Source organism: Heloderma suspectum, chromosome 3, assembly GCF_057233095.1.
Source record: "Heloderma suspectum isolate Gila_16-S chromosome 3, 16-S_ref, whole genome shotgun sequence".
Classification (NCBI taxonomy): Eukaryota; Metazoa; Chordata; class Lepidosauria; order Squamata; family Helodermatidae; genus Heloderma; species Heloderma suspectum.
In genome coordinates, this window is record NC_139460.1 from 283,812,548 (window position 1) to 283,870,220 (window position 57,673).

General features: G+C 42.3%; 1 protein-coding gene across 7 annotated transcripts; it reads left to right on the top strand.

Moving 5' to 3' along the window:
* The first annotated feature begins 13,492 nt into the window (after window positions 1-13,492).
* RHBDD1 (rhomboid domain containing 1) lies at window positions 13,493-55,211 on the top strand. 7 transcript variants are annotated; one of them, XR_014789584.1, is made up of 9 exons: window positions 13,493-13,550; window positions 16,339-16,489; window positions 18,626-19,118; window positions 22,811-22,943; window positions 29,072-29,160; window positions 37,401-37,465; window positions 39,136-39,189; window positions 41,424-41,543; window positions 52,821-55,211. XR_014789584.1 is itself a non-coding variant. In XM_084847138.1 (8 exons), the coding sequence occupies exons 3-8, from the start codon at window positions 18,686-18,688 to the stop codon at window positions 52,883-52,885; spliced, it is 894 nt and encodes a 297-aa protein (XP_084703264.1). In that variant the 5' UTR covers window positions 13,493-13,982; window positions 16,339-16,489; window positions 18,626-18,685; the 3' UTR covers window positions 52,886-55,211. The 7 variants fall into 7 exon arrangements, 5 of the variants coding, with proteins under 5 accessions (XP_084703264.1, XP_084703263.1, XP_084703261.1 ...); XR_014789583.1 differs by lacking the exon at window positions 16,339-16,489; XM_084847138.1 differs by lacking the exon at window positions 37,401-37,465 and having other exon boundaries at window positions 13,493-13,982.
* The last annotated feature ends 2,462 nt before the right edge of the window (window positions 55,212-57,673 follow it).

Here is a 57,673-nt window from a genome sequence, read left to right on the forward strand (position 1 = left end):
GGCTGCCGCCGCCGCCATTACAAGAAAAGTAAAAAAAAACAAACACGCCCCTGTGATAGGCTACGTAACGATTAACGTAGCCTATCACGGCTAGATTTGCAAAGTCAGCCATGATAGGCTACGTTAATCGTCACATAGCCTATCACGGGTGACTTAAAAAAAAAAAAAGCACGTACGCAAATGGCGGCCCCCATAGGGAGCTGCCATTCGCGTTCCTTATTTGGTCCCTGTAGTCTACGTAAAGATGGGGGATTTACGTAAATGGGGGATTTACGTAAAGATTTACGTAGACTACAGCGAAAATAAGGGCAATGCAAATAGCCTTTACGTAAATCTTTACGTAGACTACAGGGACCAAATAAGGAACGCGAATGGCGGCTCCCTATGGGGGCCGCCATTTGCGTACGCGCTTTTTTTTTTTTTTTCAAAGTCACCCGTGATAGGTTACGTGACGATTAACATAGCCTATCACGGCTGACTTTGTAGATCTACCCGTGATAGGCTACGTTAATCGTTACGTAGCCTATCACAGGGGCGTTTTTTTTTTTCTTTTGAAGTTCGCGGCCGGGGAGATGGGGCACTTCTCCCCGGCTTGAATTTCAGCCGGGCGAGGCGGGAAGCCTCCCCCCCCGGCCTGAACTTCGGGGGGAGCAGTGAAGCGCCTCCCCCCCACCACGAAGCAAGCTGCGAGACCAGGTAAGTGACTTTCGTACACTCCTAATATACACACATAAAAATATAAGAAGAGAACCTGCTGGATTAGACCAAAGTCCTTTCTAGTCCAGTATCTTGTTTCCCACAGTGGGAAACCTCTGGGAAATCCACAAGTAGATTAAATGAGCTGAAAGTCCTCTCTTGCTGTTGTTCCCCAGCAACTCATACTCAGAGGCACACTGCATCTAATCCTGGACCCATCATGAATAGTGGTCATTGATGTGAGCACTATATCATCCTCTGTGAATTTGCCTAATACTTTTTAAAAACCATCCAAGTTTCTTCTTGGGAGCTGGATGGATTCTTCTGGGATCCCCACTCCAGGCAGCTCAGGATTCAGTACTGTAAGGACATCAAAAGCAGGAAAAATCTCTTATGGTGTCACAGGTGCTGCTTTACTGGAGGGAACCCCACTGGCCTCTTTCTCGAACTTCTCTGCAGTCTCTTCTCTCTGCAGGGCAGGGCTGAGGAACTGGAGCTTCCTTTCCAGCCTCCATGGTGCAATCTTCCATCTCTGGTTGTGGTTCCTCATGGAGGAGGGACAGTTTGGCGGGCATCTCACCTGGTGGGAGAGGTTATGGCTCTTTCACAGCTCTGGGATACTGAGGCGGTGCTTCAGAGCCCAGAGTCCTCTCTTCTTTCTCTGCCTCTGCATATTATTGCATAGAAAACATCCCTGCATCTCTCAGGACATCCGCCTCTTCATACTGCCCTGCTTAGTATAGGAAAAATTGCCTGCATAGCCACTGCAATTCATTTTGAAACAGCCACTCTTTTTCTTCAACAAGCACCCTCAGCATATGGTTGTTGTTCCTCTCTCTCTCTCTTCATATCTTTTCTCTCCTAATATTAGCATCTTTGGCTCTGGCTTGCCTAAACCTGGCTAACAAAAAAAGAAGGCAGCCACCTCCCAAAATAAAATCACTGGCAACTTCCATTTCTCACTCTCCTGCTACCTTAAGTATTTTGGAGGTGTTGATTGTTTGCACAAATCCCGCCATCTGTCATCCATATGTGATAAACTGTTATGTCTGCACTTCCAATACTGTGAGGTAAGACTGGCTGCAAGACACCTCTGTCTGTATTTCTCAGAGGTAATGCTGCCACATTCACATGTATTTTTAATATCCCTTAGTCTGCCCACATCATAATACAAGCTTATAGCTTTTATATGTGGAGAAGAACAGGCCTTTTGTCCAGAGCTTCCTTACACTCCCAAAATCCCAGGTTAGCATGTTTACCAAGCAGTCCAGTGTACGAGTAAGGACAACTCCAGGCTAGGCAAAGAATTAAGTCAACCCCACATGAAGTATAATTATTAAAGACTAAGCAGAGAGTTCAGAAATGGTCAGCTGCTTTAAAAATAGAATGAAATAGAAATTAGCTAACTAAAACTTATCTGGATCCTTCAGATGGAAAAAGGGATGATGCCCACCTGGGACTCCAGAGCATGGAAGAGTTTTGCCCCGACTCTTTGTCAACCGCCTGAAGACAAAGAAAACATTTCACAATCATATTTATTTCTAAGTGGGCTGAGCAACTCCCAGAGAGGAAAATTCAAACTGACAAGTCAATAGCCATAAGACTATGATGCATCAATCAGATCAATTCTACAGTGCCTATTTATCATAATTAGGGATGTCAGAGAATTCCGCCACGGATCTTGGTGAGGCCGAATGCCAGTGCATTCGGCCCCCCAAACTCCATGGCGGAACAGCTTGCCACCCCCTGGCTCCCCCGCGGATCCCCCTCGGGACGAGACTCACTTGGGGCGTATCTTCTGGGCGGCGGCAGCTCCAGCGGTGGCTCCAGCGGCAGCTTCGGCGGCGCCGGTCTTCCGACTAGCTGCCGCCACCGCCATTTCCAGGCTTGTGTAAAAAAAAAAAAAAAAGACGTGACAGGCTACGTAAATCCTTACATAGCCTATCATGGTTGGGTGGGTTTAAAAAAAACAACAACTGTGTACGCAAATGGCGGCGGTTACGGCCGCCGCCATTTGCATTCCTTCTTTTTACCGTCTTAATCTACGTAAATATTTACATAGACTATGACGGCGAAAATCAAGGGGAACGCAAATAGCGTAGCGGGCGCTATTTGCGTCCCCTTTTGATTCGCCGTTTTAGCCTACGTAAAGATTTACGTAGGCTAAAACGGTGAATGAAAAAGGGACGCAAATAGCGCCCGCTACGCTATTTGCATTCCCCTTTATTTTCGCTGTCATAGTCTACGTAAATATTTACGTAGATTTAGATGGCCAAAAAGAAGGAATGCAAATGGCGGCGGCTGTGGCCGCCGCCATTTGCGTACGCGGTTGGTTGTGGGTTTTTTTGTTTGTTTTTTACCCAGAGCCCTCCGCAGCTGGAAATCCGGCTGCGGACAGCTCTGGCCTGGCCAGGCCGGGCCTGGCCGGCTGCTCCGCAGAGCTGCCGCGGAGCACAGCTGGCCATTCGAGGATTCCAGGGGGCCTCTGGAGCGCCTCCCCCCCAGCCAGGATTCTGGGCGGAGGGACGGAACGCCTCCCCCCCCACCATCAACATAATCCACGAAAGTTAAGTCACTTTCATACATCCCTAATCATAATGCTGAGCCAGCCTGGAATGAGTAGAGATGTACATTTTGGAGTCTACAAATTCCTGGCCATACTGGGCATGTTCTTTGTTCAGAGATTTCTCCAGAGGTAAAAGGGTTGGTGTTGGGGGAATGGTTGGATTCATTACAGCGACCATCAATGCATCTTGTGGTAGGGAATTCCATAGTTTACCTATATGCTTTGTGAAAAAGTACTTTGTTTTATCTGTCCTGAATCTCTCACCGTTAAGAGCTTTTCTACACGAGGCTGTTAATCGCTGTGTCTACTTTTGGTTTCTTCGCAGAATTGAGATCCAAGCTCTACACAAAGAGCTTTTCCTTTCCTTTTTCTGATACATAACCTCTAGGTGGACCGATTGCGGAATAGTGTAAATATAGCAGTAGAAACAGCATTTTGAGAAATAATACTCTTTCCCCTGTTCTGAAAGAACCTGGGATAGTGCTCTGAAAAAACAGAAGCGAAACTGGAGGATCACACTGTCATCTAAATAACCTGTAAACAACATGAGTAAGGAATCATGAGCGCACAATAAATGCCTCATGTAGAAAAGCTCTAAGCTTCATTGAATAACCCCAAGTTTTAGTACTATGAAAGAGTGAGAAAAGCTCATCTCCATCCACTTTCTACATGCCATTCATAATTATATAAACTGTAATCATCCCCCCGCCTGCTTTTTTTTCTTTTTTTCTAAACTAAAATGTCCCAAATCTATTGAACCTTTCTTTGTAGGGGAGTTGCCCCAGCCCCTTGATCATTTTGGTTGTCCTTTTCTGCAGCTTTTCCAGCACTACAATATCCTTTTTCAGATGTGGCAGCCAGGACTGTATGCAGTATTCCAAGGGTGCACAATTTATATAACAGCATTATGATATCAGGAATTTTATTTTCAATCCCTTTCTTAATGATCCCTAACATGGAATTGCCTAAAAATCCAGTCTGTATATACTAATAGTATATATTGATAGTATATACTGGATATAGAATGTAATGGGCTCTTACGGATCACAAAGTTCAGTTCTCTACAATGGAAAGATCACCCAAACATGAGCCATTTCTGTCAAAGGTATTCCATTCTCCTCTTTAAAAACCTTCAAGGAAGAGACAATTTTCTTTGGGAAGCAAGCAATGAATCGTTTTGATATTCAGAAAGGTCTGCCCAATATCTCATTGCTTGATTATTGTATCTGTTCTCCTCTTCATTATTCCAGCCGTTTAAATACTGAAAACAGCTATCACATGCATCTGTAAATCTTATTTTATCTAGGCCAGTGCTTTTCCATTTTCTATATTTTGTTTTCCAACAAAAAATATCACTGCTACTCCCAGGACCAGACCTACAATTAGGCAGTGTGAGGCAGACTGAAGAGGAGCAAACTGTAAAAACTTTTATTATATTTTTACCACCAATGAGCTCAGAATGGTTATCCTATGTTGTCCTCACAACAACCCTGTGAGGTAGCAGTTAAGCAGAGAGAATAGTGACAAGCTCACAAGTTTCATGGTGATGTCATGATTGAACCTGGATTGTCCAGGACAATCTTATCTACCACACTAATTTTCTGATGTGTTCTTTTGTTTTTCTTATATACTTAAGGAGTACATTTTTTTTCCTTCAGGGATCATTTCCAGAGATGGCTAACCTTACACATGGCACCAAATAGTGTTCATAGAGCAATTAGAACAACAATGCGCAACAACCCCTTTCCATATTTAGATTTACAATAGCTGGTTTAATGAAAGACTGGCTGCTAGGTATTAGGTTTTTCCATTCAAGATGTATGTATGTATGTATGTACTTACTGCATTTCTATACAGCTCAATAACCAAAGCTATTTGTTTGGTGATTCACCAAATCTTTTTGTTTGGTGGTTCACGCCCCCCCCCCCAAATAAAGCCATAAAAACATAAGTATAATAAAATAATGTAAAATCGAAAACAAATTAAAACAGCCACAGAGTAAAACTAACAGCAGAAGACAGCAGCAGCGAAGAACCTAAAAGCACCGACACAATTTTGAAACTCCAAGACTAATTTGTTGCTTATTAGATTAGGTTCCACTAGCATAGTACACAAACTTTAGCATTGCACGAAATCATAGTTCAACACTGTCGTTTTTGTATCATCAGTAAAACTAATAAACATTAACTACTTAAATTTAATCTTCTTTTAAAAACAACAACACTTCATCGAGTGCTACAATACTAAGAATTTGCCTAGCAAATCCTCTTGAACTAAGTGAGTCCCTGTTGCACTCATTCCCTGCTTCTGGATTTCTGGGAAGAATCTTGCTGGCACCAACTCCTGGGAAACAGGATACTAGGGATCTTTCACACTGAGCTTTTATCCTGCGACTGAGATTGCTCTTTCATGGAAGTTTGCGGGCACTTTACATGATGCCGTGATCATTCAAGGCGTCTTCTGCACTAAATGCCCTTTGATCCATTTTTAAATAGATCGCAGATAATGAGCTATCAAATTACTCCATTCAGTTTCCTCCGTGAAAAGAGTAAAAGCGGCAAGAAGAGGAGTGAGATCAATGAAAGACAACGGAAGACTCAGATACGGGGAGGAGGGGAAAGGGGTGGGGGGAAAGGAAGCACATGAAAAAGGGAGTCGTTGTGATCCTGCATTTAAAATAGAAGCAGAAAGCCCCATTTTAAATGCAGGATTTTAGGCTGGTGTAGAAACATCCTAAGGGCATCTCTATAGCCATCCTATGGTCCCTAGGACACTCGTCCAGGGACCATAGGATTGCTGATTCCAATTCAGGACTCACTGATGAAAATATTGAATAATGAGGAACCTAGGACAGATTACTGAACATGGAGAATATGTCTATCAGTGGCTAGTACCATGATGGCTATATATCACCTACAGTACCCAAGACAGTGTGCTTCTTAATACCAGTTGCTGGAGAACATGAGCATTCAATTTAAAGAGTGTTAAATTTTGCTCATGTCCTGCTTGTGGCTTTCCCATAGGCTTCTGGTTGGCTAATGTATGAACAGAATGCTGGACTAGATATGCCTTTGGTCTGATCCAGCATAGTTCTTCTAACTGTCTTATCGTCTTCAGTTCTTAGCAACAGCTTTGGTTCAATGGACAAAGGAGTGTGCCTCATATCTATTGTTCAAATGAAATGAACAATACATAAGTAGATAGACAGGCTTCCCTCAACAGATTGCTAGCAATAACAATAACATGTGGACAGTTGTATACGTTGCATACTATAGAATTATAGCTAGACATTACTGCAAAAAAGATTGCCGTTCTAGATTTATGCAAGCCAGAAGAAGATGCATGGGTAAAAGCTTCCATGCCAATGATTGTTATTCCTTAGGGCAAAGGGGGGCATGCTACGACATATATGTGTACTCGCTGTGAGGCAAGCACCACACCCTTTCCTCATTTTCTGGTGCTCTCAGACGGTGCATGCTGTTCTTGTTTAAAGGATACATTAATTAATACAGATTGACTAAAGCAGTTATCCTGACGTCAGGGTGTATCTTCTCAACACTTTCATAAACTAACTCGGACAGCTGCTACCCTGATCAAAGCATACAGAACACACTGACTGTACTCAGGTCTGAGTCATGTCTGTTTAAGCAGCAAGGAGATTAGAGCTAGTCCATTAACGGTATACTAGATTCCTATAGTAGCAGTGGATAGGCATACAAATGGCGAAACCTCCTTTGTATTCCTTGCTATTTTGAATTCCTTTCCGCTCTCATGTCATCATCATCAATCTATATACTTCTTTAAAGCTCTTCTAAAGTTCTGGGTCCTCGCTGATAAAAATGTTATGTACTGAAGCTGTTGATTGGATTTGGAAGCTTTTTGAGGATAGTGATGCAATTTAAGGGTTGGGAAGGTCCGTGGCTCAGTGGTAGAGCACATGCTTTGCATGCAGGAAGTCCCAAATTCAATCTCCAGCACCTCCAGGTAGGGCTGGAAAATTCCTGTCTAAAAATTCTGGAGAGCCAATCAGTGTCAACAATACTGAGCTACGTAGATGGACCAAGTGTCTGACTCAGCATAAGGCAGCTTCCTATGTTCCTACATGTAACCTACAATGAGCCTTTGGGATAAGTCTGTGAAAATAATGAAGCTAAGTTATTAAGTTCTATAAATTGTGATATTGTTGACTGATAAGATGGTAGACCTGGGCCCTGTTTCCACAACAACGGAAGGAGAAGGAGCTCACCCTCACTTTTGTAGGAGCCACTGTTAGTCCCAGCAGAGTTCTGCAAGGGTGTACATCGCACCATTCTAAGTGGCTTCACATAACTTACTTCCGGTTGGGGGGGGGGGGTTTGGAGTGAACGTCATCTGAGTGGCAGGGCCTGCTCAACCAATAAGACAGGCTTCCCCCCTCCCCCAGGCTCTGTAAGGAAGGTGCGAAGTAGTTATTTCCCTTTGTGCACATTTATAAGACAAGCCTCCCAACGAGCCCCAAGCCTCATTGAACACAATAGGTGTTACTTCTGAGTAGGCACACATATTCTTGTGCTAGGAAGGACGGGGGAGAACACAGGGATGGGAAACCAGCCCCCTTTCTAACCAAACCGATACTGCACAGGATCTCTATAACAAAGGTGTGAATTAGTTACTTCCTAAGGCAATAAAGCAAACAATGGAGAATCGGAGCTTCGAGATCGCGCTTACCCGCACTTGGAGAATTGGGCTTTAAACTGTGCCATTTCAATTGAGGGGGATCTCTATAAGTACTGATGTGGGCATTCAGAGGGCAAGCCTCATTGACCACAAAGGGAGTTACCTCTGAGGAGACACTAATTGGTTTGTGCAGGGACGGGAAACACACAGGAAACACCACTTGACTGGGGTCACAGTGAAAGGCGCACCCCCAGGCAGGGCTAGCACACCCAAGGTCAATGGGGGAGTTGGAGCACACAGCAACTATACTGGGGAGAACCCGACTTAAGGAAAAGAATCGGACTTTAAGCAGTCTCAGGAAATCTGGTTTTTCCCTGATAAGCTCCGGAGTGGCTGCTGGATGGCCACAACGTCATGTATCCCTAACGACCTCAACACACAGCCGGCTCGGAGTAAATCACTGGTTGAAACAGCCCCCTGGATTGTACCTAAAGACGAACTAGTCCAACTACCTTAATATGAAAAGGATTCATAGTAGCATAAGCCTAGCATTAGCCTACAGAATCGTAAGGCTTTGATCCTAAATGAACTCTAAAACAACCTCTAAAGAGTTTACTTTTAAGAGAAACTGTTTTGAAGCCAGCAACTTGATGGCTGCATTCCAAATGCTCTTAAATAGGATAGGACTGGTTCAAAATATTACAATTGTTCACTTAAATATAAAGATCTTACAATACTTCTGAAAGATGCTTTGGCTGGAAATATAGTGTGTCAAGAGGAAAAGAGGCGGGGCACTAATTGAGAAGGAGTGGGTTGTGTTAGCTCTTTGCCTCCTGGCACAATGAAAAATACACACTGAGAAGGGATAGGAAGGAATGTATGTCTCTCCCTGGCAACTAGTTATGTTTCCCTTAGGGGACCTCACAGTTTGAAAAGCACTGGAACAACAAGAAGAGAGTTGGTTGTGTTCAGCAAAAATAGAAAAGAAAAAAGATAGTAATATGTAGGATTCTCTGTAATTCTACATACTACTGTCACAGTAAACTGAAGAGAGCATTAATTTTTTGTCCTCCCAAGCCCTTTATGCTATGGAAGTATTATTCACATCTTGAACAAAAGTAAATTGAGACACAGAGATTAAATCATTTGGCCAAAAAGTTTTTGATGGATCCAAAACAAGAACCCAGATTTCTGAGTCACTGCCTTAACCACAAGAGTTTTAATTTTCCCTTGAATGCAATGTGAACATCAAAGAGGAAGGTTATGATGTGGGCATGTCAGACCTCAGTTAGAAATGTATAGTCAGGGGTAATTGGGCTGTGGTGGAGAAATCTTCCCATTTGCTGTTGAATGGCAAGAAGACGAATGATGTAATTACATGAAAGAGTTGCAAAAGTTATGATCATGAGGGAAATGCTCCCAGTCTAGCCATGCTACTTTCCTCATACTTTTATTTCTGGAACTAATATGATATCCATTAATTGATGTAATGGATAGGAAAAGTTTGAATGAACTAAACATTAATTGAATAGAACTTACGTTAAAAGATAATGTGCTTACCTGAGAGCATATGTTAGCTATTCTGTTTTTCTGGCAAACACTTATTTTTCAAAAACAAGAATATACCTAAGCTGCTTGCTTTGGCAAATTCACAGTTTTTCATTCTATCTCCACCCCATTTCTAGGAACAAAGTCTCTTGTATTTCGAGTGGTATGATGTTTTTGGAAAGGTAACATACTTCTTTTTCTTTCATACAAATTCCATTACATACTTGGGTAAATTGCTAACTTTTTTTCTGCAAATGGCCAAACTGTGTCACACGAAATAGGCTTCCTTACATACAATTCTGGCTGTGCACTGTATGATTCATTATTATACCATGGTCTTGAAGGACATGTCATCATTCCCTTGAACTAATTTTTTGCAGAGAGTAATACTATTCTTTTTTGTTGTTGTTTAAGAAAAGAAAGGTCTGTTACTGCTCTTATCGTTGTTTATCATGTACATAACACAATTGTCATGCGAAATCTCACTGTAGTTCCCATCTTACAAGTTTAGATTTGGCACTGAGAAGTGGAACCTGCAACAAAATGTTGCAGTGTAGAGTGCCACGTTCAAGGACCCAGCTTCCCTTCTATTTCCCCTGTGCCCTGGTTTTCCATTCCCTCCCCTCAAGACAATCAGCATTCTGTGGCCACTGGAACATAATCAGTTCTCACAGGGCTGTTTTTTCCTGCTTAAGTTTCTTTTCCTAAATATTTTTGTACCTTTGTGATCCCTTCCTTTAAATATGTCGTTATACATACTGAAATGGTTTTTTTGAAATATGTCATCTCTGCACCAGCCAATGTTTCTATGTCATTAGCATATGTTACAGTACTCTGCTATGTTCAGCTTGTGCAGAAATCAGTTCCTCACTAAATAAGTATAAAGTTTATGCAATGTTCTCCTTGTACCAATTGTTTGGACAAACATATTCCAACTCCTTTCATCTATTAATTATCCTGTCCCTCCTCTTTCTTGTTACAGGGCTTTTAATTGTTCTCTTTTAAATATCTAATTGGTTGCACATCCACCTATTTTACCACTTTTCACAAAAAGAGACCCATTTTCAGCATTATCTAACTTTGCCACACCTACTTAGTTTGCAATTCTACGCAGCAGTATTTCCAAGGTTTCCTTATTAGCCCCTTTGAAGGATTTACAAACTCAGCAAATATAACTGTGCCTAAGGCACAGTTAAAAATCCTTCTTAAGTCTGGCCCAAAATGCAATGAACAATCCAGTAAGAGAAGGAAGCATGAGTGTACTGTGAGCTACATACAATGCAAAGCATGCTGCACAGAGGCAGGTAGGAAAAATGCACTGAGAAACAAAACATTAAAGATTGCAAAAGAGGCACATCAATAGGGATACAGCCTTAGGATGAAAAGTTTATTGCTTAGCTGACCAGAAAAGCGGAGGTGTCCCACTGCTTCTCTTTAAAAGCAGCGAGAAAACATTGCAAAACTACCAGCCTGAATTTAGCTACATTTCCTATGAACTACCATAGCCAAGATTTTAATTAAAAGCAGGAAGGCAAGAACAATCTCTTGCCAGGTGGTCTGGCAGTACCCCACTAGCTGTTTTAATGGAGAAAAATGTAAAAACACAGTTCTTAGATAAACTGTATCTCACATTTTCTTAACAACAAGAAATTACTCTTATACTGAAAAAAAATCCAATATAGAATTATATATTATGACAAAGGAAATGCAGCTTATCATAGAAATATATCCTTTTTTAAAAGAATACAATAGACAAGTAGAATTTGCAGCAGCCAATCACTTCTTGTGCAGCTGCCAATGCAAAGATTTTTGCAAATAGCAATTAAAATGCCTGGCAGGAGGTCTATCTCTTACATGAATGTGCTGTTGCAGTCTGCAATGATTTCTATCGTATGTAGGTAGGAAGTCACAAACACAGCTGCATATATTCAAAATTAGTTTTTTTTTTTCCTTTTGAAAGCATTATTTCTATTTTTGCATTTATTTTGCTTCTGTGTCTTTTGGTTATACCACGATCATGCTGTTAAGGTACTTGCTTCAATTGCAAGGATTAGGAACCCCTATTTAAAATCACAGCATCAAAATAGGTAGGACCTAATAAATCATCTAGGCCAGAGGTAGGCAACTTGTGGCCCACCAGATGTTTTCAACTACAACTCCCATAATCACTTACCATTGGCCATGGTGACTGGGGCTGATGGGAGTTGTAGTCTAAAGCATTTGGAGGACCCCAGATCTGGGCAATCTCCATTCCCAAGCCAAAACAAGTTCAACGTTCTTCTGAATATCTTTGAAGATGGAATTTCTGTAACCTGTTAGGCCACTTTTAGGTAACTGCTGAACTGCTATTACATTTAGGATGTTTTTCCTAATATATTTAACCTAAATCTGCCTCTTAGCTGGTCTTATTCTCATCTCAGTTGATGGCTTGAACAATTGTTTTCCTTATGTTGAAAACATACGTTGAAACATTTTTGAAAACTGTCAAGGCATTTCCCACTTTTAGAGGGAGGAGGGAAAGAGGAGGAGAGCTCCCCTCTGACAATTAGCTCTCCCCGCCCCCCATTTTTTCTTTCAGAAATCTAACATGTGGGACAACAGTCACTTCCTCGGAAAGGTACTGTACCCTTTCTGTCCCATTCCCCCAATATTTTGGGGGCTGCTACCACTGCTCTTCAGTCAGTCCTAAAGGAAATCAACCCTGAGTGCTCATTGGAAGGACAGATACTGAAGCTGAAGCTCAAATATTTTGGCCACCTAATGCGAAGAGAAAACTCACTGGAAAAGACCCTGATGCTGGGGAAGACTGAAGGCAAAAAGAGAAGGGGACGGCAGAGGATGAGATGGCTCGATAGCATCACCGATGCAATGAATATGAACTTGAGCACGCTCCGGGAGAGAGCGGAGGACAGGAAGGCCTGGCGTGCTGTGGTCCATGGGGTCACGAAGAGTCGGACACGACTTAACGACTGAACAACCACCACTGCTCTTAGGCTGTTTCCATTGGGAGATATCCGAAGTATACTAACAATGTTTTCAGCACCCTGAGTTAAATTCATCTCCAAGCACCTGGCTGCCCTCAAATTATGCTCTGTGTTCTCCAATTGTACAACTGCACAGTCTACAATCTTATTCGCATTTATTTGGGTCTCAGTCCTATGCGAGGCCGCGGTGGCTTAGTGGTTAAGACGCTGAACTGCAGACTGGAAGGTCGGCAGGTCAGCAGTTCGAGACCCGAGTGCTGCGTGATGGAGTGAGCTCCCGTCTTCAGTCCCAGCTTCTGCCAACCTAGCAGTTCGAAAGCAAGAAATTGCAAGTAGATAAATAGGTACCGCCTCGGCGGGAAAGGTAACAGCGTTCCGTGCACCTGGGTGTTCAGTCATGCCGGCCACATGACCACGGAAGCGTCTTCAGACAGCGCTGGCTCTTTGGCTTAGAAACAGGGATGAGCACCACACCCTAGAGTCGGACACGACTGGTTGGGGACACCTTTACCTTTACCGTTAAGTCCTATTCAGTTAGTTCAGTAGGATTTAGGGCCAAACGACATGGTAAGTCAGACAGGCCACTTTGGTTCTGAAGGAAAAGCACGCAATCAGCAGCTGTTGCTGGTGAGTAGAGGGGTGACCAAATAGGAACGGTAAAGAGCCACATCCTTCCCCCTGCCCTGCACCAGACAGGAAGCCCTCTGGACCCCGGACCCTGCCCGCACGACACTTGGAGAGGGGAGCGTGCAAGCAAGAGAAGGCAAGAGAAGGCTGAGGGAACACGCGCAGGGGAATCACGCTGCAGCAACTCTCCCCCTCTGAGGCGTTTTCAGTTATTTGACACGGGAGAATGCGAAAAGGCGGCGGCGGCGGGGGGGGAGGGCGGAGGAGGAGAAGGGATGTACGTGGGCATGCGCGTGACGCACGGAGCGCATGCTCGTTTGCGAAGCTGAAGCCTTGGGCGTAGCTACGAAGGGCAAGCGACGAATTATTCCTCACGGTTCTTTCCTTTCCCCGCTTGCCCCTGATTGGGCCGTGTGCGGATCACGTGGCGGCGTTGTGTGACCCGTCGTGCCGTAGCGCACGCACCGCCGAGCGTAAGTGTCGGGGGAACGTTCTTTGTGGCGGTTCTGTTTAGGAGCGTCCCCTGTAGCGTGTTGTCGGTTGAGGGGGTCGTTGTCCTTTCGTCTCTCCGCCTCCCGTAGCAGGGAAAACGGACGAGTCGAATGAGGAGTCAGGAGACGCTCCTTCTCTCCACCCCCCCCCCCAGCCTCTCATGTGACGTCTCTGCGGAGCTGGGCGGGAAGACGACCCGGGGGGGACAGAGCTAGGCCGAGCCCCCCCTGGAGGTTTCTAAACGGCGAGGCTGGGAAGGAGCGACCATATTAGGCTTTTCCATATACTTCCGATCACCTGCTTTGCTTTCTTCGTTCCCTCCAGGGTGGCGCATCCTTCAAATCCATTTTTTTTAGGCTGCAATCGTGTGCCCACTTCTCTGGGAGTAAGCCCCACTGAACCTCTGAGTAGACGTGCGTAGCATTGCATTGTTAATTACCCTAGTAGTCGTTGCAAGGGGAGGCAACTTGCCCCCCCCCCAGTATTTTGGCCTAAAACTCCCATTAGCTTTTGCCACTGTAGCCTATGGCGAGGGATCATGGAAGATGTAGGCCAAACAACTGGAGAGCCACAAGTTGTCCACCTCTGACTTAAGGTGTTAGGGGGAGTAAAAGCAAGTATATTTCTTCAAAATCCGCTCTGAGCTAAATGCATTCAAAGCAAAAACTAAATTCTGTGCTCTATGGCTTTTAATTCCTTTTCTCAAAAGCAAGCCCAAATAGAAAAGGCTGGTAGTGCTTCTGAAATATGTACAAGTTTTGGCCTTTGGTGATTTTGAAAGGCAAGGGAATTCAATAGCACTTCTGCTTGCTTGCCCCATACCATCATAGCGTGGGTGCCTGGACTTGCCCTAGGTTAGCTTTGCTTCTAAATAGAGGGGGCCTTGTGTTAACAATGGGAAGACATTGTGCAGCTATTCTGTTTTTTTCATCTTACCAGATTTTCTGTGCTAAGAAAAAAGACAGAAATAGTGGTGGGAGAACACAGGGGAGTTGTGAGTGTCATCTGTACCTTCCCATAAAATTCCTAGACTGAGGCAGGACAGTGGTGTGATAAGAGCCTTGTCTGGAGCCACCCTTTGCTTCTGTTAAAATCATTATTACACTCAATAGTGTAATCCTATTGTTCCATAGGTACCTGTATGTTTATTCTGTTGGGCAAAATGATGACTTGAGGGGTGACTTTAAACCAAGAAAGTAGTGTGAGGAAAAGAGTTAACCACACTCTGACCCTTATCTCAGTTTCTCTTTTCTCATCTCCCTCCCACCATGGCTACTTTTTCATTAAAAGGGGTGGAGGGTGGGTGGAATCCTGTCCAAATATCTCAGGCCTACTTTGGTCCTTCCATATAACTTTTCTGAAAGTTCTGTGATCCATTCCCATCCCCATCCCTCCAAAGAGTATGTGAAGTCATTAATGGGCCCAATCTGCAATCATATTTATGCAAAGACTTTTACTCAAATCACTTCCGTAGCTTGTGTTAGAGGACTACATTGGTACAAATATTAATGTTCTCTGATCTTCCATCCACACCGCATTCCAGTTACAAGGAAATCATTGCTCCTGGGAATTTGAATTTGTCTTTTTTTTCTTAAGCAAGCTGCTGCCAAAAGTTTTCATTTGTATGGTTTTATTGCCCTAGTGCAGTGGTGATATGTGCAAACTGTCTGTTAATAGAGAAGAATCTTCCTCTCTTTCTAATATAATAAACTGTATTCTGCTTTCATTCTCCAAATCTTCAAGACAATTTCATAATATGCCAGATTTGGTTGAGAATAGAAGACATTTCTACTGTATTAATTTGCCTGTATAATGTTGCAATCCTATGTATGTTTAGACAGAAAAAAGTCCTATAAACTCCTGGCATTCCCCAGCTAACCATGCTAGTTGGGGAATGCTGGGAGCTGTGGGATTGTGCCCTAAGTTAGAAAAACATGGCAACCCTTTACCATAACTTTTAAATTTCATACTGGTGATGTTGCAGTTGTGTCCAGCTTAATGAGTCCAGTTGTAGGGAGTAGCATAAATGCTGGAACTGTGAGATAATGGCTTTCTTCACACAGAGTTTTTATCCTGCGACTGATATTGTTCCCTCACAGAAGTTTGCAGGCCCTTTACATGACGCCATGATCATCCAGGCGTCTCCTGCACTAAATGCCCTTTGTTCCGTTTTTAAATAGATTGCAGATAATGAGCTATCAAATTACCCCGTTGTGTTCTGCTTGAGTTCCCACTGTGAAAAGAAGAAAAGCAGCAAGAAGAGGAGCGAGATCAATGAAAGATAATGGAAGACTCAGATATGGGGAGAAGGAGGGGGAAAGGGGAGGGGGGAAAGAAGCGGGTGAAAAAGGGAGTCGTTGTGATCCTGCATTTAAAATGGAAGCAGAAAGCCTCGTTTTAAATGCAGGATTTTAGGCTGGTGTAGAGATGCCCAATATGTCATAAATGAAGCTTTGGGGTACCTTTCACATGTCATGTCTAATGCCTATCATAATTTCTGCTTAAATACCTTGCATTTAATCCCCCTATTGCTTTATAAGAAGTGGTAGATAAAATTATGCAAGGTGTTTACTGCCAGTTTTCACCAGTATATGATGTAATAGACATTTGATTTTTATGAGCCTAGCCACAGAGATGATTATAGTAAGTTTCTTAATAACTTGGTCCCCAAACCGGCATATTGGTCTTCCAAATGTGAGCCCTCAAATGCTGAGTAAATTTCAGGAACCTGCTTTAGAAAATGACCCTTGTTTCATATTTAATATTCAGTATTCTGCTGAAGTGAATTTCACCCTGCATGATTCAACTCCTCGAAGCAAAAATATGCTTACAAATTATTTACATAATTTACCTTGGAAGATTTCTTTTGAACTACCTCATTTCCACTGCAAGTTATGACATGCACAGTTCTGAAAAGCAAGTGAGTCTTAATAAGCTATCAAATAGCACTATTAATGAAAAATCTAAGCTAAAAGAAAATGAAGTTGGGGGAAAGTGTCAAAACTACAGCACAGATCTGTGTAATACTCATGATTCCATAGCCTCAGTTCTGTTTCTAAGATTCTCTTTCCAAGAATTTGTGTGGGGAGGCATTTTTCTCTCTCCGTTTTTTAAGTTCCTGGAATTTGAATCAAGATTAGTTTACCTTAAAAACAATGGTTGTGCATTCAGATATCACGGTAAATAATAGTTTATTGTGATGAGAACAAGCCCTCACCACTCCTCTGGAGTTGCAGACATTTATCTTGTGTAGGGGACAAAAAATGTAGGCACATGGCAGTTTGAAGTAAAAGACAAACATCCACTTCAAGATCATTCTGTAAGTATGTACATTTTGAAAGCTGTTGCATGTTTTGGAAATCATTGGAGGAAACAGAATAAATCCTGCATTGTCTAAAACTTCATTAGTCTTTTAATAAACACGGCAGAGGTTGGAGGAGGAATGTTTTAAGCAGCTGAAAAAGTTGTGTTGACAATACGTTGCATTCCAAAACTACCAAAGAGGTATTCCAGAATAACTACTTTGCTTTCTTTGTAGTTTACATTTCATTACAGAGACCAAGGGCTAATTACACCTTATGAGCAAAAGTGTGGAAAAGCAGCCTGGTAGATACCTCTTTTCCTCCAGCTTCTCCACTAGAAATGACAAATAGGATTTGTGCCAAAAGTGGCTTCAGGGTGGGGCGATTTGGAAAGAAGTAGTAGTAACACCCTCCCCCAATGCTCTGCTCCAAATCCACCCTCTTGCTGTTTTGCTTTTAAAAAGCAAAACATTGGCATTAGGGCTCTTAATGTGTGCTTTTGTTTGCTGTGTGTAGCATCATATATATTTGGCCTTCAGTTGCTATGCAGCCAAAATAGGGTTACTGAGAAACAAAGACAGGTATTCGCACACTCGGGAGGAACTCCAAGGTTTGTAGAAATAGAAAAAAATCTTACTTACTTCCCTACCAAAAAACACTGATGAGGACTGAACATGCTTAGTGGCCATAGAATGCTGGGTGTCATGGTGGGGTGGGTATGGGTAGGAGAGCAGAATTGAGAGTCCTGGAGGAGGGCATGGTACGCTAGCTGTAACACAGAACAAGCACCTCCAGACTGCAACATTTTGTGGCAGGACCCACGTGTAGCTCATATATGTGAAGTTTATGTGACATTAAAGATATTAGTTTCCCTAATGCAAGAAAAGTACTTGACTTTTCTCACTGAATTGGGTGGGACTTTTACAGTTCAGCCCTATGCATATTTACTTAGAAGTTAATCCTATTTTGCTAAATGGTGCTTACTTCTGAGTAAGTATGTTTTGAATTTCACCCTTAATTAAGATTGTAAATTAACATGCCATCCAATCCTACATATGTTTACTCAAGCCCGACTATGTTCAAATAAGTACTGTGCATAGGAATTTGACCTTAGGAAGAGAGTCCGGTGGTTTAACATTGTGATTCAAATTGGTTAAAAACGGTATTCAAACTATGAAAACATTAGAGCTGCAATGTTTAATCAGTTACATTTATTAAAATTTTTTTAATGAACTAAGAAGGTTTTCTAATTAATGGGGCAGCAGCTTTTTAAAAAATGCAGGTGGCAAGCACCAGCTTAAAACACGCATTTCCAATTTTCTCTCATATGGGAGGGAATGCCTTCTCTAAGATGCTTACTGCCCCATGTGTACATTATCTAAAAGCAAAGTATTAGTCTTGCTTCAGACATACATTTATCCATTTGGAAATTTCTGCAACTTTAATCAATAGATTATATGACTAAAATTTCCTTAAAATATATATAAAAGCAACTGACAAGAGGAATTGTTCATTGTTTGTCCTGAGGTAAAAGACACTGGAACTGCAATTACTGTTGCTGTGGTCTTTATTCTTCTGACTCCGCTTAGAAGACAGTTGGATGATGTGTAGGAAGCAGAACTTTTTTCCTGGATAAAATTGGCCACTGCCAATTTGTAGTAGTTGACAAAATCCTGTCTGTTTAGCTATGAGTTGTTTAAAAGAAAACCTGTAAGTCTTATTTATATGGTGCTTTCAAACATACTATTTTTCAGAGTCCAAAGCTGGGTTCAACAGTGTTGAAGGTGCAATTTCTTTGAACAAAAGAAGCAAATATGCAGCGAAGACATAAAGGTTTAAATACTGGACTCCTCCTTCTGCTTCATCAGATCTATCAAGTTGGACTTAACAACATTCCACCTGTCACACTTGCAACTTTGGCAGTGAACATTTTTCTGTTTTTACAACCCCTGAAACCACTGCACAAAACATGCATCAGTGTTACCAAGTGTCTTTACAGGAGTGATTGGCATCGTTTGTATCTTTCAGTGGTTCACCATGCAGATGACTGGCATCTATATTTTAATATGGTATCTCTGCTTTGGAAGGGAATTAAGTTGGAGAGGAGGCTTGGAAGTGTGTGGTATGGATATATAATTACATTGTTTTCACTGCTAGTTGGAGTTGTATACATGTTTCTGGAACTTATACTTGCAGAACTTATGGATGATCCTTCATATAAGCAGACCTGTGCAGTTGGTTTTTCAGGTAAGGTATCCCTTGTTTTTTATATTATTTTTTTAATTGAAAATGCTAGCTTTTGTAAATAGATGATCACCTAGGGCAGGGATGGGCAACGTGCCCTCTCCCATCCCTTTTTGTGGTAGTCAGCAAATTCCTGCTGAATTTCATCAGCATGCAACAGCACCAAGAAAAAAGCCACATTTTCCCTTTAAAACAAAGTGCGTGAGGAACATAGCTTCAAGGCGAACAATTTTGCATTAAAACAAGGCACCCCCTACATGCATTTAAAAGGAAAGTTCTGCTTTTTTTGCCACGAAATTGCTCTCGAAATTCAGCAGCAATTGCAGTGATAGGTGTGTGTAGCTTCCAGGGGCGGGGAGGTTCACAGGATGAAAATTGGCCTCTGGACCCTCTGAAATTGCCCATCCCTTTAGGAGGCGATAGAATTAAAATCATGCTATTGAAGGGCATAATGAGCACCAGACAGTTATGAACAGCTTAACTTCCAATTACATAACTAATGTAACTATTTTGTTAGATCAGTTCTGCTCTGTGACTAGGCTTATGATGGAAGTTTGTCACTGTTGAACATTTTCAGAAGTCTCCCATAATGGAGGCTTCACCAGAAAGGTAAAAATGTATAATAGTACTGATACTGGTATAACATTCAAATATCTGATGAAGTGTTGTATTCCTCACAATTGGACATCCACAGTGGGTACCTCATGTGTGAGAGATGCTGAAATTTCAGCATCCTGTTACCAAGGAACTCAGTTGTACTGTTATTTTTGAGGTATGCTTCCCACACCTTGATTTTAGAGTCTCCATTTTGTCTTAGATGGCTACCTTAACAAGGGATCAGCCAGGGCAATGTATTGATGATACAAATGATAAGTGTATTTCTATTTGCTGACCTCCAACCTGATTAAATCACCAGAAGCAACCCCCTGATATACAAGAAAGGGGACTGTGGAACTTGCAAAAGTCTCTCTTTGCTAAGTCATTATCCAAATTAAGCTACCCAAGGCAGATTCTGAATTGATGAATTCAAAGTTCTGGTGGGAAAAATGTTCCGTTTGTGAAGCGCCACCGCTACCCATAAACCAGGGATGCGGAACCTCCAGCCCGCTGATCTAATATGGCCTCTGGAGGTTCCAAATCTAGTCCACAGAGCCCCCTGGAGGAATCTCTGCTGTTATCTCCAATCTCAGATCAGAGGTAACAGCAGGGATTTACTTGTGTGCTGCTACTCCTTCCATTTGTGTGTTGCACAGTGTCACTTGACTGGCACTAGGAAGAACAGCTGTTCTTCATAGCTGGCAGAGTCCCCTGCCACCACATCCCCACTGTTATCTCCAATTTAAGTTGGGATTCCCTTGTGCGCTGCTCCCCCATCTCAGTTGGGGGCAGGAGGAGGGAGGGGACTCGGAGAGAAACTCCATACTACTCTCAGCATGGAGAAAGGCAAAATGGATAGGGGGGCAGGATCATGATGTCAGAGGCCATAGCCATGTCCACTGATATCCCGGCCACAGAGGTCCTGCTCGGAGCGCGCGCGCACACACACACACACACCATCTGCCCCATTCACATACACTCATAACCCATTAATACTCTTGTGTGCGCGCGCGCATGCACACACATTGTTTATATATACATACATCCTTCTGCCCATCACTTCCTTAGCTGATTTGAACCCTTCCTATCCCCGTTCATTAGTTGTTCATCCTCCATGCAGATCAGCTTGGACAAGGGGGGGGGGTTCAGCTACGTTTCTTGGCACTGATTGGCACTGAAACTCTCCCCTTCCTGGTGAATGGGGGCAGCGTCTGGGAAAGAATGGGGCGTGCCATTTAGGGAACACAGGCAAACCATAACTGGCCTGTGGGCTGGAGATTCACCATGCCTGGGCTAGAGTTTATCTATAGTTTTATAGCTACAGCCTAGCTATAGAAGTTTCCTAAATGAGTGCAGAACCCATATGTATGACTGCACGTATAACCACTAGAAGAACTATGGTTACAGCTAAGCATCCTGTCTTTTTGACAACCTTCCAGTCTTTCAAATAGTGCAGTCAAGAAATGTCCTATCACAGAATACCCTGCAAGACTTTTTTTTAAAAAGGAGAGAAACCTGAACCTGCAAATTCTGTCACAAGAATGATAAGCGTTTAGCTTAAAAAGTTCAGTCTCACTGTTTTGGTTCAGACATAACCCCAAGGCAAGATTTGCAAAGCCAAACTGGTTTATTATGACATCCCAAACCATGGTTTCTGAATAGCTGGTGAACCAGAATCTGAGATAGTGGTTTGGAGGTGGTTTTTAAAATACAGTTTTATTCATCAGTGTGGAAACTAATTTGTTGTTAAGTACCTTCTGAATACATAAAAATCCCCAGTTAATTTCTAAAATAGTGATTATTAAGAGACTATCTGGCAACTACTATCCATAGGAATGTCCTATTTCTTATCTGTTAGTTCTTAAGAAGGAAATAGAAGAAGGTTCACTGTTCACACTAGTAGACTAGAAATTGATCCAAAGATATTCATTTATCACTTAATCCTGTGAGGCCAATACTGTAGCAAAATTTCAAGCAAATCAATTACATCAACTGGTTCCCACTGTTTTGTTGACTTCATTGAAGTACAATGAAAAATTATGATAATACAACCTCATTCCCTATGTTGGAAGGAGATGTAGGATGCATGAAGTTTTCCATTGGGTTTCAAGAACCTCAAAAATGTTCATTAATACCTCTGGGTTGTATCCAATGGTGACTTTGCACTAGCAGACAATGACTTACGAGTAAGTCAGGGCACAACATTTTTCTAATTCTCCCCTATGTACTGCAGCCCTCCACACTATATCCCATACTATTCCTCAGGCTCCTCCTGCCTTTGGGTGCAGCTGTTTGGAGGGTGCAATGGAAATGCAGTGGGTTGAGGTGATTGACAAAAATAGGGTGCCCTGCCTCGCATCAGCAGAACTGCTTTATGCTAGTTTAAACCACCATTTAATACAAACCTCTGTCTTTCTGCAGACCACAGTGGGTGCAATGGCACCTGAAGTTGTGTAGGAGGATATCACCAATAGGCCAAGTACAACAAAAGAGAGAGGAAAATCTGAAATGGTGCATGTCTGTATTTATTAGAATATCCAGTAAAATATTGTAAAAGTGATTAATTGCATCTAGAGTGTTTTTAGTAGTTTTAAATGATCTTGAATAGGATGGCCTAATTTTTGTTATATACTTTCTCATTGTTGTTTTTTTTAAAAAAAATTCAGAACGCCAAATGGTACAGAAATATTTTTTTAAAAAAAGCATGCACACACACATCTGGATTTTCATAATCCTCTATCACTACAGCCTATACCAAAATAAATAGTCTTGCAGGGTCTTCTTTGGAAGAAGAAAGGGAAAGGGAATCCTCCAAAAGAATCTCTTAAGAGTTTTTCCCTTGATAAAGACCAAGTGTCGCAACGCGTTGAGAATTCAATTGGTGCAGCTGTTTCTTTTTTGACTTTGGCCTTACAACTGTTTTTTCTGGCCCCTGTTGGCATGCTGCTTGTTTATCTTTCCCCGCTATTTGGAGTGTGAATAGAGATAGGCCATAAGGCACAGAAGCACCAAGAACAAAAAAAATGTGTCTGTCCTTTGTTTTTCATATTACTTGATAATTTCTCTTGATGTGATTTTTCTCCTTTATTTTGATTTAGGGGTGTTATTTGCTTTGAAAGTTCTTAACAACTATTATCACCCAGGTGGGTCCAGCAACATCATGGGAGTGAATGTGTCCAATAAATATGCTTGTTGGTTCGAACTTATAGCAATTCATTTATTGAGCCCAGGGTAAGTATGCTGGGAAGCATTTACAACATATGTTACGTTATTCTGTATATATGTATCTGGATGCAATTATTATGAATAGGGTGTGTCAGCCACAGGCCTGCGTCCTCCTGGCTTATACATTTTGACATGAACATTGGCTTATATGTTAAAATAGCAAAGAGAGAGCGGCTAGTTGGGGAGAAAAACTTAACAAAACTAGAACATAAGAAGAGGTCTGCTAGATCAGACCAAAAGCCTCTCTAGTGTAGCATCTTGTTTCCCAAAGTGGCTACTAAGACCACTATTTTATTTATTTATTTTTATGATTTATAAACTGCCCTTTATCAATAAGGGACCCAAGGACAGTATACGTAATATTATAAAAGGACAAATACCTTATAATAACAACAATAAAATTAAAAAATAAGAGTCATAAAAAGGGTAGAAGGTGCCCAGCATGCACCGTGGGAAATTGTGGGTTTATTAACCCAAGATTTCCCACTGTTACATGTGAACAGCCCCACTGGGCCAACACGTTCACTGAGCTATATACCACAACCACAAGACCCTTTTCCTGGTCAGTCACTGCTGGCTCAGACCCCATATATGAAGTTAGGATTTTTTGCCCCACTGTGTTCACTTTAAACTTACATTGAACTGCATTTGCCATCTTAATGCCCATTCACCTAGTTTCCTTTTAGAGATCCTTTTAGAGCCCTTTGTAAGGCTTTTCTGGTTTTACCACATTAAATAATTTGCATCATCTGCAGACTTGGCTGCCTCACTGCTCACCCTAACTCCAGTTCATGAACAAGTTAATAGCTGCAGGTCTCAGTACAGATTGTTGGAGTCCCCACTTCTTATATCCCTCCATTTCTTCCTACTCTTTAACCATTTTTGCTATTATTTAACCAGTTACTGATCCATAAGAGGACCCATCTGCTTATTACATGACTGCTAAGATTGCCCAGGAGCCTTTGATAAGGGCTTTGTCAGAAGCCTTTTGAAAGCCCAAGTAAACAGTGTCTAGCAGGTCATTCCCTTTCCATGTTTGTTCACACTCAAATAACTTTAAAAGCGTTGTCAGACAAGACTTGACTTCGCAGAAACCATGTTGATTCTTCTTCTGCATGACTTATTCTTCGATATCAGCAGTGGACATCATGTGGCCCACGGGTCGCATGCAACCCCCACAGCCACTGAGTGGAGTCCCTACCACCCCCTGAAATTCAGGTGACCTGAAAAAGAAATTTTAAAAGTTCAAATAAAATGGGATTCGGAGCTGCTATGGAGTCCCCAGATGGTCAAAATTAGCTAGTTTGCACTTTTTAGAGCAGCGAAAATGCAGTATTATTTGTGAAAGTGAAACAGAATGCCTTTCCCCACATGTGTAATTGCGTTATTCTGGTATATCACAGCGCCATGTGTATACACAACCAGTGACATGCACAAGGCCAACAATCAGACTATAAGTAGGGATTTGAAAGTGGGTCCCCCATGTCTAAATCCAACATACTAGAAGTAGCATACTGGCCCTCATTCCCCTTTCTTTTTCATCTTTTCAAAATAGAAAGTAGATCATATTGCAGAATAGAACAGCCTGAAATTATTCATCTGTCATGCTTTAATTTCTAAGCACAGTTTCTTGTTTTGCCCACCGAATATAGGAACTGCATTTTCTCTTCCTGCCACAGCAGTTTATCTACCACTTCACTGATATCGAGACTTACTTATGTCTGTAGCTGTGTCAGTTCACAGTGCTTACTTGCTGGTTTGAACAGGGGAGTTCTGCCTTGTTGGTTCTACTGGACCTCCCGGTGGCATTTGATACCATTGACCACGGTATCCTCCTGGGACGTCTGGCGGATACAAGACTTGGGGGCACTATTTTATGGTGGTTCTGTTTGGCTGAGTGTTCCCAGAATGTGGTACTGGGGGACTATTAGTTCGCACCTTGGACTTAGTTCTGTGGGGTTCCTCAGGACACTTATTTTGTCTCCTGTGCACTTTAGCATCTACATGAAGCCACTAGGGGAGGTCATTCAAAGTTTAGAGGTTGGGTGTCATCAATGGGCTGATACCGTTTCAACTGAAAGATCACTCTTTCAGGGATTCAACACTGCTCCTGGAAGATCAGGTGAAGTGGTGGTAACCAGAAGTGCCTTTGCCACATTCGCCAGCTACACTCTTTGTCAGGGAAGGAAGATCTGGCCACAGTAATTCATGCCATAATTGCCTCTTGTTTAGATTATTGTATCATGCTCCATGAAGAGGTGCCCTTCAAATGTGTTCAGAAACTATAGCTAGTGCCAGATGTGGCAGCTGCACTTTTGGAGACCACGTTACATCAGGGTTGGAATACTGGGCACAATTCAAGGTGCTGGTTTTGACCCCCAAAGCCCTAAACTGTTTGAGAACAAGATATCTGAAGGATTGTTTCCTTCCATCTGGGCCTGCCCATTATTTACAATAATCCTCAGAGGGCCTGTTATATCTGCCCCCCCCCCCCAATCTGCGGCCACGGTGGCTTAGTGGTTAAGATGCTGAGCTGCAGACTGGAAGGTCGGCAGGTCAGCAGTTCGAGACCCGAGTGCTGCATGACGGAGCGAGCTCCCGTCTTCAGGCCCAGCTTCTGCCAACCTAGCAGTTCGAAAGCAAGAAATTGCAAGTAGATAAATAGGTACCGCCTTGGCGGGAAAGGTAACAGCGTTCCGTGCACCTCGGTGTTCAGTCATGCCGGCCACATGACCACGGAAGCGTCTTCGGACAGTGCTGGCTCTTCGGCTTAGAAACGGGGATGAGCACCGCACCCTAGAGTCGGACACGACTGGTTGGGGACACCTTCACCTTCACCCCCCCAATCTAGAGAGACTAGATTGGTGGGTACTTGTGAGAGGGCCTTTTCAGTAGCATTACCTGATTATGGAACTCCCTTCTAAAAGAAGTGAGATTGGCTCCTTCCTTATTTTGTTTTAGACAAGCAGTAAAGACTGTTCCGTCTGATCAGGCTTTTAACATTGTATAATGTTTTGTCGCTCTTCAGTTTTAAGGTCACTCTCAAATTTTACTGTGTTTTTGTTGTTGTTGCTGTGTATTTTGGTTTTATGTGAAGTTTTAACGTTTTTATTGTACATCGCCGCGAGTGCCTAGTTGGCAGAGGGTGCATTTTATAAACCTAATAAATAGGAGCTAGAATCTTAGTTTATGGGTGATAAGCTACTCTGCTACTGCTCTTACTAACCTGGCTTTTGATATTCCCCTGCACATCTTTATAGTTACTTCCTCACTTGTTTTTTAAACTTTTAGTTCCAATCTGAACAATATCAAAATAATAATTTTACAAAATATACTTAAAACTATTACAGTATTATTTATTTAATTTATAAATTGTCTCACAACAAAAATTCTTTGGGTGTCATACAAGGTAAAACAATAAAAATGTTTTTTAAAACCCAGTAAAAATAAAAATTCATATATTGTTAAAATATAGTTTAAATGCAACAAAAACACAAAGAGCATAGATTCTATGGAATCAAGCCAAAATCACCCAACACCACCTTCTGGAAGTGGCTGTTCAGGCCTGAGTGGAAGAGCAGTGCTGCCAACACCCAGTCCAGAAGGATGCTATGGTTGATGGTATCAAAAACCACTAAGAGGGCCAGGATAATCAACAGGGTAATATTCCCCCCTCTCTCTCCTGACAGAGCTCATCCCACAGATATTTAGAAATACTATGGGGGGGGGGTGTTGCTGGGAGGGATATCAGTGTTCAGAGTATGCTCTTGCAGGTGAGGTTTAATATATAAAACTCTAAACAGCTTGGACCTTGCATAGCTGAGAGGCCATCATACTCTGCTGCAATCTCTAAGACTGATCACAAAAGCCCTTCTGTCAGGAGTATCTCAGTCCATACGACAACAACAGAAAGGTATTCTTGGTGGCTACCTTCAAGCTTCTTCTACCACCACCACCTCTTGAAGATTTGGCTTAATTTTCTACCTATTTCCTAGGCCCGGCTGTCACAGCCAGGGTTAAGCCACACTTAAAGTGTTTCTGGGTTTTTAATTTGATCTGGAAGTTTTACTGATTAGAGTCACCTTAATTTGTTTGAGAATTGTGACCTGCCCCAGGATAGAAATTGTACAAAGAACAATGTCTGTCATTGTTGGGTAATAGGATAAGATGCAATAATCCACAATGGCTGATTCCATGACAACTGCTGATAAAAGTCTCATGTATTCAGAATATCAAGTGGTAACAGCAGTTACCACTTGAATAAAGTAAGGAATGCAGTTAGTATCATTTTTCTATAGTATGATATTGTCCTTTTAGCAAGGGTTGTTCTGGAAATAGTTTCTTCACTTGAATATTCAAGTACTGGAATGGCTTAATTATTTTTTAGAGATGCATGATCTTTTGCATGAAATGGGTGTTTTCTTGGTGCCTTGTAGGGCTCCTCCTTTCCAAACTCTTTGTTGTGAGTGAAGGAAAGTTCATCCACATGATGCTAAACAGAGAACCAGTTTCTTCAGCTTTACTTTTAGTCAAACTTGGCTGATAAATTCTTATTCAGTGCTTCAGATTTATTACAAAATAACTAGAAAGAGGAACACTTGCTAATAGAAAGAAACAATGAAGGTTTTTGTACAGTAGAGCTTTAAATCAACAGGGTTTTTTTGTTTAATTTGCGCTCATTTGCATTCAAATGCCGTCTGATCTCTATTACTGCACCATCTACTTTCTAAGGTTTTAGTTTAGCAGTACAGAACATAAAAAGTGCAATTAGCTGAATCTACCATGAGTTTATTTCCAAATAAACCTTAACATGCAAGTTAACTTTGGTTTTTTCTTGTCTCGAAGATTGGTAGATTTTCTCTCTAACTGCATGCCTGCCCCTTCCACTTTTAATCAACAACCTACAGTTGGCCCATTCATAGGTTGTTGAGCATGTCGTGTGAACCTGGAGTCCTGGGTTGTTTAGGAGCTAAACAATCCAGCAGTTAACCCTACAGAAAACCATGGGTTAACCGCTGGGTTGTTTAGCCCCTAAACAAGTCAGCACTCCAGGTTTGCACATCATGCTCAACAACCTATGAATGGGCTGATTGTAGGTTGTTGATTAAAAGTAGAAGGGCCAGAAGGCAGCACACTCACTGTTTCCTGCTTGAACACCACAGCCCATGGTTGTTTAACCCAGGGGCTGTTGTTATGTGTGAACCATCATTATTTTATTGCCTTTCTACTGAACAGGCCAATTATAGGTTGTTGAGTAAAGGTGGAAGTGGTGGGTGTGCAGGAAGGAGCACACTTTCCCATTTGTCCCTGACCAAACCATACACTCTTGCACTTTTGTGAGGCCCCAGTTCCTTCCTGACTGGTGTGTGGAAAGCTGAAACAGTAGTGGACCAGGGACCCTAAGATCCATAATTTTCCAATTTTCAGGATACCTGTGTACTTAGTTTGGACTTCAGATGCCATGGAAACTACATGATACTAGTCCCTGGGATGCTCTTACCTCAGTATGTGCATCTTTTTCTAGAAATCTATTTGAACTTAAATTAAGGAATAATCAGCTTGAAATCCCAAAGGATTTTTTCCAATAACGTTCTTCCTTACTATTGTTTTTTAACTTTTAATTGATTAGAGTTAATCTTATGTCTAGTTAGCATTTGTTTGTATAAAATGTCTTTGTCTGCATGTGTATCAAATTTCAGTTTTCTCTGTGAGGTGGAAATTTTGAGACAGTAGTCAATAAGTGCATAAGTGGGTCTGGAGGTCCTTATAAATAGATAAAAGGTTGCATTCACCTTTTCCCTGTCTTTTTTCTTATGGTTTCTCTATATCAGTATTTGGAGAGTGAATCCAGTCTCTGGATTTGACTGTGTAAGTTAATAAGTCAGGAGCCCTATTGGATCATAAATAATCCCTAAATACTACAGTGTTCTTTTAGATCATTATTTCTCAATTTTTTTGGACATTGAAATACATGTTGTTCTTTGGTTATATTAAACTCTTTACAATTTAAAATGCATCAAGTGGAACAAAGGCTGCAAACTATTACTAATTGGTGTACTTTGGGATAATGACAGTACAGAATGTATCTAATCAGGAGCAATACAACATCTCACAAAGGATTGCTTTCTTTTCAGGACTTCTTTTGCCGGGCATCTGGCAGGTATTCTTATTGGACTAATGTACACCATGGGACCCCTGAAGATGGTCATGAAAGCATGTGCAGGTACAGAATGATGAGCCTGATACTTATCAAGAACTTGCAGTTCAGTGCAATTTTGAATTGAAAGGGAAGCTTCTTTCTGTGAATTCCTGCTCTCGGCATCTTCTGGAGAGCATTTTGCATGTTCGGGTTAACCCCTCCCTTTGCACAGCATGTAGCATTTGATCCTAAGGGGAGGGGCCACCCTGCCTTCCCAGACTGGAACTGGCAAATCTAGAGCAACCCCTTGACCCCTACACTCCACAAATCTTGAAAAATAACATAACTTCTCCAACACATAACTATCAGAGAAAATCAAACCTAGAAACCAGTAATCTGAAAACAAACAACTGGATAGGGTGGAACTAACCCAAGAAGACCTGCCTACCTCCCCAGATGTACAGCGAAGGCAGAATCCCTAAGAGAGGGTCACATGCGTATACAAGAGGGTGGGTGGAATGCCCTCCAGTAGATACCAAGAACAGGAATTCACAGTAAAAAAAGTTCCCTTTCTCCTGTATCTTCTGGAGGGCATTCTGCATGTTCGGGTTACACAAAAGCAGTCCCACTGTAGGGTGGGTCTTACAGTGCGAAAACTCCTTAACCAATGTGATCTTTCTGTGGCACCTTTCTGCAATATCTGCAGAGGAGAAAACATCAATTTTATAGGGCATAGCAAAAGTATGCAAAGAACCCCATGTGACTGCCTGTCAAGGGCTCCTTGGAGGCCTCTCTCAGTCTAATCCAGTAGCCAAGTCCAGACACAGACAAATGGATTCTTTTCAAAGCTTTATTCTTCTTTTACAACTTAACAACTCTACTGTTAGCAACTAGATATGAGCAGCAGAGTACCTATGCCCTATGTTGGAACAGTTGGTCCCCGTTTGAAAGGGAATTACTGGCAGACCCCTGAACTTAAGGACTAGGGAGAGTCCCTCCCCTTTTCCCTTGGATCCTCTGGGCGCAGCCGTTGTTTGCTCACCAACCGGGCACTACGCCTCCTTTCTGCGCCCTCCATTTGGCGCTGCTCTCTACGTCGACGTCACGCGTCCATCAAGTCTGCTTCCCGCGCTCTGTCACTCCCAGGACTGCTATCTAAGCTAGGAATGCTGGTGGGAGGAATCTCCATCAGCTGTTGGCCCTAGGAAAGAGGAGCGCGCTCCTCTCCCAGGAGCGACTCCTCTTCCTCAGAATCAGAACTACTCTGGGATTCTATGGGCTCAGTGTCCACCCTGACACTGCCCTATAAATCTTCTCCAAAGTGGGTTGACCTCAGAAAGTGGCTGTAGTTGCTACTCCCCTAAGATGGTGATTCCTCACAGAGGCACCTTCTCCAGAGACTGCTAAGCTAGGACAATACACTCTCTCAACCATCTGGAGATAGTTGAAATCAAAACCTTCTTTCCCTAAGAACGATCTCTAAAATAAAAATAAAAAGCTTCTGTTTTCCTAATTGAAGCTGTTCTATCAAGTTAGAAACAGAACGCCCTTCTGACACCTAACTTATTCCAGGCTTTCTCTTGAGGGTAAATAATCTTTCGACAAAAAGAAGGTAAGGTAACCTGGGCCCAAAGAAACACTGAATTAACCTTGGGTAAGAAAGAAAGATCAGTCCTCAACATCAACTTACCTTTGTGAAAAGTACACAACTGAGGATCTACATAAAGATACCTGCCTGGCTGAAGTAAGAGCCACCCGAAAAACATTCTTAAGCATGGCAGTCTGAAGAGGACACATACAGAAAGAGATGAGAAAACACATATAGGTGGCCAGAGGCTATGAGCAAAGGAAAGTGTCTGTATGGACCGCTGCCTGACAAGGATGCTTTATGGGTACCTGAGCAGCAAAGAGATCTACTGATGGAAGACTGAAGAGTTGAACTATTTGGAAAAAACATCTGAAGGTATAATTTCTGTTCAGAGTCTTAAAGTGTTCTGCAATGGTGTTGTTTGTTGCTGCCAAATGCACTGCAGAGACAGACAGAAGGTGCAGTTTGGTCCACAACAAGATCTCAGTGGCTTTCCTGTTGAGTTTCCCCAAACTTTGTGCCTTGCTGACACATTGTCAGCTTGAACCAACACATGGTGGTGGGCTCTCTGATCCCTGAACACTGGTAGCTGGTGCCCACTGAGGCTGGTGGGGTGGAAGTCAGCAGAGATGGAGCCAAGTGGGCAAAGCAGTCTTTTGAATCCCAACAGCTAGCAACCCATACCACAGAAAGAGAAAACTGAGGCACATAAACTTTAAGATAGTACATGCAAAGGAGGGGGTGGGAAAATCACACAGCCATACAAAAGCACTCCTTTGGATCCACATTCTCCTGTTCCAGCAACAATTCCCATTCCACAGAGAATCGTGTGACTTTATTCAGCGGGGCTGAGGGAGAGAGAATTCACACAGCCATTCACAATGCTGCCTTTCCTAATTATGATATAGAATCATAGAAAAATAGGGTTGGGAGGGGCCTATAAGACCATTGAGTCCAACCCCCTGCTCAATGCAGGAATCCAAGTCAAAGTATCCCCGACAGATGGCTGACCAGCTTCATCTTGAATGCCTCCAGTGTGGGAGAGCCCACCACCTCCCTAAGTAATTGGTTCTATTGTCGTATTGCCCTAACAGCCAGGAAGTTTGTCCTGATGTTCAGCCGGAATCTGGCTTCCTGTAACTTGAGCCCATTATCCTGTGTCCTACACTCCGGGATGATTGAGAAGAGACCCTGGCTTTCCTCTCTGTGACAACCTTTCAAGTACTTGAAGAGTGCAATCATATTTCCCCTCAGTCTTCTCTTCTCAAAGCTAAATATGCCCAGTTCTTTCAGTCTCTCCTCATAGGGCTTTGTTTCCAGTCCCCTGATCATCTTTGTTGTCCTCCTCTGAACGTTTTCCAGTTTGTCTGCATCCTTCTTAAAGTGTGGTGCCCAGAACTGCACACAGTACTCCAGATGAGGCCTAACCAGTGCTGAGTAGAGGGGAACTAGTACTTCACGGGATTTGGAAGCTATATTTATATTAACGCAGCCCAAAATAGTATTTGCCTTTTTTGCAACCACATCACATTGTTGGCACATATTCAGCTTATGATCTACAACAATTCCAAGATCCTTCTTGCTTGTAAGTATTGTTGAGCCAAGTCTCCCCCATCTTGTAACTGTGCATTTGGTTTCTTTTTCCCAGGTGCAGAACTTGGTATTTATTCCTATTAAATGTCATTGTGTTGTTTTCTGCCCAGCGCTCCAGTCTATCCAGATCACTTTGAATTTTGTTTCTGTCTTCCAAAGTATTAGCTATCCCGCCCAATTTTGTGTCATCTGCAGATTTGATCAGCATTCCCTGCACCTCCTCCTCCAAGTCATGAATAAAAATGTTGAAGTTCACTGAGCCCTGCGATACCCCGCTCATTACCTCTCCCCGGTTGGAGAAGATCCCACTGATAAGCACTCTTTGAGTTTGATTCTGTAGCCAACCTTGGATCTACCTGATAGTTGTTTCATCTAGCCCACTTTGAACTAGTTTGCTCCTCAGGATATCATGGGGCACTTTGTCGAAAGCTTTGCTGAAGTTGAGGTATATTATGTGCACAGCATTCCCATAGTCCACAAGGGAGGTTACCTGATCAAATAATGAGATCAGATTAGTCTGGCAGGATTTGTTCTTGACAAATCCATGTTGGCTTCAAGTAAGCACTGCATTGTTTTCAAGGTGCTTACAGATTGATTGCTTTATCATCTGCTCCAGAATTTTCCTAGGGATAGATGTCAGCCTGACTGGTTCCTCGTTTTTACCCTTTTTGAAGATAGGGACAACATTAGCCGTCCTCCAGTCATCTAGCACTTCACCCATCCTCCAGGATTTCTCAGAGAATAGACAGTGGCTCTGAGAGTTCTTCTGCCAGTTCCTTTATTACTCTAGGATGCAGTTCATCTGGCCCTGGAGATTTGAACTCATTGAAAGGAGTACGACAAGGCTGCATGTTGTCGCCCTGCTTATTTAACCTATATGCAGAGTACATCATGAGAAACGCCGGGCTGGATGAATCACAGGTCGCATTAAGATTGCCGGGAGAATTATCAACAACCTCAGATATGCAGACGATACCACCCTAATGGCAGAAAGCAAAGAGGATCTCAAGAGCCTCTTGTTGAGAGTGAAAGTGGAGAGTGCAAAAGCTGGTTTGAAACTCAACATTAAAAAAACGAAGATCATGGCATCTGGCCCCATCACTTCCTGGCATATAGGAGGGGAAGAAATGGAAGCTGTGACAGATTTTATTTTCTTGGGCTCCAGGATCACCGCAGATGGTGACTATAGCCATGAAATTAAAAGACGCTTGCTCCTTGGGAGGAAAGCTATGGCACACCAAGACAGCATAGTAAGAAGCAGAAACGTCGCCTTGCCAACAAAGGTCCGTATAATCAAAGCTATGGTTTTCCCAGTAGCAACGTATGGCTGTGACAGCTGGACTATAAGGAAAGCTGAGGGCCGAAGAATTGATGCTTTCGATCTGTGGTGCTGGAGAAGACTCTTACGAGTCCCCTGGACTGCAAGGAGGTCAAATCAGTCAATCCTAAAGGAAATCAACCCTGACTGCTCATTCATTGGAAGGACAGATACTGAAGCTGAAGCTCACATATTTTGGCCACCTAATGCGAAGAGAAAACTCACTGGAAAAAAGACCCTGATGCTGGGAAAGATTGAAGGCAAAGGGAGAAGGGGATGGCAGAGGATGAGATGGCTAGATAGCATCACCGATGCAATGAATATGAACTTGAGCACGCTCCGGGCGAGAGTGGAGGACAGGAAGGCCTGGCATGCGATGGTCCATGGGGTCACGAAGAGTCGAACACGACTTAACGACTGAACAACTACAACAAAGTAATTAGGTGTTCCTTGACCATATGCCTATCGATCTTAAGCTGCAATCCTGCCCCTTCAGCATGTACTTCATCATAGACCCTCTTTCAGGAGAAGACTGAGCCCAAGTAGGAATTGAACACTTCTGTCTTTTCTTTGTCATCTCTTATAATTTTGCCATCCTTATTTAATAGCTGAACCACCATTTATTTCCTCTGTCTTTTACTGTGCACGTATCTGAAGAAAGCCTTCTTGTTGCTTTTAGCATTCCTTGCTAACCTCAGCTCATTCTCAGCTTTAGCCTTCCTGACACCATCCCTACCATTCTGTGCTACCTTCCTGTACTCTTCCGTTGTATCTTGGCCTTCCTTCTATATGTGTCCTTTTTTGTTTTCAGGTCATCTCTACGCTTTTTGTGAAGCCACATTGGCTTCTTCTGTTGTCTTCTGCCTTTTTTCTTGTTGGAATTGTTTGTAATTGTTCCTTTAGAATGTCCTTTTTAAAATGATGATATCCCCAGAGCCACAAGCCAGGGCCAGATCAAGGCCGTGATGGGTCCTGTGGTAGCCATCTCTAGTGAGGCCCCCTGCTATGCCCCCAGTACTGAACTCACACATAACATTTGTTCACACACAGTCAACACTGTACAATAATGCAAAAACACTACTACATATTTTAGTGGAAATCATTTTCAGTGCTTTCCTGGAAGCAAAAAGGCTAATATCTCTTCCATGGTAGAGAACCCAAATACAAACACAAGCTTTCCCTTTTACAGCACACAGACACAGAAAATATAAACACACATTGAAGCACTCACTGTCTCTCTCTCTCTCTCTCTCTCTCTCACACACACACACACACACACACGAAAGAGACATAGACTGAGTCACTGCCTCATTCTGACATAACACTCAAGCAGGGCACACACATATGGAGCCAGTACTGGCCCAGGACATTCTGCTGCATGAAGAGGACCAGCGACTGCTTCCCATTTCTTACTGGATGATCTGGGCCATTCACTACATGTTAGTATAGCCTGCATGGCAGGATTGATGTGTGGGTAAAAATGGGGAGATCTTTAGAACCAGGAGTTCCTTCCAGGCCCTGCAGAACAGCAGGCACTGAGCTAGAAAAAAATAGTGTGCAGCATGTCAGAGAGGTTTTATTTAAAAAAAAAAGATTTGGGAGGGGTAGTAGACACCCTGCCCTCTGCCACTGTCTCTGAAGTAGTACAAGGACAACTTGATGGCTCTCAAGTCTTGGAGGTTGATGCTCTCCTGTGCTGTCTGGTCCCCCAAGTGAGCACCCCAACCCACCAAACTGCCATCTGTGATGATGATGGTACGAGGAGCAACTGACAGCTGATCCCCTGGCTCAGTCATCTGGCTGTAAGCCACTACTTCTATTTCACTCACAGCCTTCGAGAAAGACTAATCCAACTCTACAACCTGATGGCGTTCTTGTCCCGCAGCTTCATCAGACCTCTGGTTTGAAGTCGGGACCAAGCCACCAAGTCCTGGCAGGAAACCAGGAGACTGAAGAGGTGAGCCAAGGAGAGCAGGTCTACCCCCTCCACATTGTTCACTGCCTGGATGGCACTGATGATTTCCTCCTGTCTACATGATCCAGAACATCTGGAACCACTTCATCTCTGAAATCACACCCGAGTGTTCCATGTTCACCGTGAATCTGTGAGCAGACACACACTTTAGCGTGGTCTGAACATCCCTCTCCCTTTGCTTCCTGGATGAAGACCAGGTCAGGATATCATCCAGATATGGCTACAGCCAGATTCCCTACATACTCAAGTGAGCCACAAGTGCCACCAGAACTTCGGTGAACATTCTCAGAGCTGACATTAATCCAAACTGCAAGGGTCTGTATTGGAAATGTTGACCATCATACATGAACCTCTGGGGCGTGGGTCTGATGGAACATGCAGATGTGCCTTGGAAATGGCCACCAAAAACAGGAAGTCCTGCTCTAGAATGGTTGCCACAATGGAGTCTCCATCCGGAAGTACTTCTGAAGGAGAAATTTGTTGTGCTACTTCAAATCCAAAATGGCTCTTATATCTCCATTCTTCTTTGGCACTGAGAAAAAGCATGGTGTAGATCTGAGAGCCTCTCTGAGCCAGTAGCACCACTTCTATGGCCCCAATGTCTACCAGGTGCTGGATGGCTCATAGCATGGCCATGTTCAAGCCATGCTTAGGTTTAGGTGTTTGATGGGATTGCTGGATCTGGTCAAAGGAATGAACTTCCCCTGTGGCCTTAGGCAGAATTCGAGGGCATATCCAAGGGAAACACTCTCAACTAAAGCATCGGAAGAAGTATGTGACCAGATCTGAGTGATTTGGGGAAGATGGCCCCCCATTGTCAAAGATCTGAAACAGGTGTCAAGAGCAAGAGAGTTTCTTAGGTCCCTTAATAAAAGTGGAAGGAGTCAAGAAACTTGTCCCAGCTACACCAGACCTTTTTCCAAAGCCCTTGGTATGAACCCACTTGGGCCTATAGCTCCCCAAAGATTGGGGTTTCTGTGTAAATGACAAAGATCTGAAGGCCTGTTCATTCTTTCTTCTTAGAAGTAGGCAGTGACTCCTACTTATCTCTTGTCTCTACTAGAACCCAATCAAGGGACTTATCAAAACATTTTGATCCAGTACAAGAAGAGCACACGAGATGCGCCTGGGAACCTCCCAGGAGCTTAACCACACATTCTTCCTGGCCACAACGTTGGCAGTCATTGAACAGGACTCAAGCTGAACTTTGTCCAATGATGAATCAGCCATAAGGGCAGCAGCCAGAGCTATCTTTCAGAGGCCGTCCTTAACGGGCTTGGAGGCAGCCTCTGTAGTAGTTAACTCCTCCAGCCACATGTATATGGCCCTAGCAAAGGTGGAATTATTCAGTGAGGCCCTGAATGTTGTAGCAGATTACTGAAACCTTCCTTGCAGAGTCATCTTGACTCTTTTGTCACAGGGATCCTTTGGACCCTTCTTTCCCTCAGAAGGAATAACCACAGAGGAAGACAAAGCAGTCACAGGAGCAGCTACAATTGGGACTTTAAGGCTCTCCATGACAAATTCCTCAAGATTATAAACCTTACCAACTACATGCTGAGAACCCTTGCTCTTAATGGTATTGGTCTTTTACACCCTGTCCATAAAATCAGGAAAGGGCACAGAAGGGGCTTGGGAAGCCCCCGAAGAACAACCATTTTAGCTCCCTTAGGAACTGAGTCAGCCTCACCAGAGAAAGGCAGAGCACAACAATTATGCTGCAAAGTGTGGGTAGCTTTGGTCTTTATGGCAGGAAAGAGGTCTAAGGGAAAAAAGTGTTCCTGAGTAGTTGAAGTTGTCTCTCAGTCGTCTGCATTAATTCCCCTCTTCTCCACTCTCTCATCCCTCAGACACCTCATCCATATCATGTGAGAGGAAGGAGGAGCTTTGGCAGACATGGCACCTTCAGGACCAGGTGACCTACCCCCCTCTTTCACCCCCTTGGTTCTGTACCAAGGACACTACCCAACTGGGCTCTGGAGGAAACAGGGGAAATCGACCCACAAGAAGAGCTTGTGGAAGAGGGGCTTCAGGAAGGAGACCGTTGCCCTCTCTTGCTTTTTTGTGGCTGGATCTGTCCCTAGAGCAGTATATTGCTTCCTTAGACACCTGCGAAGTTGGCTTGGAGGAGGGCTGTGCTATCTCTGCTGCCTTCTGCATTGACAACAGGCCGCACCTGAACCCTGGGTAGAGGAAGGCTGAAGTGGAAGCAGCAGAGAAAAATGGCTCAAAAAGTGTCCGCTTGCATCCCTGGGTTCTCTGGTAAAGGGGTGGGGTGCACGATAATGGAGGTGTGAGGCATGTTAGCAAACCGGGATGGCCGCAACCAAAAATCTCTCTTTCCAAGTTGCGTGAAATGTTGGGTGCTGCTGAGGCCCACTGCGGTGCTGCACCTACCTGGTTAAAGTAGCTGGAGTCCACAAGTGCTGCTGACTGCCCAAGACTCTCCTGAGCGGGAGGAAGGGGGGCAGCTTCACTGTGAAGTCGTCATGTCTTTCATGTCTCCCTCTCCCTTCCCTGGCTAAGATGTGTTGGGTGGGTAATAGGAGGAAAGCCAAATATTTTTTTTTTAATCTGTTCGTTTGTTTTTAATTACTAAACAAGCCTGATGGAGCCCGACTAAGATCCTGTTGCACTGACACCTGGCAGGGTGTCCCTTCCCCCTGGAATGGATCAAATGCCATTGGACTCTGCCTCCATCCAGAGGGAAGGGCTAACCTGAACATGCAGAATGCCCTCCAGAAGATACAGGAGAACATGAATTATACTTCAAGAATTATACTTACTGAATCTCATAACGTTCAAGCCGTGCTTAGGTGGCATTTCCATCCAATAAGTGTGGTTTTACCTTTTCTCATAGTCATAGTCACATGAACAGTTTGACAAACCCTTAACATCTCTAGAGTTAGGAGAGCTGGAACATGGCCTCCTCTTTAAAGTTGAATATTTGGACTGTTCTTGAGTCAAGGTGCCTATATCCATCATAGAAGGGATGATTGCTGTGTCTTTAGAAAGCAGATCGGATGTCCTTGCATGATTTCACTTTACATGATTCTCTTTGTAGGGAATGTATTCCTGCACATTGTGCATCTGTGAACAGTAAAAAAAGAAAGACAATAACCCTGAATACAAACAGCATGTGAACCAGCTATGCCCTTGTGAACAAGTTTGAATTGACAAATATGGTCCTCCATGAGCTGCATAATTTTCCACATTTCAGTCGAAAGGCCATGTCAATGTACATTTGCAAGACTAGGATCCCATACATTTTATTATAATGCTGGAAGCTGCTTGTGAAATCAAAAGACACGGTACAATGTTCTAAATAAAATAAATATATACATCAGCATTTCAAACAGTTACTGAGATTTTTAAAAATCTGTTTCAGTATTCCTGAATTATCCCTTATCATTATTACTGTACAACTTGTATAAAAGAAAATGGTGAAAATCAATAGCTACATTACCAGGATGGAATCACAACAAATATACTCTTAGATACATGAATGCGTTAAACTCAAACCTTTTAAAAGGGCAGTATCATATTTTAAAAGTTTGTGAATATTAATTGCATTATTCTCGCTAGGTGGCTTTATCTCTCCGACTGGCTTTTCAGAACAAAGAAACAGCTACAATCCAGGTAAGTAACTAAGGTTTCAGTCTTAAGTACATTTATCTGGGAGTAAACCCTATTGAATATAGTGACCTAGTTTCATGGCACGATAAGCCAAGGTGGGTTGTCACTATGGGTTGTTTCAGGGTAGATTGTCATGAGATCTGAACCTGGAGTGATTTTTTCATTATGGGTTGTTTTCCATGAACAAGCCACCCTGAGAACCCATGGCTTGTTGTTGGGTTGCTCTGGGTGGCTTATCATGACGTTTGAACCTGGCATGGCTAGAGAGCTGCCTGGCAAGAGCAGTGAAAAGCCCTGCCACTCCTCGCTAGTGCTGCTGCCATCCTCCCTCATCCCTTGTGACTGTACTCCACTCCATGCTCCTAAAAATCGAGAAGAAAGGACACTGGAGAGTGTCCCAAACATGTTCACAACCTTTAAAAAAAATGGTCTTGCACAAGTGTGTACATTTGAAAGACCAAGGCTATGTAATTTTCATAATTTTCCCTTCCACTTTTCTGCTCTGCCATGAAAGTTGTGTATATTTACTGATCCCACCCACTCCCTGCTCTGCCTTGAAATTTGTGTATCTTTACCTATCCCTGCCATCTATAAGTATATCTGATAGCTAGCAATGGACACAGTGGAGAGAAGCAACAAGCACGAAGGGGTGGGGGAGAGCTTTTCAGGCAGGTATAATTCAGTAGTAAGTGAAGCAGCCTTTACAAAAAAAAAAGGTGTTTGCTAGCAGTGAAGCACCGAAGTGAATGATGAAACTGACAAGGACACTGACAAGAGGGTGCTATTGGTATGCTGGGCTAAATAGCAGAGGGGCGGTCTTGCTCACTTGTGCAAGACACCGAATAAAAAAATTAAGTTTGGGAATGTGTTACTGTGTTCACAAGGGCTCAAAAAATTATATGCATTTGGCAATCTAATGCTGGGGCAGGGGGAAGTTTCCCTTGTAAGCTGGCAACCCTAGGGGGCTCATTGCAGAATGGGTGCTAATGCAGGGAACATGAAAACGAGGATTTCTGCTGCAAAGGTGCCTGAGATACATGCTGGGAACAGGCAGGAGGACTGTGGGGAAAGCAAGCCACGGCAAGCCACAGTGCACTTGAACGTCTGTTGAAAGAAATTTGGGTTATTGAGAAAATAACCAACAAATGATGGCATATCTTCAGGGTGGCTTAGCATGATGTGCAAACTGGCCCAGTGGGGCCTTCATCTGAGTAACCATGGCATAAGATAGTGCTGTTTATCATCTATTATAAGAACTTCTTACATCTAATTTTATATTTTTTTGACCAAAAAGAAATAAATGTTTTAGAAATGCCAGTCAACATGCCCAGGCAGTCCTTGATTACTGGATGTGTTAGGGCTGGTTGGCTTTCTCTCAATGGTGAGAGAAAAGCACTGTGCAGGAGTGCATTCCTGGTCTTTATAGTGTTGCCTCATTTACCAGAAGATGTGTTTTCTTAATAAAAGAGCAAGTAAAATATCTGTATACATACAGGCCCTGATCAAGCTGAGGACGCACAGCATCTGAATAAAAGAGATTAGAATCTTGTTGATCAGCTATTAGTAAGGAAGTGGGATGGGGCAGAGACTGAATCTAGCCCTCTCCGCACCCTTCTAAACAGCTAATAGGATTCCAGGTTTGTCTGCTGGGCTAGACAAGTGCAGACCCAGCTGCTGGATTAGGCTAGGGAATCGTGCATTCAGCACCTGCTTCTATATATGATTCTCAATACAGATAGCGTGATGTGCGCAGAAGCTGGTTTTTCATCCTGAGAATGCTTAGCCGGATCAGGGCAATAGTCTTTATATTCATGCTGGGATTACAAGTAAACCCAAATAGAGAATGTAATGGCTTTTTAAGCTTTTATGTAAGGCATTATATAAATGTAAATAAATAAATAAGGTGGGGTGGGGTGTATTCTTTAACATAAAGACTTCCCTGGCACTGTAACTTACCTGTTATTATAAAGCATGCACTTTTCTTGCAGTTGGTGTTTCCATATTTACATATAGGGTAGTACCCAATAGTGTCCCAATGCTAGCGCTAATGACATTGTGCTAGTGTAAACCAACACTTGTGCAACATAACTAGCACAACAGGGAAAAGCAGCTATTTGCCAACCAAATGCGGCAGCATGATGGCAAAAAAGTTTTTTTAAAAAAACAAAGTGTCGGGGGAATTGTGTATTCACTTCCGTTATCCATACATTAATTTTTATTCTCTCATATTTGTGCAGAGAATTCTAGATATTCAGGTTACCGATCCTATCCGCCAAGAGACTACAACTTGTATACTGGAGGACTGAATGAAGAGGAACAGTTTGAGAGGGCAGTAAGAAACAGTCTAAATGACAGAGGTAAGATTCTGGCCTCATACTGAGAATCTCTGGAAGGTGTGTTGCATGTTGATGAATAATTGTTTATATTTCTTTAGGGTGATACTTGAAAATAAAATGAAGCAGAGCCTCATGAATTAGCATTTTCCTTTTCTTCTGTCATTTTCCAAGTTTACATTTCTTCATAGTTGACACCAGGATGTTCCTGACCTGATTCCTTCCAAGATTCAAATCCATATTGCTCTCTCTTTATAAGGAAAAGCACTACAACTATCAAAACATGAAATCTCTCTTCATGGGAGATATGGTAGTACACCCATGTCAACAACTGGCATGTAGCTTCTGGTCAAGGCTGCGCTACTTCTGTACTGTATTTCCTCCAGCCAATGATAGTGGATGGAATAGCATGGGTAATAGCTCCGGGGCAGCTGGAAATGGTGTCACCTGCAGGGGACTTCAGCGTCTACACTAGGGGTAGTGTGGGCACTTGATTCCGCCAGGGAATCCAGCACCACCCCTGCCTGTGCTCACCGAGCCGCCTGCAGTCACCCTGGCAGCCTCATCAAGCGTCGCGATCACTATTTTTGGAAAATGAAATGTCGACCGCAAAAATTTGCATATGTGCATTTGTGCAAATGCATATATTTGCATATGCACATTTTCATGTTTGCCATTTTTTTGAAAATAAAATGGCAATCGTGGAGCTTGACCATGCCACCTGGGTGAGTGCCGGCAGCTTGGTGAGTGGTGGAGAACTTGAGCATGGGTCCAGGGGCAGGGGCTGGCCGGGCACCCAGAGAACCCAGACAGGGGAGTGCCTGACCATCCCTAGTCTACACAGACTCTCATGTTTTCAGTCTCTTCCTGCAATCATGTCCATTCAAACCAGTGTTAGAGTAACGGATACTGGATCCCACATCCTGAGCAATGTAACATCCTCCCCAGTACTCCAAGCTTCTGAAGGGAGAGTAAGTTTATACAACCCTAATTTTTTTACAAAAGGAAGGTAGGTCAATGAAGCAGAAGCTTGTCAGAGTCAAATATTTTTCACATGCTAGGAGGAGCTGATCCCAGCCTAACCAAACAAACATGGATATACATAGCTTTTGTCTTTGAATCTACAGAAGTATTTGGTTGGTGTCTTTTCCTCCTGGTTAATAAAGAACTTCTGTAACACAGTTGTTAGATGATTCCCTGTGTAAGAGATCTTTCCTATTTTTAAGCACAAGTCTGAAAATATATTTTCACTGCTGGAAGCACTGTTGGCTTGTGCAACAATATCTTAAAACAGTTGGATAGTTTTGAGAATCCTACCCTAAAGACTCATTGGAACACTGTGTATGAAAATATGGGGAGCCTTGAACTTAAATTAACAAGTAGGTTCTAGATCTTTTTTAAAATCTGGAAAACGCCTTTGTTATTATTTTGTAAATTACTAAAATAATTATTGAGGTATTTTAAGTTTTAAGTCTCCAAGGGCGCAATCCTATTCAGATAGGCGGCCGCCTCCGAACTCAGAGACGACCACCTATCCAGTGCAGGGCAGGAGAAGTATGGAGGGGATCGTTCCCTTTCCCTCTGCACTTCTCCTGCCCTGCATTTTTGGCTAAACAGCCAATTGCAGCTGTGTAGCTGCGGGAGGGCGGAGCGGGGGAGGAGGCTGCTGTACAACACATTGGATGTGTCGTACAGGCATTTCCGCCTTCCCAGCACCGGAACGCTCCTTTTCAGCCGCTCCTCTTGCAGCCTCGGAGTGTGGGCTGCAGCGTTGATTCCCAGAAAACCAGATATCCTATGGCTGTCTAGCCGCTGTCTAGGAGCCATAAGATTGCTCCCTCTCTTTAGTGTTTGGGCATGGGGATTTTAAGGCAGAGGGAAACAATTATGTAGGGTATCATTCTTATTTTAGTGACTTTTGTATGTCAGAAAGGTAGCCCCACCCCTAAAAATCAGACTGTACCTTCCCCTGCTGGGAAATCAGCAGGATTCAGGGTGCTGGGTGGGATGGAAGCAGCTAAATTTTTCTTTTAGATAGATTCTTTGGATGCGTTTTGCTTTACTCTCAAAATCTGATTGTCAGATTTGGGCTGATGAAGATATGGCTCATGACCCTGGAGGGCTTTTTCTTCTCCATTGTGCGTGGGTAGCATATTTGCATAGGTCATGTATAGCTGTCTTGCTCTGCAGATACCATGGATGGTACACTGTTGTTACTCCTGTTTATGTGTGGCTCATAGTGATTGGTATAATGTGAGTTCAACTGTGGGGCAAGTCTTCCCTTGAGGAAGGGGGATGGAACCTTGTTTTTCCCTGCTCTGTGGATTGTATGATGTTTGACTCTAAATGCCGTCATTGGAGCGTGGCTAACCTTGGACTCTGAAACAATAAGTTGCACATCGTCTTCAAAGGACATGTCTGGAATTTAAAATGTATAACTGGTAAAGGCAAGAACAATTACTTGGGGAGTGATTATAGCTTCCTGAATCAATTCAAGGATTAGCCTTCCCCCTACCTCCCTTCTCCTGTTGAATGCATTTTCCACAAAGCTGTTAAAGGGACCCTTTTTCTTAATTTTAAAAAAATCTAACCCACCTTTCTTCCAGGATTGGCCTTCAAAACAGTTTACAAATATTTTTTAAAAGTACACATTAAAGCCAGCTTAAAACAATGCAGCATAAAACCCAAAATATAGAAAAGAGCAGTTGAAATCATAAGCAGATCCATATTATTTGCCAAAAGGCTCAGGAGAGCAGGACAGTTTTAATTTGTTATTGAAAAGATAACGTTGGTGGTGTTGCCAGGCAAATATACCTAGGGAAGGAGTTTCATAATCTGGGTGTCAACATAGAAAAGGTCCTGTCTTTGGCCATTTCATAACTATCCATCTTAAATAGCTTGTCTTTATATTCACACTTGTAAATCTCTCTCCACATTCTGTCCTGCACAGCTCAAAACCTTACTGTTTCAATAGCTGACTGTAGTATCTCAGCTTACACCCTAATAGAATGCAAGTATTTAAAACTTTTGCATATACTCCAGTTCTTGGCCAGGATGCAGGAAGTGCCAAGTGCTCCCTCTTATGTTGTGTTCAATAATGGTTTTAAATAGCTCTGGATGCTCATTAGTTTGTGTTCCCAGGAAATACAGTGGCTTATGATTGGCTTCTGTTTACAAAGCCACAGCTGTGTTAGTTTACTTCCCACATGAAAATTACCACAAAAAAGTCAGTAAATTGAGTTACTAATAATACACATTGAAATCACTAATGAGACAAAAGATGTCACAGTAATGGTGTCTCTAGTACAGTCAATACAAACAAATAACTAGAAACAGCTGAACATCACAGAAATGTGGATACACAAGTCTGTGAGACACTTGAAACTATATTACATTCCCAGAATATATGTATTCTTATGGTTATGTCTAACAGTTCTTGAAATGAATCTGTGTGCCCTACAGGAATTAACACGTTTTTAAAATGCATGCCCTACAGAAAGAATAGCACACATAACGGTACGTAGAAGGTACTGGGAGAGTGGTCATTTACTACTTCATGTTTTGACACTATTTGACTTTGTGTTTGTTAAGATTCATTACCCGCAAGCATAGTTAGCTGATGTACATGCTGTTATTAAGATATGCCTAAATACTGAAATATGCGAACCCATTAATTATGGCTGTGGCTCATCTTGCAAAATCAGTGAAGTACTGCAAAACATGACCTGTTTTGATCACATAATATAAAATGTCTGAGCGAGCATGGTGTTAATGGAGAGGTATCTGTCTGAGCTGGAAATCTTTACGCAGTATAGGAGCCCCAGTCCAGAGAGGTTTATTGCTGATAACATCATTCTGTTGGGTAATTTGGTGATGTAAATAAATTACTCACAGAAGGACTGCTCCCTGTTTCTTCAGAAAAGGAGAATAGGTTTGGGACAATGAAGGGTTGTGTCTTTCTTCTGGAGTTTGGAGTGAAGCGATTTCTGGAGAAGAGGCTGTTTAGCACTCCTAGACATTGTAGTACCTTTTTATTTTGCTTTTCTATCAAAATTAGATTAGATGCTATTGGACTCTTTCTTTCTTAGACTTGCAAATGAAATTCAATCTTCTAGTGCAGTTAAGTTTTTTAAAAACTCCTCAGAGATTGTATTAGATGAAACTGTTATTTCATGTAAATAACTCTTGCCACTTCCCTGTTTATTCACTTTGCCCAGCAATTAATGACCTCAGTCCTGAATTCTTCTTAGTCTTGGGTCGTTATGCAATGTAAGATTCACTAGTATCTTCTACAGGACTCCTGCGACTCTCATCTTTCTTTTTTTTAAAGTATACAATAGCATGCTTCTAGTAGTCTAGAACTGGGTTGACCAAGATTGAAATGTACAGAAAATGACTGTTAATGGTGGTGAATCTTGGAAAATATAACGTAAGCTAGGCACATGGCAAAGTCTGATATCATCCATAACAAATGTAAGTGTTGCTGTCAGATTTGGAATAAGAGGCACAGAATAGGCATAGGTTATGGATATAATTATTAAGTTCATATGCAGTTAGGTCTTTGTCTTATTTGCCAAAATAGTTTCCAGCTGTGAGCTGATGCACTTCTATTTATGCTGTGACTATATACAGATAATAGCTTTTCAGAAACGTGGGGTGTACCCACAGTGTTGTAGAGCAGTCACTGCCCACCATAGTCTCAGGTCAAACAAGTTTTGCACGTTTCTATAGTGGTTTTAGCTGGGAAGTCCAAAATTAGACCCTAAAAATGTGACTGCTGTTGAGATTGCACTGTGTAGGTTTTGGTATGGCTGTCACGAAAACCTATTAGAGGTTACACTTTTGCACAAGTATCCACCACATACCTGGAACATTTCTGGGAAGTTTTTTTTTATGCTGTAGTGTATAAAAATGTATGCAAACTGACGAGATCAGAAACTGCTTGTGTTCAGACCCTAGTCAGTCAGAGCATTTGATTTAATTGTCTGGGATCTGGGGAAGGAAGGTATAATTAGAAAAACAAAACTGAAGGACTTTTTTTCAGGGATAGTGTCGGGGATCATTGTGGGAGTAGTGAGAAGGAGAAAATTATTCCTTCCTCCACAGAAAGAAATTGTACGTGGCCTATGGGTCGGGGGTCGGGGGGAGGAATTGAAATGATATGAGTAGTTTTGCAGTGTGCCTTCTGCAGTATGCGCTTCTGGATTATGCAGGTTACAATTTATATCTTTTATTGAGTCATTATATTTGTTTATTAGAACTAGTAATCCAGAGATGCCTCAGGTAGAAGCGGAGGTGTTCTCTGAAGACCTTGGGACCCATTTGCTCACTCTCTAAAGGTCCTTTTGAGCATTCCTTCCACTGCACACAGGGCACTTTATGCAATTTAAGCCTCTGCCATGCTTTCCCTCCTGATGCTGAAGTCAGCAAGGCGGGGAAAGGTGCAAGGGAGCCATATGCACAGCAAGGCTCTTCCCTTGAATGTGTATCCCTTTCTCCCCACCTTTCGGTTTCATATGTATTTGAAGCGGCTGTTGTATTTTTGTGGGGGGGAAACTACTTTTTTCACTCATGGGTAGTATAAGTGGGTCTCTTATGGGGTGTTACAGGACAGCATTGCTATTTTATGTTTGGAAAACAAAACAAACAGCACTGCCGATAGAAAGACTGGTGGGTAAATGCATCATGTGTCCTTTATACTGTACCCAGAAGCTCTTTGTGAACTTTGGACACACATGAAATAGTGTCCCGGCATTACAATGTAATTGGCAAGAGCAAACAGTGTTGTTAGGGAAGAAACAGTCTGTCATCTGAGGTGAATTAAAGCCAAAAATGAAGCTGATGTTTAGTGCCAGTTCAGATGTTACTAAAACTGTTTCTTAGTCCACTTGATAAAAAGTAGGAAATACTCTTTGTCCTCCAACAAATTATGAAATGATAATTCATTATCAAATTTTCCTATCCCAATCATTTGTTGAAAAAGAATGTTTGTCCTAATTCTTTATCCATTACAGAGATAAAAGTTAACATTCTGACTGTAGATTTGTATGCATATAGTAATTAATCCTGCAGTTTTACAAATATATTCATAAGAGACCTTCAAAGGTTACATTTCTTTGGACTGTGAAAAGGCTTGGTTTGATATTTCCATAATAAAAACATAGGATTAAAGTAAGCTGTTGGCAAATACGAGGAAAGCATTCTAGATAGAAAGCAGTCTACTTATAGGTCATTTTTTTCCAGATTTTTATATGTAGTTTTTTGTTACCAAATGAAAATCTTTGTTTGCTTCCAGTGCTTGTTCCTTGCCTGAAGTTATAATCCAACATTTATTGTAAACATTCCACTGAAGCCAAATGATACGTCATAATCCTGTTTAGGGCTTCATAAATTATACCTAAAAATAGTTATTTTGGATTATGTGTTCAAGCAAAGAATGTAACATGAACAAAGCAATAAAGCTATCAGGATTTTCCTGGGTTTATTATCTTCTGGTCATGTGGTGACTTCGCAGGGTTCAGTTTCTTTCTTGTTATGTTGGTAACAATAACAGAGAAGATGAAGAACAAAGATTGCTGTGACGTTCCACAGTGACTAGCTAGTTCCTGAGGGCCCCAAGGCCTGCCGGAATAGGAGGTAAAAAGCGAGCAGAAAGGTGCCCTTGCACTCATGTGCTACTTGTGGTCTTCCCATGGGCATCTGGTTGGCCACTGTGTGAACAGAATGCTGGACAAGATGGACCCTTGGTCTGATCTAGCATAGCTCCTCTTACGTTTCTAGGAGTGGAGAACCTGTGGCTCTCCAGATGTTGGACTCCACCTCCAATCAGCCCCAGCCAGCATGACTAATGGTCAGGGATGATGGGAGCTGTAGTCCAACAATATCTGGCGGGCGGCAGTTTCCCCACCCCTCTGCTGCAAAGTGAGACATGGGTCGAAGAATTCTAATATTGCTATTAGTGCCCCCTGCAAGAAGGATGAAGCTTACTCCAAAGTAATAAGAAAGCCCAGAGTTATTGTTCTAGGCAGTGTTAACATACATATTGTAGTTGGCTCTGTAGAACTTCCTTGGCAGCAAGACAAGCAATTGTCCATCATGCTGAAGAGATCAGTTGATGAGGGGACAAACATATAGAATGAAATATTTTGTATTTATCTAGAAACGAGTGGCCCAGTTTTTATTATTTATTTATTTATTAAATTTATTAATCGCCCATCTGGCTGGTCACCAGATTTTTAGAGTTGTCTGAGGAATCCCATTGTCAGGGTCAAATCATTACCTTCTGAAACCTCAGAGCATTGCACCTCTGGTGAAGAGATGGACCAATACAGATGGCTCAGGGATTGGTGGCACTTCTTATATTCTTGAAATAGCTTGACTGAGCTGGCTGGGGATATGAGAGGTGCTGGCAGGCTGGCCCCCCTTTCCCCATAATGGACCTGGCACACTGCCAAGGGGTAGGAATGGCATGGGGTATGGGAAGAGAGGAGAAACTGGGCTCTTTGTGCTGTAGGAGGATGCTTCCATCCAGTCCATGATGGATTGATTTGAGCCCTTCATGTTTACATTGTCACCTGGTTCACACTATCACCGCAGCCCACCACACTATCACCACAGCCCACTTACTTAAGCCACAGTGGGTTGTGGCATCCATGGGCACTAGGTTGCTGATTCACACCCCCGATGTAGCTTCTTGTGTTATCCAAACCCAGCGAGGGTGGTTTGTTGGGGTGGTTAAAAAACCACCCCCACCACCCTACAACAGGCCATGGGTTCTGGGTTGTTTGTTAACCACCCCCAGCAAGCCATCTTCAGACATCACAGCAACCCACACTCGGCAAGGGTAATTAGGGAAATGAGCCAGGATGCACAGGGGGTGGTTAACAAGCCACCATGGCTTACCAATCACTCTCGTTCCATGCAAGCCAGGCCTATGTCTAGTTGTGGTTAGGAATGAGTCATCTGAAGTTGCATCTAATCAAGACTAAAGTAAAGATAGGTGACAAGACTTGTAATGCGAGATACTCACCATTAGTACAATTTTGGTCTCCTGTTTTTTGTTTTTGTTTTTACAGTTTTTGACAACCTCTTTTACTGGTGCAGTCTCTGTAACAATATACACAGAGCTTATTTTCCAAAGAGTTGTATTGGACTCTTGGTTATTTGCTATGCAAGCACCTCTCATCATTGTGCCTGCCTTTTTGTCATGGCAGATTGCATTGAACACTTGTATCTCTGGGGACAGTTTGACTAGATGGCTCCTTGTATCTCTTCCAATTTAAGAAGGTTCTACCCTTAAAGACGGCCTAGAAATAGTCTTGGATGGATGGATGAAAGCTTGCATATTCCTACACCATGAGGTCCAGTAGAAGGCATTAGCCTAAGGCAGTTGTTCTAAAAGCATATAAGCTCTGCATGTGAGGAGAAAGAGTAGGAATGCACTAGTTCCACACCCGCTGTGTTGAACCCTTGTCGCCCTCTCTGTGTAGAGGGCAGCTGTGTCATGGAAATCAGTTCAAAATCACAGTTTCCATGGCTAGACAAAGCTCTTCGCTGTAGACAGTTGTTCTCTACACCCGGAGGACAACAAAAAATGCGACAGAAGGGTAGAGCCTACACACTTTTACAATAGCTGCATAGGGCTCTCATCCTGTCTGTTACATATTTTTCAAATATAAGCACTCTTTTATGATCACCTAATGCACTCCAACTACCCTGTGTTCTCATAATGATTACAATCATATAGTGAAATGTTGATGACATGCCCCTAATTTTACTACTACCTGGATTAGACAAAAATGTGTCTGTTCTTCTACTAATAATGCGTAGAAATCTTAATACTTTTTCTTTATACTGTTTGTTCCCTAGTGTGCCTCATAGTTGCTAAGTTGTGTGTTTTTCATGTACGTCATTGGCGTATATTAACTCTGTGTCTTAAACTTCTGAGTTGAAAAGTTCTTCATATTCTCTCCCCATTCATGACAGGGAGGGTTGCTACTTGCCTTACAGTTTAACTAGGCTATGACTGTCTCATAAAGTTCTTGAGAGTTCCAAGATAATCTCTTTTATGCTATTGGCTATACTACGTTAAAATGCAAATTTCAAAACAAGTGTCAAAGTTGTAAATATGTTTCATTCCAAAATAAAAAAGTAAATAGTACTTCTGTGCTCTTCTCAGCTGACTAAATCTGTTAGCTGGCTATTATGCATCAGGGTAGGATGTTGGTTATGCTGCTGATCTTTCCAGAAAAACACTCCTGTGCTGAATAGACCACATAATAGCAAGTTTAAGTTCTGAATTCAACAATGGATTAGTACAAAAAATGTATACCTATATATCTCAGTGGGCTTTCACTTTATTCTGCTTTAGATGAAACCCAATGTGACACAGAAAGTGCTAGATGCAGGCAAATAATCCCTGGGTTTCAAACCAGCCAGACAATAAACAACTCTGTAATATTCAGTACTGCAGCTTCTGTAGAGCCCATCTGTTTCAAAATAACCCTAATTCTGCTTACTATGCGGAATGCTTTGTTGACTGGGTTTGTCCTACTTTCCTCTAAGGTGTTGCCTATGAGCCTCTGGTGCCATCTGCTGGGAGACTTGAAGCATGGTCTGAGGCTGAGTTCATATTATTCATTGAAGCGGTGACTATTAATCCTTGATGTTTAGGGGCAGTGGAAAACTCTCATACTCATAAGTGCATGCCAGCTTAGATATCCTGCTTCTTTATTTACTCTGAGCACAATGCACTCTACTGTGAGAAACCAGAATACTTCTGACACATTTACTATTATATTTACACTGGAGATGAGTGTTTGTAGAGTCTGTTTTGGTGTTATGAAATATGTTCTCTTGCATTCTTGTTCCCATCTCAGCCAGTGCCAGACTGTAGCTGTTAATGAAGAGAATGAATGTTATAATTATTTGACACTGGTAATTTCCCATTTTAAAAGAACCTAAAACAAAGCTCCAAAGAACCCATTATGTATAACACCTCTGAAAGTTGTCAGACACACCACAAAAATAGAGTAGAGATTCCTGAGTTTGTCATGGTAACCTGAAGTCAAATAAACAACCATAAAAGCATGCCACCTGTAATTAGGACAAAGCCAACATAGACCCACAACCTGGCACTGCTGACTTCTCATTCTCAACCTGGGAATGAGCAGATCAACAGGAAGAATAGGGTCATTTTGGGCCACTGCATTCTTTCAGGCCTCTAGGTAACAAGGCTTAACAAAAAGGGCCAAATTTGGCTGGATTAGGCCAAAGGACCATCCAGTCCATCACCCCATTTACAGTGGTGGCTGGCCAGATGCCTCTGGGAGGCTCAAGAAGTGCATAAAGACAGCAGCTCTCCCTGACCTTTTTTCCCCCAGAATTTGCTATTCAGGGTGCTGCTGCTTCTAAACATGGAAGTTTCTTTTAGCTGTCAGACATCTCTATTCCTGTGAGCTATACCTTCCATAAATTTATATAGTTCTTTTTAAAGCCACCTAAACTATTGATCTTCAGCACGTCTCGTGGTTTGAATTCAAAGATACAAAATACAGATCTGTTACCACCTCTAGCTCCATTCCAAGTGAACCATGCTTAACTCATTGAGCCCCACTTTCCTATGCATAGCTTCTTTGGATCTTGGCCACAGTTCATACTACTTTAGGGAGGCCCATTACTGCATTATGCTTCTTGTGAAATTTCACTGCAGCGTAGCTGGTTCGTAAACTGCTAACAATGGCTGTTTGTTCCTTTTTCCAAAATAATAATTCAACACAGACAGTTTTAATATCCTTTCAACCCACATGACCACAAAAGCAGCTCCATTTGTTCCAATGGAAATTCCTTGTAACAATAGAAGAAATTGCTTCTGAGGGAGGGATCTTAAACCGGGCTTACTTTCTTTCCTTGGGATAGAATATTTGATGGTTGCCTCTTCTATTAGAGACAGAAAGAGAGCATTGACTGGAATCTAGAGAACGAGATATGAGAGTGTGTAAGTGTGCATGTGCCCTCCTTTGGATTATGGCCAAAGGTTGGAAGCTTGAAGTTGATGTAGATCATCTCAGTGTAAAAAATCAAAGAGGGGTGGGTGGGTGTTGTCATAGCAATGGGAAAGTGTTAGATGCTCCGTTGGCTTTGATTCAAAGTTGTTAAACTTACTGTAAAGGTCAGCCTAATATATTAACAACCAAAATAGACTTGGGTCTGCTATGACATTAGAAGAGCCTGTGTTAAAGTCCTCAGAAATACACCTTATTGTAAAGGATTACAGTGGTTGATGTTTGCTTCTCATTACAGGTGACAGAACAAGATATTACAGCAATGAGAGAAGACCCTACGGCTTCTGGCTTCCGCCAGAATAGCCATCAGCCGAGGAACTTAGAAGGCAAACACTTAATTGATTTGAGAGGTGGTGACATTCTTGAGGTCGTCTGAAATACATGCAGGGCTTCATGACTGCCAAAACATTGGCTGTTCTTTCTAATTTAAGCAGTTTCTATTTCAGAAAAGAATGTTTTCTGCACATCTATCAAGCTGTGTCAAAAAATTGTACTTGTTTGGCATACGGAACTCCGAAGTTGAAAAGGGTTGCTGAAAACCCATACACATCTTAAAGGATACCCATACACCAGGGACAATTTTGATGCTGTCTTGTGCAACTCCATTTCAGTGAGAAGTGTTTGGGAAGTCTCAGGAGAATCTGATTATCAATATTTTATACTTCAGTAGAACCTAAAAACAGATTTAATCATGCAGTTTAAACACATGATTACCTTCCTCCTCTAGGTTCTTAAATATAGAAGTATTTGTTGGATTTGGAGAATATAGTGATTTGCTATGCAACCAACATTTCTCATAAATGCAAATCAAGCAGAATAGCAACGTAAAAATTCATCTGGACTCTGCAAGTCTTTCTTTAAGATTTGGGGCAACAGGATTTGATGTTAGAAACATTCCAGATGTAGTTTAGCTCTTCTAAATTACAGCTTTTATTTTGTTCAGACTTGCCATCTTTAGAGCTGAGATAGCTGGAAAGAACCCAACCAGCTTTTGGTACCACGATCATTTAAGAACTACACTTTAGGGAATGTAAAGGTCCACTGCTTTGTCCGCAATTTCTTTGGACTTAGCTCTGTACTTGCAACATGTATTTTTTTAGGTAATAACTTAATCGTAATCATATAAATACGTTGGCAACAGCACTTCATCCTCTTTGTACAGTAGAAGCCTGAACGTTGTATTTTTAAAATATAAACTAGCCCAAGTAGGGGAACTTCTGCTGTCTTTGATCTTTTCATTCTCATTTGAAGCACATTTTGATTATGTTGCATAGAAAACTACCGGGAATGTTTAAGTGTTGATTTATTTAGATGTTGGAATGTAGGTTTTCTTATTGGCATGGTTCTGTACTTTTGAAGCCTTGACATATCTACCTCTGGGAGGACTTTTGCCCAGGATGTAGTGATATAATACACACACACACACACACACTCACTCACGTGTAAAAAAAAACAGCTGGATGGTAATGTGGTAGAAGTATAGTTGACGTAATCTGTTTTTCTTCTGGATTTCATCAGATCCTCAAGTAGAAATATCAAACATTCACCATGCACAGAATATTGTTTGGCTAGGCTTCAATTTTGCATTTATAATTTCCTTTCTTAATTTTATGCCAAGAGGAACAAAATTCAAAATGATTTTGGGCTTTCCAAGCGCTGAGAGCTCTAAACCTTGTGTGTGATTCCAGAGGATTAGTGGCACTGCCTTTGAACCTCTTTGCTCTCTGACTTACTTTGCAACCCGCTTACTTTAGAAATTCTGATCCTGTCCATAGTTCTATTGGTAGTGCAAAGCTATTTTTTGTCTGCATTCAATATTGCATGGTGCAGCACATATACAGGTTTTGTACACTTATACTTTTAAGGGCAGATAGCACTGCATGCTGCTGTTTATATTGTCTCCCACCCTGATCTTTCTTTGAGCCAAACCAGATGTGGCATTAAATCCTTGCATTTGGCGTGCACATTTTAAAAAATGCAAATAGCAGGTGGTGAGGGGCTAATAAGTATTGGGTATTACTAATAAGTAATAAGTATTACGACAGAAGGAGAGATGGAACTTAACCCTTTCTTACCTCCTGTGATGATGAAAATTGCACCTCCAAAGCTCCTATTTGCATTGGGAGGAAAGCTCCCATCAGAGCCAATGGGAAAGGTGCATTTAATGACACATCTAGTTTGGCCCTCTGTGAGGTTTAGACTGCATTTTGCCCTTATATTAGGCTTCACTAATTTTCAGTCTTCTAAAAGTAATACTTGGACAGAACCTATTGCTACCTATTTATTTACTACTGCAAATGTTAGTGATGGAGATGCCCTTGTCCGTTAAAAAGAACTTCTCAGAAATCTTTTAAATTGATATTTTGTGGGGAGGGGTGTCTGTAAGAGGTGGAATTGTAGGTGTTTGCCCACTACCATGAAACATTCCTGTTTAATACTTCTTTGTCATCAATAATTATGGTATGTGAATTAACTAGCATTCTGTGTTTTAAGTATATAATAATTTACACACTTAATTCAGGGTGTTTTGGTCCCTCGTGATAACTTTTTCTAAGTGAGAAATATCTTATGCCTTCCCCAATAAACTAAGCTTGTAACAAAATAAAAGTTCAAATATTGATGAACTAATTACCAGATTTACAGTCCAATTTATTTGAAGTTGTAAGATTTCCCTTAAATTCAGTGAAAGATAAGTCAGAAAGTCCCACTATCATAGAAGTATCTTGTAATGCACTAACAGTTGTGAGAAAGAGTACATACACTATAATGAGGCCTGTTTTGTTCCCAAAAACCTATTTGCCATTGTGTACCTAATTCAGTGCAGTCCTCCTCCTAGTGGTGGTAAGTAAAACATCCTGTTTTAAATAAATGATGTATGAGAGAGATTGCCAGATTCTCCTTAGAGTCTGAGGGTACCTTGCATTGGTGCATACTCATTCCATATGCAGGCATTTGACTGAACATGTGTGGGTTTAAAGGGGCACGCACACACACCCCACCCCCCAACATCCCTCTAGGTGCCAGTTCCATTTTAGACATTCGCACCTTTGGCATGCAAATCTGAAGAGCACCTCGAAGCGTGCATGGCTGAGTGTGCTTAGAAGCTTCCCCGCTATTGTTAACCCTACCTCATCAAGGTTCTTGATCACTGAGAGGATTGTAAGCATGTTCAGCTGAACACACTTAGAATTTCCCTTCAGACCTTCATACTAAATGTGCAGAGGGCTGAAGTGGAGCTGGTGCACGTAGGATGGTGGGGATGGGGCCTGTGTGTGCCTTCCACCTCCTCCCCAGTTTGAAGCCGTTACACATTCAACAGAAAACCTGAATAGGGCTCTTGTCTACAGTTCTTCCTAAAGACTTGTGGCTGCATGGCAGCTAATGCATGGTACTTTTCTCTAGTTTCAGTGCTGTAGTGCTGTTGCCACCACATCCTCAGAATGCAGAAACAAGACACAGTAATTGGTTGAACTATGGGCCACAACATTTATTAGTTTACCTGTCTCATATGCGACATACTTAAGTAATTCAAGCAACCCCCCTTAATTTAGTGTATGTAACAAAGTGAGAGCCAAGATACTACTTGTCTCGTGTGAATGACCGCTTCTGACTTCAAGAATTGGATTGGTGGTAAAACTGCTCTTTGCCACCCACACACTTGAAAGATGTGCCAAGGAGGCCCTGTCAGCATTGTCAGACCCTTAGCCAGTGAGCCTTGGGATCCACAAGACAGCCTGTGGCCAAGGACCAATCCTACTGGTAAGGCATGAGAGGTTGATTTGTCTGATCTTTCCTTCACTGCTCCATTGCCTTTGAGTGTTTACTCTGGAGTGTCTACTATGTCTCTTCTTCCTTTCAACATGTATCAAAACTGCCACTATAGGGGACAGCTAGAGTATGGTGCTTGTGCTGAAGTTTCAGTGGTATAGCATACTGCACACAACTAGAAATTATCCCGGATAGTTCCATGTAGACCAAGGAAAGTTGGCCATGAAAAACAATGGTCCCTATCAACACTGTGGCTGATGCTTGTGGGCTGCCAGAAGATTCCTGAGCAAATATAAAAGGATACCCTACACAGCTTGACCCAAGCAAACATCTTTCCATACAAAGTCTCAGAGATTTGTGAGGGATGGTGTTGCACTTCACAAAGGCAGGGAAGAATGTGTTTGGCCACAGCATGAAGAACTTCATCAGGAGGGCTTTAAACTGAATCCTAAGGGGGAGGGAGACATAAAGTTGGGGGTAACAATGGATGAAGGCTCATGCACCACAACAGCGGGAACAGCTCTAATAGCACCCAATAATAGTGTTCAGAAACATGTTGGAAGAAAGCCAGACTATAAAGCACATCGTCTTCAATGTCTATATACTAATGCCCAGAGTATGGGAAATAAACAGAATGAACTTGAACTCTTAATACAGGAGGGAAATTATAACTTGATAGGTGTAACTGAAACTTGGTGGGATGACTCCCACAACTGGAATACAGCAATTGAAGGATATAACTTGTTCAAAAAGAACAGGAGGAACATACGCTATATGTTAAAAATTCATATCTCTGCACAGAAATACAGGAGGATGAGTTTGGTAGCCCTATCAAGAGCATCTGGGTTAAAACAAATGGAGCAAAGACTAAAAGGAACATGGTGGTCGGAGTCTACTACCAGCTACCCAGTCAAGGAGAAGATGAGGTTGAAACTTTTGAAAAGCAAATTGCCAGTGTTTCAAGGAAGCATGATGTAGTAGTAATGGGGGACTTCAATTTCCCTGATATTTCTTGGCAGACAAATTCTGCAAAACATGGCCCCTCCAAGAGATTCCGGGCTTGTGTTGCTGATAATTTCTACAGAAGGTAGAGGAAAGGACTAGGGTATCGGCTATCCTTGACTTGATCCTAACCAACAGAGATGACTTAGTGGATAAAGTAGCAGTTACAGGAACTCTGGGGGAAAGTGACCATGTTATACTTGAGTTCTTGGTTCTAAAGGAAGCAAAAGCCAAGTGTAGCCAAACACATACCCGGGATTTTAAGAAAGCCAATTTTAATAAACTCAGAACAATGATCAATAAGGTCCCATGGCAAGCAAC

Bases quoted from the DNA above. Each gene is read 5' to 3' on its own strand.
- RHBDD1 (XM_084847138.1), top strand. From the start codon at position 18,686: ATGCAGCGAAGACATAAAGGTTTAAATACTGGACTCCTCCTTCTGCTT. The intron at 19,119-22,810 runs GTAAGGTATCCC...ATTTTGATTTAG, and splicing joins CTGTGCAGTTGGTTTTTCAG to GGGTGTTATTTGCTTTGAAA. The intron at 22,944-29,071 runs GTAAGTATGCTG...CTTTCTTTTCAG, and splicing joins ATTCATTTATTGAGCCCAGG to GACTTCTTTTGCCGGGCATC.